This window comes from Callithrix jacchus, chromosome 5 (genome assembly GCF_049354715.1).
Source record: "Callithrix jacchus isolate 240 chromosome 5, calJac240_pri, whole genome shotgun sequence".
In the NCBI taxonomy this organism is placed as follows: domain Eukaryota; kingdom Metazoa; phylum Chordata; class Mammalia; order Primates; family Cebidae; genus Callithrix; species Callithrix jacchus.
Genome location: NC_133506.1, coordinates 6,118,351 through 6,175,363, shown reverse-complemented (window position 1 = coordinate 6,175,363; position 57,013 = coordinate 6,118,351). Strand labels below are relative to the sequence as shown.

Genomic DNA, 57,013 nt, shown 5'->3' with positions numbered 1-57,013 from the left:
GTGGAGAGCAAAAGATAAACTCATTCCTTCATTCATTCGCTAGTTCATTGTTACACTGGTATCCGTGCCTGTGCTGGCCTAGGAGTGGGGCAGATAGCTGGTTTGCCTGGAGAAATGACACCTCACTATGGGCCTCAGGGATAGTTTTCCACAGCTGCTGACACTTTCATGTTTTTAGACGGAGTCTTGCTCTGTCTCCCAGGCTGGAGTGCAGTGGCACGATCTCAGTTCACTGCAACCTCCGCCTCCCAGGTTCAAGCAATTCTCCTGCCCCAGCCTCCCTAGTAGCTGGGACTACAGGTGCATACCACTAAGCCTGGCATTTTTTTTTTTTTTGTATTTTTAGTAGATATGGGGTTTCACTGTGTTAGCCAGAATGGTCTCAATCTCTTGACCTCATGATCCCCCTGCCTCTGCTGTCCAAAGTGCTGGGATTATAGGCATAAGCCACTGTGCTCAGCTGCTTCTGACCTTTTGACCATTAGAATCTGGAGAGGGCTTTGTAGATGGCAGGGATTGCCCATGCACAGGCCCAGAGGCAGGGAGGCCAGGGGGTGATGAGAGGGGCTGGAAGGGATGAGAAGCTGTGTGTGAAGAGAGGATGGGGTGTGTGTACGGAGGCCGCAGATGCCAAGGGAAGTGTTTGGCGCTGTGTCCCAGCGGGTTTTGGAGGGTGCAACTGGGAAAGAGCAGATGGAACATTCTAGGGTGGTGGAAATGTTCTATACTGTGATAGGAGCGTGGGCTGCATGGCCATACAAAATGGTCAAAACTCAGCAAATGAGCATTTAAGGTTTGTGCATTTCACTGTATCTAAAGATATAAAGAAAAGAATGAGAAGGGCATGCAGGGTGAAGTGGTTAGTGGTGGTGTACTGGTGTCTGCACATTTCAAATGCATAAAAAATACAAGATGGATTAATGGATGGAGTCAAACATGACAAATGTGAATGGTGGGTATAGTTGGTGGGAACAACGTGACGACCGTGTGTGTCCACTGTACGATTCCTTCAACTTCGCTGCAGGTATGACAATTTCATGAGGAAATAGTTGGGAAAAACCTTCTTGTATCTGGTACATAATAGAATTTTAATAACAAGCAGCTGTTGTTAGTACTTTGGGACTATTATTTCAGACCCCTAAGAAGTGAGTGAGGAATGTTTTTAAGATTAAAAAAAATGCCATCCATTTACCAGTCCCAAGTTTGAGGAGCTGGATCCATCTTCGTCTCCCTTAGTCCTAAAATGAGGCAGATACTATGCTCATTTACCAGACGGAAAGAATGTGAGGCTCAGAGGAGGGAAGTGGCTGGCCCAAGGTCATATGCTGAGTTGGGGGTTGAGCAGGGTTTGAACCTGGGTCATCCTGATGCTGAGTCCAGCCTGGGTACCTCCTGTCTACCCGGACGATCTGGAATGGCTTGTGCCTGCCTTAGAGCTGGAAACTAGAGGCGTCTGGGGGTGCTTCCAGTTCCCCAAGCTTGGGGCCCAGCTGGGGTCTCCAGGAATGTGCCCAGCCCAAGGGCTGATAAAACCAGCTCATGTGACACCATCTGGGACTGAGCAAACCGCAAACCTTTGTGGTTTTGGGGCTCAATGGCCAATTTGCAGAGCAAATCTGAATTCCGGTCTCTTGTAATTACCCGGTATTTCCCTCTGTGGGGTCCAGGCTCAGTCTCAGGCTACTATATAAGACTGATCTGTGACCAGACTCAGCTAAAAGCAGAGGGTTCAGGGAACCGCACCTCTCAGGACTCAGCAGCAGGGACCTCCTGCAGGTAAGGAGGAGACTCTTGGCTACTCAGTGTCTGGCAGGGGAGGCAGAGGCCTGGGAAGGTAATGAGGAGAGAGTCCCAGCCTAGAGATCCACCAGGATGGCCCCTCTCCAAGTTCAAGTGTCTTATCTTTGCATAGGCCTGGTCAGGAGAGCCTCTCGGAAATCAACAAAAAGGGCTGGGTGATACCAATTACATGCATGAACAGAGCTGCACTCATCTTTCCCAGGGATGTTGGGTACCCAGAACCTTTTCTCGGAGACTCCTCAGCTGTTTGCTGATGCCAGAAATCCTTCCATCCATTCCCATCTTTTTAATTAAAAGGGGTGATTCCTTTTTGAACACAGCTCTCTGGAAAGCGAGGTTGGGATGAGATGAGGAAGCTGGAAAAAAAAAATCCTGCATACAGTAGTCCTTTACATTCTAGTATAAATTAATGCCTCCAATATTCTTCTGGGAGCAGATAGGAGTGGGGAAAGAATTCGGGGACTTCGTGAAGTCCAAGAGAGGTGGGGATAGGAAAAAGAGGAGAGGGTGCCTAAACAGAGATAGCTGAAACCAGCAATTTTTTGGCTCAGATGAGAGGCCATACCCTGTGCTGATCCTCTGAGGCTGGTGGATATGTAGCTAGGGCTGATGGAGAGAGAGAAGTGGGTGAGGGCACAAAGGCAGCAAAAGAAATTTTCCCAGCGGCTATGCAGCTCATTCCAAAATGTATGCCTCACCTCTCCAATCTCATGACACTCCTTGCCCACTTCTTAGGGGTCTGAAATAATAGTCCCAAAGTAATAACAGTAGCTACTCTTTATTGAATGTCTACTATGTATGAGATGCAACTTGTTTGTGATTTGGGAGCAGAGGTTCAAAAAGGTAAAGTCTCTTTCCTAAGGATTAGGACCCAGATAGCTCTGACCCAGAGCCATTAATCTTAACACAGTGTAGAAGTGACTCCTTCGGAGAGATGGGAAGAGTGTTTGCTGGCGAGCTGGACGTGTGGAAGGGTGGCTAGAGGGATGCGTGGATGAGTAGATGAAGTGATGGAAAGACGAATGGATGGATGGAAGGAAGGGTAGCGGCTGGATGGATAGAAGGATATAGGGCTTGCCAGCTATTTGGATGACAGAAGCATGATAGATATACGGGAGGATGGATGGATGACTGGATGGGCGGATGGATGAATAAATCTAAGAAGGAGAATGTGTAGGTGGGTGAATGCATGGGTGGGTGGACGGATGGGTGGATGACTGGATGGGCGGATGGATGAATAAATCTAAGAAGGAGAATGTGTAGATGGGTGAATGCATGGGCGGGTGGACGGATGGGTGGATGACTGGATGGCTAGATGGAGAATAAATAGAAGGAGGAGAATGTGTAGGTGGGTGAATGCATGGGTGGGTGGATGAATGGATGGATATAGGGCTTGTCGGTTGTTTGGATGACAGATAATAATAGATGGGAGAATAGCAGGTTGGATGGTTGGATGGATGGAAGAATAAATAAGAAGGGGAGAATGAGTAGATGAGCAGATGGGTGAATGAGTAGACGGGACGATGCTGGAGAGATTTCCTCAGAGCCTGCCGGCTCCCAGCTTGGTGTTTTGGTTGGAATCCCCATTACCCATCTCCCTGATGCTCAATTTGTCAATCTCATCTTGGGAGATAATTAGACATCCATTCTCTGAAACTGCGTGTTTAACGGGCCTGCTTTGTGTCACCAGATTAATTTCAATTTGAAAAACTCAAAAGGTGGTATCCGGAATTCTGGACCCTGCCTTACTGTGTGACCTTGGCTGGTTCTGGGTCCCAGTGTCCTGAGGTGACTCTTGGCTGGGGCTGCCTAGTGCCACCTGCCAGCCAAGGTGGTGGTGCCCAGCCACATCATCAGCTGTACTTTCTCCTCCGCAGAGAAGCAGTGCCAGCATGTGGACGGCATGGTATGTGGCCACGCTGACCATGGTGGTTGTGTGTGGCACCTGCCAACAGACAAACACAGTCCTCAGGGTGACCAAAGATGTGCTGAGCAATGGTGAGTCCAGCACCGAAAGGGTGAGGGTTGGCATGGGGTGAGCAGGGCAGCTCTGCCAACTCTGAAGTACCCAGGGACCTCCTCCTGCTGGCAGAGTCCACATCAGGTGGCTGGGTGACTTCTGCTCTCTGGGCCTTAGTTTCCTCTTTTCCTTTTGGTTGCCATTTCCTGAGCACCTACTGTGTGCCAAACACCATACTGTGACTTTATGCTCATTCTTTTTTTTTTTTTCTTGAGACAGAGTCTCACTTTTTCACCAGGCTGGAGTGCAGTGGTGCCATCTCAGCTCACTGCAACCTTCGCCTCCTGGGTTCAAGTGATTCTCCTGCCTCAGCCTCCTGAATAGCTGAGACTACAGGTGCGCACCACCACACCCGGCTAATATGTGTATTTTTCATAGAGATGAGGTTTCACCATGTTGGATAGGATGGTCTCAATCTCTTGACCTCATGATCTGCCAGCCTCAGCCTCTCAAAGTGCTGGGATTACAGGTGTGAGCCACCACGCCTGGCCATGCTCATTCTTTAGAGGCAGTAGAGAACAGTGATTAAGGGCCCTGGATCAGCTTTTGTGGGGTTCAAATCCTGACTGTGTGACCTTAAGTCCATCATTTGAGTTCCCTGAGCCTCAGTTTCTTTATCTGCAAAATAGGTGTAATTATAGTCGCTATCTCAGAGAACTGATATGAGAATAAAAGGAAATGACCTTTTGAAAACTTAGCACAGCTCCTGGGACATAGAAGGCCCTCAAGAGTGGGAGCTGTAATTATTCCTGCCTCCGATTCTTAGGACCTCACTTCTGTCACCTGGCACGTGAGGACACACTGTCTCCCTCAACACCATCCCAGCCTATCAAAAGCATAAAAAAATAGATTATTTCCCAGTAAGTGATCTCTGAGTACCTCACAGGCCTCGATCTTTCTATCCATCAAATGCGGGCAACACTTCTGGCCTTGACTATTTCGCAGGAATCAGTTGCAATAATACATAAGGAAGTGGATTTTTTAAAGCTGTAAAGTGCAGAGCATTTAGAAGGGAGGGCGATGAAGAAAGTCCACGAAGGGCTGGCTGGTTGATATCCAAATCTAGTTAAAGCAAGACCAGACAAAACCCAGCAGAAAATGAGCTGGCCAGGACGCCTGGGCTAGATCAGCCTGGAGGAGGCTTCCATTCAGCCTCTGCACTTTGCTGGTGGGAAGAGTGAAGCCCAGGGAGCTGAGCAACAGGGCGAGGTGCTGGCTGTGGGGGGCTGGAGGTGGAAGGAAGGGAGGGGCCCTGGACTGATGCCCTTGCCTCTCTGCAGCCATTTCGGGCACCCTGCAGCACAGTGATGCTCTCCACTTGGCCCTGAGAGAGGTGCCCGTGGGTAAAGCCGGTGGTGATGGTGGTGGGCCTCTCCTGGGGGGTCTGCTTGGTAGTGGAAGTGGAAGTGGAGGTGGTGGGGGAGGTGGTCTCCTGGGGGGCCTGCTTGGCGGTGGTGGAGGGGGTGGCAGTGATCTATTGGGTGGAGGCTTACTGGGTGGCAGTGGCAGCAGCGGTGGGGGGCTGCTGGGTGGCAGCGGTGGGGGGCTGCTGGGTGGCAGTGGTGGTGGTCTTTTGGGTGGTGGCCGACACCATTACAATGACTACAGACGCACTGAATTCCCCCGAGGTGTTGGTGGTATTCCCTACAATGACTTCCACATCCGAGACCCCCCCCCAGTATATACCAACGGCAAACAGCTTGGTGGTAATTACAAGTACGGTAACATTGAGAGCAAGGACAACGCTGCTCAGCTGGGGGGCAAATACCGATATGGTGAGATCCTTGAGTCTGATGGCAGCATCCGGGACCTCCGAAACAGTGGCTATCGCAGTGCCGAGAATGCATATGGCGGCCACAGGGACGTCGGGCGATACAGGTCAGCTGAAGGGTCGGCACCTGTGGGCAGGCTTCACCGGCGAGAGCTTCGGCCTGGAGAAATCCCACCTGGTGTCGCCAGTGGGGCGCTGGGCCCAGGTGGTTTGCTGGGCTCTGGAGGCATGCTGGCAGCGGATGGCATCCTGGCAGGCCAAGGCGGCCTGCTCGGCGGAGGCGGTCTCCTTGGTGATGGAGGACTTCTCGGAGGAGGGGGTGTCCTGGGCGTGCTCGGCGAGGGTGGCATCCTCAGCACCGTGCAAGGCATCACAGGGTAAGGAGGTGACGGGTTCTCTCCAGCAAGCCCCCATGCCCCTCCAAATGGGGACCACTACTCCCGGAAGCTGGGGTTGTGGGAGGGAAGGTCTTCGAGGCTTGGCCCCAGGATTGGACATCTCAGGAGCCCCAAGTTATAGGGTTTGGGTCTTGGCATGAAACAGTCCTAAGTTTGAGACCCAGTTAAACCTTGCATGTTTGTGTGTGACTTTGGGCCACTGATGTCATTTCTCTGAGTCTCAGTTTCCTCATCTGTAGGCTGGTCATAGTAAAACAGTATAAGTGGAAAAGAGCCTGAGGGTTTTAAAACTATACATATATGTTATAAGTTCTACAATCTCAGCCTGCTCCTCACAGTCAATCTTTAATTTAGCAAATATCTAGAGCTCCTACTATGTGCACGGTACTGTGTTGGCAGTGGGGACATGACCCAATGGTAAGCCAAGAAAAGACACCTTCCCTGTCCTCAACGGAGCTTGCAGGCTGATGGGGTACATGGGCATTGATAAGCAGCCTAAAAATAATCATACAGTTTCAACAGTGGTGAGAAGTTCATGGAGAAATAAGAATGTCTATAACGGGGAAGCTCACCTACCTAGGGACATCAAGGGAGGCTTCCTGGAGGAAGAGGGCCTTAAGCTGAAATCTGAAGGATGTATAGGAGGGAACTAAGCAAGAGGAACCTATATGTGTAGGAGGGAACCAGGCAAGAGGGGCAGGGATGAGCAGAGGGAATGGCATCTTGACATGCAGAGGAAAAGAAAAGATTCAAAGGAAATATACGGAACCTACACAGCAGGCCTCTGGGCATTGGGATTATGGGGCGTGGCATTTTGCCTTAATTTCTGTTTTCCACGTTCTGTCCTTGAACTGCAGGAGTCTGGTGTCTTTAGAGCAGCAGGAACAGACCCGGAGCAGAGACAGGGAATGTGGGGGAGGGTGCCTGGTGAGTGGGTGGCAGTGTGGGTGGCCACCTTCTCACCATTCTGTGTCCCGAGCAGGCTGCGTATTGTGGAGCTGACTCTCCCTCGGGTATCTGTGCGGCTCCTGCCCGGCGTGGGTGTCTACCTGAGCTTGTATACCCGTGTGGCCATCAACGGGAAGAGGTGCATGCCCTTGGCCCTGGAAGGGGCCCCGCCACCCCATGGCCCAGCCTTTGTATCCAGAACCCAGAGACTAGGAAGACTGAAACTTTTGCCAGTGCATGCCCACAGACTTGGACCTGGGGCCATCTGTCTGTAGCGAAAACAGCCTAGCTCAGTGGTTAAGTGTTAAGATCTTGGAGGCTGGACCTGGCATGGTGGCTCACTCCTATCAACCCAGCACCTTGGGAGGCTGAGGCTGGTGGATCACCTGAGGTCAGGAGTTTGAGACCAGCCTGGCCAATATGGTGAAACCCTGTCTCTACTAAAAATGCAAAAATTAGCTGGGCGTGGTTGTGGATGCCTGTAATCCCAGCTACTTGGGAGGCTGAGGCAGGAGAATTGCTTGAACCTGGGAGGCAGAGGTTACAGTGAGCCGAGACCTTGCCATTGCACTCCAGCCCGGGCAACAAGAGTGAAACTCCGTCTCTAAATAAATAAATAAAAAGTTGTGGGAGGCTGGAGTCAGGTGATAGCTTGGGTTTGAATCCTGACTCTCTCATAAGCTGTGTGACCTTGGGTCAGTCCCACAATGTCACTGAACCTTAGTGCCTTCACTGGCAATGGGATAATGAGACCACCCCCTTTCCAGACTGGCTGTAAGTGAGGAAAGACAAGCAAAATGCGTCCCAGAATAGGGCCTGCCAGGCACTAGGCGCTGGAGGACCTCAGAGGGAGGGCTTCCGTGTGGACTTACCCCCGTGGGATGAGGCTGTGTCCACCACACTAGACAACTGGGCAGTCACCTTGGAAACCAGAATGTGTGCTGGGCCCTGTTCCCAGCCTTTCAGCTCATGCGCTGAGGGGGAGCCCATGTGACCTGAGGGACCGGGGAAGACTTCCAGTTCAGGTTCCTTAGAGATGAGCAAGGAGCATAATGGACGGCAGGACCGGCAAGGGCAGACCTGGGTAAGGGCGAGTTCCTGGCAGCTGGAGGGGTGACTCATGGTGTCCCTGGCCCCTTGGCCTCCTCCAGTCTCATTGGATTCCTGGACATCGCGGTGGAAGTGAACATCACAGCCAAGGTCCGGCTGACCATGGACCGCACGGGTTATCCTCGGCTGGTCATCGAGCGATGTGACACCCTCCTGGGGGGCATCAAAGTCAAGCTGCTGCGAGGGTGAGTGCCAGCCGGCAGTGGAGTGCCTCGGGGGATGCTGGAGCGGTCTGTCTTTGGCAAACAACATGGTGGCGCCACCCCCAGGGTGAAACATTCTAATTAGGGCCTTATCTCAAGAAATTCCTCACTTCGCTGAATTGGCACAGCACTAAACAGTCAGCTACAGCCTCAGAACGGGGAACCCAGGCAGTGCTCAGCGGCGAAGGAGGGAGAGCAGGCGTCACGAGGTCCAGCGGTCAGGGATACTTCGGTGTAGGATGGTCATGCCGCCTTTGTCTCCTTATCACTGCAGGCCCCTGGAAACAAATGCTTAGGCTAAAAGTCTGTCTGCCCATCTATATATCTTATCTATCATCGATTTTCCTCCTTAACTAACAGCTGGGAGGGTTAGTTAAGAGCCGGCTGCAGTGGTGTGTACCTGTAGTCCCAGCTACTTGGGAGGCTGAAGCAGGAGGATTCTTGAGCCTGAGAATTCAAGGCTGCAGTGAGTGGAGATTTGGCCAACAGAGTGAGACCCTGTATCAAAAAGAAAAAAAAAATCTTCATGGGTTAATTCTGTGGCCCTCAGCCCCCTTGTTTTAAAATAAATCACCTCTCCCAAACATTTTAGCACCAACTATCCAACCTCTCTCGTGGACCCACATGAGTACATTTTATCAGCCAGTATTTCTCCTTCCCTTCTTTCCACAAACATTTACTGAGCACCTGCTATGTACTAGATAGTGAGTTAGATGCTTAGACGAATGACCACGTTCGTTTTCCCTTTGGGAAGACAACACAAGGTTGTAGCCAATGGCCCATTTGAGGGTCAGATCAGCAGGTGGCAATGACTTTTGCAGTTAAAACTCAGCAACATCCAGACCTGGTCCTGGCCCATTGTAAAGCTCAAGAAGCCTTGTTTGTTGAATGAATGAATGAATGAATGAATGCATGAAAGCCAAGCAATTTGCCTGGGTGTCCTGTCTCGTCAGGCCAAGGTGAATGTACTCTGTCCTTCCGGCTTTTGGAACAATTTTCCAGCACTCAGAGGCTCTCACTGCTCAGAGCCTGGGCTTGGGACCCCCAGGGTGGACAGCCTTGGTGATCCCCCTCATGGCTGCGAACCGTGGCCTCAGCCTGCTCCTGTCTCCGTAGGCTTCTCCCCAACCTCGTGGACAATTTATTGAACCGAGTCCTGGCCAATGTCCTCCCTGACTTGGTAAGAAGCTGTCCCAGGATGGGAGCAAGGGGCACAGGCTCCCCCCAGACCAAGGGGCCAGAGTCCAGCCTCCATCCCTGGGGGACAGAGAGAGCCAAGGGCTGGGACATGTTCTTGGGGAGGTCTGTCAAGGACCTTAGGAACACGAAGGGGCAGATTAGTGAAGGGCTAAGGAGAGGGAGCTTGAGATTTGCACAGTTCCGGGTTTGAATCCTGGCTTGGGCACTTCCTAGCTGGGTAACAAGTCACATCACCTTTCTGACCCTCAATTTTCCCATGTGTAAGTGGGGGTTAGAGACAGTGTTCCCCACAGGGCTTTGGCGAGGACAGTGCCTGGCACAGAGCAAGCAGTCAGTACATTTTAGCTATTGTTACGAGTCCCGACTCTCTGCAGCACACTGAGACTGTGTGCCGTTTCTCCCCTGCAGCTCTGCCCCATCGTGGACGTGGTGCTGGGTCTTGTCAATGACCAGCTGGGCCTCGTGGATTGTAAGTCCTTCCTGCTTTTGCTTCACTGGCTGACATCTAAACCAGTGCCTGCTCTGGGCCCAGCCCTGGGGAAGGCACTGAGGACCGGGCCATGTCTGGGAGGAGGGCTTAGCATGGTGGGGGCCACAGACCTCCTCTTGGGCCCCTGAAGTGAGGTGTGGCTAATGCTATAAGAGAGGTGCCACCTGGTTTCCCCTCTTGCCCCCAAACATCCCCCCAAGTACCAGAGGGAGGAGCTTCCACCAGGGTCTGGGAGGTGATGGCCCTGTCCTGGGAGTCAGGAAGCTGGGTCTGAGCCCCGGCTCTGCCTGGAAGCTGTGTGGACTTGGAGAGGCTCTTTCCAGTTTCCTCGTCTCTCAAATCTCCCAATTCACAGAGGGGTTGGAGAGTGACTAGCAGGAGAGACACTGTGGGCACTGACCAGGGCCCCAGAACCAGGCTCCACCAGCATCTCGTGCCCTGGATTTCTGAGTGAACATTCCTGAAAGCAGGCCTGCCTCGTGTGGTTGTGCCATTTGTGCACTGCGTGATTCCAGGGACCTCCTTTCACATAGATTACAGTGGAATGGCAGCACCTCGAATTGCGCAGTGCGCAACCTCCACAGCCACACAGAGCAGCCCTTTCTGATAGTGCTCCCATTTCTCTGGGACTCGAGGCAGTTTGAGAATGGCTTTCCAAGACAGGAAAATCTCCTTCCCTTTGTGGCCAGAGATGAGGAGGGAAGAGCCCAGAAGGCGGGGCTGTTCATTACACAGTTAAGGAAATGACACATTCAACTAAGCACCACATTGTGGAACCCTGAATTCTTTCCTTGGTGCAAAGCACTTCAGAGTTTACGAGATTCATCAATATTCAGGATGTCAAAAACTCATCAACATTCAGGATATCATTGTGCCACCTCAACAGCATAGTCCCAGAGGTTACAGTAAACCCATTTTACGGAGGAAGCAACTGAGGTTCAAAAAATGCAGTGACTTGCTTGGGTTCACACAGCAGGAAGAGGCAGAGCTGGGATTCAAACCCAGAACTTTTGCTCTTTTCATGGTGTCTGGAGCTGGAGCCTGGACCCACCTCGTCCATCCCTCAGCCACAGTGTACAAGGAGGGAAGGCATCTGGATGGTGAGGGGACCTCCCTGTGACCCTCTCTCTTGCCTGCAGCTCTGATTCCTCTAGGGATATTGGGAAGCGTCCAGTACACCTTCTCCAGCCTCCCACTTGTGACTGGGGAATTCCTGGAGCTGGACCTCAACGTGAGTGCCGGGAGTTCAGGGCAAAGGGTGGTGGCCCTCCTCCCAAAGGCGGGAGTGTCGGTGAGGCTTTTCTCATTAGAAGACCTTCTGGGAGCTGTGTTAGAAAACATGATCGTAGCCAACTTTCCCAGCTCTGGCTGTGTGCCAGGCACCTTCCACCTGCTTTGTGTCGATTAATCAGCCTATCCTCACGGCAAACATAGGAGGCAGGCACTCTTATTGAGGAAACTGAGGCACAGAGAGGTTAAACCACTTGCCCGAGGTCACACAGCTAATAAAAGTGGACCTGGGGTCTGAACCCAGGCAATCGAGCTACTAGGTGGTAAAAGAGCTGCTGTAATGGGGTTGGGTGTGCTGGAGGGACGAATGTGGCCAGAGGCGGCTGTAAGCATTTAACTACCAGATGTCCACGGTTTAAAAAAAAGTCCTGATTTGTAGCATTTGCTGATTTCCACGCTATCAAAACTCCCACCATGGACAGCTCAAGTTACCAACGTGATGTCAGTGAACAGAGTTGGGAAGAGATGTGTGAAATACGATCTGGCCCCTAATTTCGTATGGAGCACACACACATAGGTACTTTCCTTAGGCGACACGAACACAGACACCTCCCCACTTGCTCCATCAGATACAGAGATGCAGGTGCACACCTGTGCTCCCGTGTATACAGGCGCATCTGTGCATGCACATATATTTCCAGCATCTGTGCATGCACACTTAATAGATTCATAAAAATGCATCCATTCAAGAGACATTCATTGGTCACCCACTGTATGCCAGGCTCTGGGCTGAGTACTGGAGGTACAGTGATGAACAAGACCAAGTCTCTGCTCTGACGGAGATTAGAATGTTTTGGAGGGGACAGGCCATGAAGAATCACTCAAATAAATATGCAATTTTAAATCATGAGCACATTGATCAAGGATCTGAGACTATCAGAGCCTAAAGCAGGGGGTATATGATCTACCCAGGGAGGTCAAGGAGGGCTTCCTGGAGGAAGTGACACTTGAACTGAGAGCTGCCAGATGAGTAGAACTTAACAAGAGAAGAATGTGGGGAGGGAATATCCTGTGGGAAGGCCCCATGGTGGGGGTGATGGTGTTGGGGGCGGGTCGGGGGAGACTGACAAAGCCCTGGTGACTGTGCAGAGGTGACAGGCAGAGTGGCTTGGAGGCTGGAGAGGTCTCCTGGAGCAGATCACACAGCACCGTGTAGGCTGTGGAGGAATCTGGTCTTTGGAGGGAAGATATGGCCGCGTGTATTGTGCAGATGCATACACCTGCTAGTTCATCAATGCAGGGCTGAGTTTGGAGAGGATCTGCCACACCAGGGCCGTCATTGTAAGTGACCACGAAGCAGGAACAGCAAAAGGTTCCATTACATCCTAAACTGAAGGAGAGTTGGGGCCGTACATCGAAGAGTCACTCAGACTCAGTGGCTTTAACCAAAAATGGCTGCCTGGGGGCAGATTCAGGACCTCACTCCCATCTTCAACCTCCTTCTTTCCATCTTGTCCCTCCCCATGACCCCTTTCTTCTCTTCTCCCCCAGACGTTGGTTGGGGAGGCCGGAGGAGGGCTCATCGGCTACCCACTGGGGCGGCCAGCTGTGTCTCCCAAGCCGATGCCAGAGCTGCCTCCCATGGGTGGCAACACCAAGTCCCAGCTGGCCCTGTCTGCCAAGTTCCTGGACTCTGTGCTGACTCTGCTGCAGAAGCAGCACGCTCTGGACCTGGACATCACCAATGGCATGGTGAGTCACTGCCCCGCTGCGGGGAGGCGGCTGGGTGGCAGACGGCTGGCGGTGGCCCTTCTCAGTCCCCATGGGAATTTGCTGGGAAGTGAAAATTGCAGATGGTTCAGCCCTTGACTCACCTCCAACCCCTGGGTGCATCAATTACACGAGTGCTTGCTACAGTGCGGTGCTTGGGAGGATTTCAGGTGGTCCACAGACAACAGCATCAATTCTCACAATGAGAAAGTTGCTCCCTATTCAGTTCTATTTAATTTTATTTCAATTGTTTGTAAAAAGCATAACATATATTCACATATATGTACCTCAATATAAATGTTTAGAATGCTTTCATTTGGTGAACACTAATACATAAGTAACAAATGATACATAAATAGCACCCTTAGCCATGCTCCAGAGTCATATCTTTCCAAACTTTTTCTTTCAAAAAATGTTAAGCCTTCAGAAAAGTTGCAAAATGCTACAACTGATGGACATAGACGCTTCACATAGATTCATTAGTTAAAAATTTGCCACTGCACCCAGCCAACAATAACATTTTTAGAGGAGAAATATTCAGGTTTTGCCTGCTGTTCTTTGAGACAGTCCTTGGTCAGCTTAAGTCAGCCCAGGCTATTTAACCTCAAACCAGCGCCCATGGTCTACATGGCGATGATGGCTGGATAGGCAGGGCCTCCCCCCGCAGGGGTCTTTAACGGGGAGAAGATGCCCTGCTGGGTGTCATAAAGCATGTGGGAGTCTAATCACCATATTAGCAACTCCTGTCTGTACCCATAGCCCCCAGGACTCACACGGTCCTTCTTCTTGTCCTATAGTTTGAAGAGCTTCCTCCACTTACCACAGCCACACTGGGAGCCCTGATCCCCAAGGTATGTAAGGTGGGCGGGTCCCACTGCCTTCAGCCTCATTCTCTATCTTGTTGTTTGAGAAACCGGATTGGAAGGGAAGATGCTCAGTGCTGGGGTGGGGTACTGTACCCTCAACCCTTGCTTGGGAGTGCAGTGACAGTGACAAGGGCTTGCAGGCTAGACCCCCATGGGTCGGGGTTGGGGGACACAGAATGTTGAGGTGGAAAGACCCTGAATTCTAAGGGCAGTCGGTATAGGTCTTATCCTGGCCTGCCCACTTCCCTTACTGTGTGACTTTGGGCAAGAGTCTTAACATCTCTGAGCCTTAGCTTCCTCATCTGTCAAAAAGGCTGCTGCCACCGATTCCACAGTTTATTATGGAAGGTAAATGAGGTGATGTGTGTAGACACACAATTCCTCTCTCTGAGCCTCAGTTTTCTCATCTGGAAAACGGAGTAACCATGCTCATTTCACAGGGTGACTGTGGACCTGGGGTCTGCACCCAGGCAAGGAGCGGGCATTTGATCAATGTTAACTCTTATTACTGTTGTTAATAATTACACGTTATTTCATTTACAAAAAGAGAAAGTGTGCGTTTGTCCAATTGGCCACATAGAGTTGGAGCAAAGGCCTTTCCCACCCCAATTCTGGCCGAAGCTCTGGTTCTGGGCCTATTGCTTGCACCTGGAAGCAAAGGGCGCTGTTCCTAGTAAGCGTCATGCAGGTGCGAAGGATGGCTGTGGTCTCTGGCCGTTGCAGAGTTTACCTTTCTTCTGCCCGCCTTGTTTAGTCCTGGGTGTAATTCAAAGGCTCTAGTGGGAGACCAAACGCAACACGTGGTCACTATCGCCCCTATGTGGCTGCAAGTTGAACATCAGAAGCCTCATTCTCGAACGTGGTAACAGTGGCCGCTCCAGGGAGGAGGTGGACCCCTCAGTTGACTGTACCTTTTATTTACTGGGTAACTTCCTATGTGCACTACACTTTACAGCTTATGAAATTGTTTTTTAGAATATACTTTTTCTTTGCGACAGAGTCTTACTATGCGAGAGTCTTGCTCTGTCACCCAGGCTGGAGTACAGTGGTGTGATCTCAGCAACCTCCACCTCCCAGGTTCAAGCAGTTCCCCTGCCTCAGCCTCCTGAGTAGCTTGGATTACAGGTGCCTGCCACCACGCCCGGCTAATTTTGTATTTTGAGTAAAGATGGGTTTTCACCATGTTGGCCAGGCTGGTCTTGAACTCCTGACCTCAAGAGATCTGCCCACCTCAGCTTCCCAAAGTGCTGGGAGTATAGGCATGAGCCACAGTGCCAGGTCAGAATATACTTTTTCATTTGGTTCTAATCATTCCCTCCATCCACTGGACCAGAGAGGAGGAGCACAGCATTTACAGATGGGGAAACAGAGGCGCAGAGAGGCCACACAATGAGGCAGTAGCAGAGCTGGGGTAGAACAGGGATTACAGGCATGCACTATCATGCCTGGCTAACTTTTGTATTTTTAGTAGAGGTGGGTTTTCACCATGTTGGCCAGGCTGGCCTAGAACTCCTGACCTCAAGTGATCCAGTGGCACTGGGCCTGCAGCAGGTGGATTCAGGCTGGACACAGCAACGTGTCCTGGAGACCTGGACTGCACGGAGTTACCAGGAGAGGGGACCTCATTCCATTTCTTTTAAAAGTAATATTGTGGTTTTGCCCATCTCTCTATGGTCAGTTAACCTATTTACAGTATGTATTTTTGGTAAGTCAGTTATTTGGTAAATATGGCAAACCGTCATTTTACGACTTGTCCCTTTAGTAAATTAGCTTTCACGGAATCAAACTGCAGCAAACAAGCTCACATGTCTCCAGCAATCCGGGCCAGGGGGCAGCCTGTGCCTTGCTGGAACCTCCCTGTGGGATTCTCCAGGTGTGGACGTCTCACTTCAGGAACAGTGTTCAGAGTGGGGGCCTGGGCTCCGAGCCCGCAGACCTGCGCCAGAATCATAACTTTCCTCCAGGCCTTGGACAATTTCCTCGGCATTCCCCTCTGAGGCCCCGTTTTCTCATCCGTAACGTGAAGAAAAAGAATACTCCATGGTTGTTGTCATGATTGAATGAAATGAAGAATGTCCATTCAGCACCTGGCCAGCATTCCCGGGAGACCCCATTCCACACAGTACCAGGTTTTGAGCATTTCCAGGTGTCAGGCATTGAGCCTGAATCTTGCTGGCGTGATCACAGTGACTTCTCCCAGTAACCCCACGTGCAAGGCTTGCCCAATTCTCACAGTGGGTCGGTGGCTTTGCCTGTGGTTTGTTGGACTCAAGCAACAGGCGACCTCGGTGCTCTGTGTTTAGAGGTTGGCTGACAACCCTCTGGGAACCTCCTATGCTAAGGGCCCCGCCCACCCGGCCTGGTGCCTGCCCACAGGTGTTCCAGCAGTACCCTGAGTCCTGCCCACTCATCATCAGGATCCAGGTGCCGAACACCCCGTCCGTGACGCTGCAGAAGGACAAGGCGCTGGTGAAGGTGTTGGCCACTGCTGAGATCATGGTCTCCCAGCCCAATGACGTGGAGACCACCATCTGCCTCATTGACGTGGTGAGTGTCCGAAGGTACCGGGGCCCCCAGCTGGGCCTCAAGACAGAGCCACATGGTCTCTCGGAGCCCAAAGACCCCTTCAAGTCCCCACAGTCCCCACCAGCATGGCTACAAGCCCCACTTTGGGGCCAGAGGCTCTAGCCCAAGTCCAGCCTTTACCCCTTCTAGCTGTGTGACTTTGGGCAAGTCCTCCCTATCTCTGGACTGGACTCTTAACTGTCCTGCGGGCCTTGGACAATTTGCTTGGCATTTCCCTCTGAGCCCCAGTTTTCTCATCTGTCACACAGAGAGAAAATACCATATGGGGTTGTTGTGATGATTGTATGAAATTGAGACTGATTTTCTCCTCTACCACAGCGGGGGTGGCAGTAAGGCGTTAGTAAGATGCTCAGAGCAGTGCCTGACGTGCTCCTAAGGCTGTCAAAGTGTTAGCTGTTGTTATTCTCACAGGTTGTATCTACCCCAGTGTGTGGCCATGTCAGCCTTGGTCATTCATTTGGCAATATTTAGTGAACACCTACTATGTGTTATGCTTTCTACATGATGCTGGGGAAAGGGGAAATGAGAGAGAAGGTTCCAGCTCTCTTGTCCCAGTACCTAGCAGGGGACAGATACAAATACAACAATTTTCACAATTATTTCATAGAAAGGAATCCTCTTAAAATGTGAACCATGGCTCACATCTGTAAACCCAGCTCTTTGAGAGGCTGAGGTGGGTGGATCACTTGAGACCAGGAGTTCGAGACCAGCCTGGTCAACTCCATCTCTACTAAAAATACAAAAATTAGTCAGGTGTGGTGGTGCACACCTGTAGTCCTAGCTACTTGGGAGGCTGAGGCATGAGAATCACTTAAACCCAGGAGGCGGAGGCTGCAGTGAGCCGAGATTGTGCCACTGCGCTCCAGCCTCGGTGTCAGGAGCCAGTCTCCTGACAATGGCCCACAAAGTCCTCATGAGCATCCCCTCATCACCTTTGGGCTCCTCAGTGTTCCTCCAACATATCAGGCACCATCTGACCTCAGGGCCTTTGCACATGCTGTTCCCTCTGCCTGGAATGCTCTTCCCCTAGGTATCTGCATGGATCACTTCCTTACTTTTTTTTTCCTTTGAGACAGAGTCTCACTCTGTGGTGACACCCTAGGCTAGAGTCTAGCTTAGGGCCCAGTACATAGTAGACGCTCAGTAAACACTGGTCAGAGGAATGCTTTAAGTTGTGTTAAGTGCCATTTCCCCTGCCATGCTTAAGGCTTCAGGCTTCAGATTCAGATACTTGAGACACTGGTCCCACCTGCTGTCTTCCTGCTAGCCCCTCCTACTCCCAGAGCTCGAGACCAAATAAGTCACCTCTAGTTGGGAATCAGGTGCTCTAGACTGGAGCATGCCAAGCCACGAAGTGTGGGGGATCTCGTGGGGCCTTATAAGATGGGAGGTTTAAAGGGTCAACTCTAACCCAGGAGTGGGAATGGCTGTCCCAAGCTGTCCCCCATCGATTAGCCTCTACCATGTGGAGATTTTGTATCAGCAGCCCAGAGGCTTGGATGAGCCAGCCTGGCATCCTGCAATGACTCCTCCCCAGCCCACAGCTCTGCCTGGTTCGGCCCCATTCCAGTCCAGCCTCACTAACCGTCTCACCTCCTTGCTCTTTGGGCTCCTCTTCACCTCTCTAATGCCAACCTTTTTCCTGCCTCGGGGCCTTTGCCCATGCTCTCCCCACTGCCTGGGTTACTCTCCCACCCTCTTTTTCATCTGGCCAAATCCTACATGCCCTTCAGTAAATTAGCTTCAAATAGCGTTTCCCACACCAGCTTACAGCCCTGCCATGTGCGCCCAGAGCCCCAGGTTCTCCATCTGGCCAATCATGGCAGTCATTGCTGTTACTCATAAGAGCACCTGAATTTGTCGTGAGCTTACCGCTTTTTCATAAAGCCAACTCTTAAATCCAATTTATTTTGGGTGGGAGGCAGGGAAGGAAAAGGAGATTTTCATACACAACAGCCTCTATTTGGAAAGAGAGATGAGCTTGGGGCTTTGATGTCCTCTCCTGGGGGATAGGGCAGTTATGATTGGCAGTGGTGATGCCCAATCTCATTACCTAAAGTGAGTTTCATAGGCTACGAGCCACTCGCCACCCACTCTGAGGCATCGCAGAGACACGTGGTAAACACCCCCCTTACATCATGGGCATCCTGTGACATTGCCTTACTGAGAAGTGTTTGCTCAGCCCTTACTGTGATCCACTTGTGAACAATAGTTAATGCTGGCAACTTATGATTCCGAACTCCTTCCCTCCAGAGGGTGTGCAAATCCATTACACGGTGTGTGTTAAGCAGGAGTCTCGTGCTTAAAAAAGGTCGGAGCCAGGTCCCGGGAAACAACCCGCTCTCGTGCTCAGGGTTAAAGAAGCCCTAGATAGCACCCAGCACACAATGAGCCCTCGGCAAGCACTGGCCAAGACACGATGGCAGCGACGTCTTTCTCCTTTCCTTTCCCACCAGGACACCGAGCTCTTGGCCTCATTTTCCGTAGAAGAAGATAAGCTTATGATTGATGCCAAGCTGGACAGGTAAGGGGCTGTGCTGCCTTAGGGTCCTGCTTGGGCTGGTGCTGCTCATGCAGGAGCCACCAGGGAGTGGGTACAGGTGTCCTGTATGGCTCTCAGGGCTGGGTAAACCCAAGGAGCTGCAAAGGTGATGATGGCTCGTGCCTGCCAAGACCACTGTCACAAGCCAGGCAGGGTGGGCAAGGCCATGAACTCAGAAAGAAACTTCTGCCAAAACCCACAGCGTCAGTGATAATGATGCTGCTGGGGCTGGCACGGTAGCGCATGCCTGTAATCTCAGCGCTTTGGGAGGCCGAAGCCAGAGGATTGATTGAGGCCAGGAGTTTGAGACCAGACTGAGGAATGTAGGCTGCATCTCTACAAAATAAGAAAAAAAATATTTCTACAAAAATAGAAACATTACCTGGGCATAGGTGCACACCTATAGTCCTGGAAAACATTAGCCGGGAGTGGTATCCTGTGCCTGTAATCCCAGCTACTCAGGAGGCTGAGGCAGGAGCCCAGGAGCTTGAGCTATGATTGTGCCACTGCATGCCAGCCTGGGCAACAGAGTGAGACCCTGTTTCTAAGTCATAATAATGAGGAGGAGGACGAGGAGGAGGAGAAGGGGGAGAAGGATACTGTGATGAAGACCTACCAGGCTCTGCTCTAGGTACTCGATGGCATGTATTATCTCCCCTCTGATGGTCCCAGGTGGAAGTCAGGGCTATTACTCTCCCTTTGTAGGGAGAAAACTAGGGCTGGAAACAGTGGATTCAGTTACCCAGGGCCACCCAGCAAGTATACACAGGGGCTGTGATGCAACCCAGGTTCGTGTGACTTGCTGCACTGGATGGGTACAATCACGGGCTTTGGAGCTAAGCAATGTGGGTTCAAATCCTGACGTGACCACTGACTCGCTGGCTGACCAACTTCACCTCTGAGCCTCAGTTTTCTCATCTGAAAACGGGAATAATAGTCACTACTTCATAGGATTCATAAAACGAATAATTATTATCCATTGGATGCTTTGTGTGTGCCAGGTATTTGTCTAAGTCCTATATGTGTCTTCATTTCATTATTTCTTTATTTTTTCCTTTGAGACAGGGGCTTGCTCTGTGGCCCAGGCTGGAGTGCAGTCATGGCTCACTGCAGCCTTGACCTCCCCAGCTCAAGCAATCCTCCTACCTCAGCCTCCCAAGTAGCTGCCATTACAGGTGTGTGCCACCACACCCAGCTAATTTTTGTATTTTTAGTAGAGATGGGGTTTCGCCATGTTGGCCAGCCTGTTCTTGAACTCCTGGGCTCAGGTGATCTGCCTGCCTCGGCCTCCCAAAGTTCTGAGATTACGGGCATGAGCCACTGTGCCCGGCCTTCCTTTAATTCTTGGTATCAGCCTCTGGAAATAAGTACTATCATTATTTCCATTTCAAGATTAATTAAGGTCGTATGTATTAATTAAAATTTGTAGCACGTGACTAGATCATTGTAAGCTTTTCTTTTACAACCAATATTTCTTAAGCCCACCAATGGCAGTCACTCATGATTAATATGGGGCACGTCAGAGACATCCAGGAGTTCCCAAGGAGGCCAGACTCAGCCTGTGGCCTGGATGAGGTATAGGGGCCAGCTCTGCACAGAGATGGGGGTCTCCTGCAGAGAGCAGCACAGGCCAGCTTCACAGATAGGAAAAGGGCACAGACAGACACTGTGGGGCGCAGTGGCAGAGGGGAGAGAGGGCTGGGAGAGGAAGTCAGGAAGGAAGAAAACATGTCCAAAGTGGAGTCTTCCTTCCTTAGAAGGTGCCTTTATTGGCCGGGAGCTGTGGCTCACGCTTGTAGTTCCTGCACTTTAGGGGGCCGAGGCAGGTGGATCACCTGAGGTCAGGAGTTTGAGACCAGCTTGACCAATGTGGTGAAAAATTAGCCAGGCGTGGTGGCCGGCACCTGTAGTCCCAGCTACTCGGGAGGCTGAGACAGGAGAATCACTTGAACCTGGGAGGCAGAAGTTGCAATGAGCTGAGATTGTGATAGTGCACTCCAGCCTGGGCCACAGAGCAAGACTCTGTCTCAAAAAAAAGAGAAGAGGAAGAAGAAGAAGGAGGAGGAGGAAGAAGAAGAGGAGGAGGAGGAGGAGGAAGAAGAAGAAGAGAAGGAGGAGGAGGAAGAAGAAGAAGAGAAGGAGGAGGAGGAAGAAGAAGAAGAGAAGGAGGAGGAGGAAGCAGCAGGACCTTTTATTTCTCTCCTGCTGGACACTGAGCTGATGCTTCTGAACAGCCCCAAACAATTTCTGGACCACGGGCAAGCCCAGTCAGGCCTCTCCCGGGTAGGACTGCCAGTTGCAGGTGAGATTCGGGTGCAGCAAGACTGAGGCTCTTACGGTGCAGAGCGAGACCTCAAACCCAGGCCTCAGCCTCCCGTCTCAGAACAGCACAGCAGCGAGAGCGCAGGTTCAAGGTGCGAGGCTGGGCCCTCCCTCCCTGGCTCCGCCGCTGCAGCAAGTTACCCTGGAACCCCAGGCTTCTGCTCCACTGGATCACTGGAAGGATTGATTACACAAGGCGGTGGCAATCACGCATGCGAGTATGACGGGGCTCTGTAGCCGCGCTTTTCAAGAATACCCCCTTTAGTCCTAGCAGCCGCCCACTTTGCAGATGAGGAAACTGAGGCATAGAAAGGGGAAAGTACTTTGACTAAGGTCACACAGCTAGTAGGTGGCAAAGCTATGATTTGAGCCTTTGCTGTATGGTGCATGAAGCCCTTAGCGTCGTGTCTGCTGTGTAGTTAGCTGGGCGTGTGAGAGCCAGCATTGTTCTTATTAAATCCCTGCAGATGGAGAGTGTTGGTGAGGACAGGGGAGGGCTGCTCACAGTTTGTCACAATGGAAGAGCCTTATGATTTGCAGGCAGTCCCTGCTTCTCACAGGCTGTTTTCTTCATCTGCAGGACCAGCCTCAACCTCAGAACCTCAAACGTGGGCAACTTTGATGTAAGTACCACGCTCAGGTCCCAGGGCAAGATCTTCTAGGAAGGAGCCCGGGACGGGTCTTCCGGGAATGGTGTTCCCATGAGGCTGGCTGGATATGGGGAGTTTGCAAATTCCAAAGGGTTTGTGTCAACACAGTCAGCCCTCATTTTGCAGACGGCCAGATGGAGAAACTGAGGCCCACGAGGCAAGTGAGGGACAGAAAACAGACTTGCAGCTCCTGCTCTGCCTTGTCTGTGCTGTCCCATGTTAATTGGCTGCCCCATGGGGGGCCACTTCAGGGCGGGGAGGCATGGTGGCAGCTTGTCCTATGGGACCCCTTTCCTCCTGGAGTTAGGAGCCCACTGACCCCTGTGTGTCCTTGGGCAATATCAACCCACTCTGAGCCTCAGTTTCCCCATCTGTAAAATGAATAAAATTTGACTTCATTTCTAACCGCCCTTATAGCCCCTAAGTTGTGGAATTCTGCTTTTCCAAGGGTCCAGGAATCTGAGAGGCTCACATTCTAGGGTTGGGTCCTGTTTTATCTCTTTGTTCACTCCTGGACCCCCCGCCCCCACCTGAGGCTTCGGAAGCACTTCTTTTTGCTTGCTGTTTTTCTCCTTTTTATAAATTGACAACTAAGCAACTGCCAGCTTTCTGGGACAAGCTTGGATGAGATTTCCATATGTGCAGAAAAAGTCAAACCCATTCATTGTGTTGCTTATTTCATAGCTTTCCTAACCCAAAAAGCTGCAGCCTGTGAAGCCGGTCTCACCAGCTTCATTTTCTAGGGGAGATGCTGCCCAAGGCTTCGCAGCTGGTTGGGGCAGAGTTGGGACTAGAACTGAAGTCTCTGGGGTCCAAGTGGAGAAAGGGGCTGACAGAGTGAAATCATTGAATGTTTATGAAGCTAGAGAGACGTGCCCTAGGCACTGAATTATGCTCTTTTTCTCTGGTAATGAGGTTTTCTCATTTAATCCTCACCTCCTTGTTATGACTTGGGTATTATTATTAAGCCTATTTTTCCAAATAAGGAAGGTAAGCTCAAGTGACTTGCCCAAGGCAACAGAGCTGGGAGGAGGCACTGCTGGAGAGTGAGTCCATGCGCTCACGCTGTGCAGATCGGAACGTCAGGCATTTTACATACAGCGGCTTATGTCTGATTTTTATAACCACCCTACGGGGCAAGGGTTACTTACTCTCATTTTCAGATGTGGCAACCAAGGCTTAGAGAAGTTAAGGGAGATTACGTGGGAAAAGGTTCAAGCCCAGGAGTTTGACGTGGTCTACCTGACATCCTCACTGCAAACTCAGCTCACTGACCCATTTTACAGCTGAGGAAGCTGAGGGCTAGCGAAGTGAAGGAGCCTGCCCAGAGGCCCACAGAGGCTGAGCTGGGAGGGGAAACTGGGGTGTTGTCTCCAGGGCCATTAGGTCTTCTGGGATGCCATGACAATGCCATTGGGGCCAGGCTGCCCTGAACCTGGTGCTCTGTGCCTCCCAGGGGAGGAACTAAGCCTCCCTCAATCCCTGCTTCACAGGTCCCTTGGACCAGCACCCACGATGGGCCTCAGCTTGCCCGTCTCCACAATGTGCAAGTGGATGGGGGTGGGCACCTTAAGGCTGCCAGTGAGGAATTCTGGGGTCCCGGGGGTTCTGACTGCCAGGACCCAGACTCTCCCAGAGCTGCTCTGTGTCTCCATCTTGAGCCAGGGGAGCAGACCCAAGGGCCCTCTGGAGCTGAGCAAACCCCCTGCCTGGGCTGAGCCCTCCTTCTTCCTCTGCAGATCAGCCTCATGGAGGTGCTGGTGGAGAAGATTTTCAACCTGGCATTCATGCCCGCGATGAACGGTGAGAACGGGTGCCTGGACCTCTCTGGGGGCTCGTGGCTTGGGGACTGGTGGGTGCCGGCTTGTTGGGCATGCTGGGTGTGCATCTATCCCATCGCAGCAGTATTTCCGAGCACTTCCTTTGACGTGTGTTGGTGAAAGCCTCCAAATGTAAATGTTGTCCCCAAAGTTCTGTCACCTTCCTCATTTGCTTCTTTCTTGCTTGGCTGATCATTTTCTTTTTCTGATTATCTATGAAAATTCTGATTATATATGAGCCTTATATGTGCGCAAATTTTAGAAAGTGTAAAACAATTTAAAAAAACCTCCCAGAGAAAATGAATTTCAACATTTGAATACGTTTCCTTCTAAACTCTTTTTTCTCCATTCTTTCCCATCTGATTGAGATATTGCCGGACTCATATTTAAACATTTAATTATAATCATATGGGAGCCACAGGAATACATTCTTTTTGTGAAAAGTTCCATTGGCACAGGTAAAGCTAAAGTTGCTCTCGCCGCACCCCAGAGTCCGCCCCCTAGGCAGCCATATCAAGTTAGGAGGTTTTCTTGCCCAGCTTTATAAACTGAGTAGACTGAGCTTACCTTGTTCTCTGTGGTGTCTCAGGAGTGTTACTGGGAAGGCTGCTGGTTGAACTGTGGGGGTTACCAGTTCTCACACACTGGGACTGGGAACCCCTGCCCAAGCCCTCACCCAGGCCACTGGACCCCAGACTCTCTCCCACCCCTGCTTCCTAGATGAGAAGTCAAGGGAGGCTGGCACGTCCCAGCCGATGTCATCAGCTACACCAGAGGGGGTTCTTTTGGAGTGATCTTGATGTCCAACAATCCCTTATCCTGGACACTGTAGCCAGAGGAGGCTGAGTCTCACTGGTGGGGAAAGTAGTGGTTCCTCCGTGAGACAAGATGGGGTCAGAAGCTGGGCTGGGCCGACCTGGCTTAATCACTAAGAGTGGTGTGAACTTGGAGGCGAGTCCTTTAATCACACTGAAATGCAATTCACCATTTTCAAAAATGAGAGCTTGCACTAAGCCTGTATCCCCAAACTGAGCTCCATAAAGCGGTCCCACAAAACACACCGCAAACAGGGTTCCACGGCTGAGCAAGTTTGGGAACTGCTGAAGATACTCCTGCGGGGTCGATTCACAGTGTCCTCAGCTTTTTGAAAATCCTGCTGGAAAAGGGAGGTCTGTGAAATCTCACTTAATTTACTTCCCCCATCCACCCTTTCCTACCCCACTTCTTTCTTTTCTCTCTTGCTTCTTGCTCTCTTTCTAGAACAGTACGTAGCAGGTTTACTTAGGCTCTGACAATCTGAAGACAAGCAGCCCCTCCCACGGCAGCCAGTCCTTGGGGCTCCACCTTTCCATTACTTCACTCCGCAAGCATCTGCCATCTCCTCCATGACCCGGCAAAGGGCTGGCGGATGCTGGGGACACAGTTCTTTTTCTTTTTTTTTGAGACAGAGTCTCACTCTGTGGCCCAGGTTGGAGTGTGGTGTGCAGTGGCGCCATCTCAGCTCACTGCAACCTCTACCTCCCGGGTTCAGGAGATTTTCCTGCCTCAGCCTCCTAAGTAGCTGGGATCACAAGCATGCACCACCATGCCCAGCTAATTTTTGTACTTTAAATAGAGACAGGTTTTCGCCATGTTGGCCAGGCTGGTCTCGAACTCCTGACCTCAGGTGATCCACCCACCTCAGCCTCCCAAGGGGGCACAGTTCTTGCCTTCAAAGAACTCAGAATGTGGTGGGAGTGACAGATACAGAAACACAGCCTTAATACTTGATGATTTCTCTAACTGAGCAGTTCAGAAGTGGGATGGCAGTGCTGCAGGAGCCTAGAGTCATTTGGGGGCCAGAAAGCCTCACACAGGAGGTGACATCTGAACAGTCTCAGAGAGGACTCAGAACTCACCGGGGATGCGAGGATGAGGAAATGTGCACCAGGCAGGAGGAATGGCAAGGACAAAGGCCTAGAGGCATAAAAGAAATTGCCAGGGCTGGGTGCGGTGGTTTACACCTGTCATCCCAGCACTTTGGGAGGCTGAGGCAGGTTGATCCTCTGAGGTCAGGAGTTCAAGACAAGCCTGATCAATATGGTGAAACCCCGTCTCTACTAAAAATACAAAAATTAGCCAGGCATAGTGGCATGTTCCTATAATCCCAGCTACTCAGGAGGCTGAGGCAGGAGAATTGCTTGAACCCAGGAGACAGAGGTTGCAGTGGGCCGAGATCGAGCGACTGCACTCCAGCCTGGGTGACAGAGTGAAACTCCATCAAAAAAAAGAAAAAAAAAATTGCTGGGCGTGAGCACCGTGGCACATGCCTGTAATCTCAGCACGTTGAGAGGCCAAGGTAGGAGCAGATCTCCTGAGGTCAGCTTGGCCAACATAGTGAAACCCTGTCTCTACTAAAAAAACAAAAAACAAAATTTAGTCAGGCGTAGTGGCGCATACCTATAATCCCAGCTACTCGGGAGGCTGAGGCAGGAGAATCACTTGAACCTGGGAGGTGGAGGTTGCAGTGAGCCAAGATTGTGCCACTACACTCTAGCCTGGGCAACAGAGCGAGATTCTGTCTCAAAGAAAAAAGAAATTGCCAATCTTCTTGCAAATACTGCTGGCTTCTGGTGAGACCAACACCTCTTGGCCCACTGACCACGTCTGACTGTTTTTTGTTTTTCAGCTGTGCTGGGTTCCGGTGTCCCTCTCCCCAAAATCCTCAACATCGACTTCAGCAATGCAGACATTGACGTGTTGGAGGTAAGAGGAGATCAAGCTCCATTCTGCTTTCCTTCCTTGCCCTTTGCTCGTCCCCTTTGACTGCTGCATTCTGGCCAGGAACTGGGAAGAGGAAGAGAAGAGGAGGGAAGGGGAGGAAACAGGGTTCTCTTCCTTCCAAGTATGGGGCTGAGGGAACAAGGAACAGAGCTGTCAAGGATCCTTGAAGGACACGCACACATTCACAGTCTCATTTAGCCCTCACCACAGGTGTCAGTGCTGCCATCTTACCGACGAGAGAACGGGGGCTCACAGCAGTGAGGGGCTTACCCAAAATGGAATGTGATGTAGTTCATAGGAGCAACATTTATTGAGCACCTCCTGTGTGCCAGGCACTGTGCAGGGGCCTGGGGATCCAGCAGTGAGCAATGATCCCCAGCCCTTGCAAAGCTCTCCCAGCCCAATGGGGAGATGGCCTTTAGGCGAATATTCCTGAAGTAATTGGCTAATTATAATCATGGCAGGGGCTTTGACTTTCAAATGCAGGGGCTCTTGTTTCCACTATAAAAACCACCCGTGCTCATTATCTGAAATTTGGAAAATATGGAAAAGATTAAACAAACATGTATGCATCAACACACACACACACACACACACACACACACACACACACAATCCAGCAACTACCCCGAAAACATTTTGCTGCTTTTCATTCCAGTCTTTCTGGAGTTTTATTTTTAAACCTGGCTTTGCTCAGGAAATCAGCAGAGCATTGGGGTTAAAGAACAAGGCTTGGAGCCCAGTGACCCAGGTTCAAATCCTAACTCTGCCAGTTTCCAGCTGGGTGACCCTGACCCTGGGCAAGCTACTTAACCTCTCTGAGCCTCCATTTTTTTCCTCTACGAAAAAAGACTAATCATAGTACCTACCCGTAGGTCTGCTTTTAGGAAAAAGTGGGATTCTGTGTGTAATGTGCCTTGCACAGGCCTGGCATGTAATAAGCATTTCTGGAAGCGTCCACCATTATAGACACCATCAGGGTCATAAAGGATGTGGCAGTGAACATCTCAACGCACAAACTCTTTCTTGATTCTAGATTTAGTTCCTCGGAACAAATTCCCAGAAATGGAATGAATGGGGCCTTTGTGCCAGATTGACAATTTCCTTGCCAAAGGAAATTGGCTCTCACATTTGCCCCTCACATTCATGCCAGGCTTGGACCTTGCCCAGGGAATAGCACCCTTCCCACATTAGGGGCACAGTCAAGGGAGGTGGACAATGACCTCGGATGGGCAGTGTGGTCAGGGCTCAGGTGCAGGCTCTGGGACAGTCCCCACTCCTGGTCCTGTCTCTTGAGATCCGGCAGGACCTCAGCACTGCTTTGAGCCTCAGTTTCCTCATCTGAAAATGGGGGCCAATAATGCCCACCTCATAGAGTTTGTGGTGAGAAATTAAACGAGATACAGCATTTTATTATAAAATGTTATCATTCACTTAAACAAAGGGGTTAGGAAACATGAACAGGATCGCCACAGGTTCACCTTCATCATCATCATCATCATCTCTACTATTTACTAGTAGGATTCAGTGCCCCATGAACAGTTTTTCATGGATTTGGCCTTACCACAGCCCTGGTTGATGTTCGCCCTCACATAATAGATGAAAGGACTTGAGTATCAGACAGGGTAGGCCACTTGCTCAGGGTCACGCAGCTGGTGAGAAGTTAGCGTTTCCACCAAAAGGCTGTGAAACAGCTCAAGTCAGAGGCTCTGGGTGGGGCTGTGCTACACCCTCCCTGCCCCCCCGGGCCTTTTTGAAATGGGTGGCGATGAATTTTTCTTTCCTGAATGCTTGCATATTTTCAGATCAAAATACATATCTTTTATTATAAATGATGTGTCTTATTTTCCTCCTTTATATTCCGGTAAAGGAATTATACTGGTTTTTAAGATATATGTATACACAGGTTATGGAATCTGTGAACCTTATTTCAGAATCATAAGGGAGATAACACAAATACCTGTAATAAAATGTGTAATGGGCATTGGGTTTCCAAGGTTTAAAGAAAACCTCAGTCCCAGGCTCGGCCCTGTAGGGCCCCTGTAAACGGCAGTTGCTCTTATTATTATTATAGAGGTCTAGCCATTTATTTTGACTTTTTATTTTGAAATAATTTTAGATGCACAGAAAGGTTGCAAACATAGTACAGAGAGCTCCAGAATACCCTCCTCCCAGCTTCCCCTAATGTTAGCATCTTACATAACCGAGAACCATGACCAAAACCTGGAAATGAACATTGGCACAAAACCATGAGCACTCTGCAGATGTTTTCTTGTCTCCCCTCTGTTGCCTTTGGTCTGGTTCAGGCTCCAGTCGAGGACCCCATCTTGCATTCTGCTGTCATGTCTCTTTACAGTCCTGCACTGTGGGACAGTTCTTCACCTTCTCCTTGTGTTTCATGACTGTGACATTTCCCATGAGTCTGGCCTGTTTTGGGTGACGCACCCTGGATTTGACAGACACTTTTTTCATGATGGGATTGAAGTTTTGTACTTTTGGCAAGAACACCACAGAAATGATGCCGTCCTCCATGCATCTCTTTTCAGGGGGTACCGATGACCATGTGACTTATTCCTGGAGGTGTCCACTTCAGTTGCTTGCTGAAGGTGTTTCTTCCTGTAAAATTACTATTTTCCCCTTTGTAACTAATCAATCTCTGTGAGCAGGTACCTGGAGACCATGCAAATATCCCGTTTCTCGTTAGACTTTCTCCCACTAATTTTTGCCATTCAAGGTTCACGATTTTGCCTGCAACTGTTATGACCGTGGCGTGTGCCTAATGGTGATATTCTGGTTCTCTCATTGCTTTTACATGTGTCAGTTGGAATTCCACTGAGGAAGAGCTGTCCCTTCTCCTCCATATATTCATTTACTCGTTTAATTATTTATTTCTGTCGATAGAGACTCATGAATATTTCTTTTGGTCTATGGGTTATCGTCTCTTACTTTTATTATTTATTTTGTTGAATAATTTTTCTTTTCTTTTGAGATGGAGTTTGGCTCTTGTCGCCCAGGCTGGAGTGCAATGGCATGATCTCGGCTCACTGCAACCTCTACCTCCCGGGTTCAAGCAATTTTCATGCCTCAGGCTCCCAAGTAGCTGGGACTACAGGCATGCACCACCACACTGAGCTAATTTTGTATTTTTAGTAGAGATGGGGTTTCACCATGTTGGCCAGGCTGGTCTCAAACTCCTGACCTCAGGTGATTTGCCTGCCTCTGCCTCTGCCTCTGCCTCCCAAAGTGCTGGGATTACAAGTGCGTGCCTGGCCAAAGAATTTTTGTGTGTGTGTGAAAACTCAATTTTGGAAGACTGTGAAGATGGACTCAGGCCTACTTCTCTTATTTTGGGGAATGAGGGGACTGGAAGTGTCTTGCCCAAGGTCCTCTGTCCAGGGCAAGGTAATGACACGGCCAGATGCTCCTTGGGGCCGTGTGACCCCCTTTGCTGCCGCTATTTAGAGCTACTGCTTCTGAGAAACATGACCAGCCAGATCTGTAGGCGGGTGAGTAACGAGGCTCTAGCCAGAGCCTCCCCACCCATCACCCACTTCTGTGTTCTGCTGTCCAAGGACCTTCTGGTGCTGAGCACGTGAGTGACAGAGGCAGAGACGCTGCTGCAGCTGGAAGAAGTTGGAACCAGTCCCAGAGAGGCTCAGCCCGGACACAGTCCCCTGCCCAGAGTCCCTTCAGCCTCCATGACAGGTCCCTCCCTGGCCCCCCAACCCTCTCCGTCCCTTGCCTCAACTCTGAGAAAGGACCCAGCCTCTGCCCAGTTGGCAAACAGTACCTTCCATGGTCAGCCCAACAGGAGGGGAATCACCTTGGGTGACACCTCTCAGACCGCACGCTCACAGCATGTTGAGTATCCCACTGTCAATAAAAGGCTCCACTTTCCCTGCACTCGTGATGAGTTTCCATGAAGGACCCTCCCTCAGGGTCTGGGTGGTTTGGTTTTATTTTTCCTTTTTTGGCTGTGCCTGGGCACTTGGCAGTTGTAGCTACAACTGGGAGGAGGATGGTCCCTCTGGGGACAGTGGGGGAAATGGCCTGTCTCTTCATATTAAAACAACCACACAGCATTCTACAGAGAGGTTCCCCTGCCCCCGGAACCTCACTACTCTCAACTCTGGCATCAGGAGGTCATTAAAGCACAGGACTTTTGGAGTAGGGAGGATGAAGTTCAAGCCCCAACTCTATTGCTTGGTTGTGTGACTTGATGAGGTCCTTAGTCTTTCTTTTGTTTTCTGAGACAGAGTCTTGCACTGTTGCCCAGGCTGTAGTGCAGTGGTGCGATCTCAGCTCACTACAATCTCCACCTCCTGGGTTCAAGCAATTCTCCTGCCTCAGCCTCCCTAGTACCTGGGATTACAGGTGTGAGCCACTACACCCAGTTTTTTAGTTTTATTTTTGTATTTTTAGTAGAGATGGGGTTTCACCATGTTGACCCAGATGGTCTTGATCTCTTGACCTCATGATCTGCCCACGTTGGCCTCCCAAAGTGCTGGTATTACAGGCATGAGCCACTGTGCCTGGCTGGTCCTTAGCCTTTCTGAACCTCAGTCTTCCCATCTGTAAAATGGATAATAATAATTATTATTATACTCCCAAATGAGTGTGAGAATATTAAATAAAATCATGTATCTCTGAGGTGCTTAGCACTGAGGCTGACATGCAGTAGGTGCTCAATATGTGCTCACGGTGGTTAGTAACAGAGTCCACCAATTCCTAAAGTGTGAGCTCGTGGAACACCTTATCTCTAGTCAAACTGAGGACAAAGAGGGGTCCTTGGCATGCCTCTTGGCCAAGACAGTGCCCAGGGCACCCCTCCCAGGGACAGTGTCACGTCTCCCTGTAGAGGGCACATTCAGGGCAGTTTAGGAGAGTTATTTGATCCCGGTCTTTGGGGCGTGCAGGAATACTGAAGTCCCTTTTACATAATTCAGATATTTCTTTCCTCTTAGTGATTTTCAAAAAGACTTTTTTCATGTCTTGTTTGTTTTCTTTCATTTAAACATCTGGAATCTAAGCTACTGGGTTGTCTGGTTCAATATTAGATTCCTGGCTTCATCATCCATTCATTCTTGCATTTGTTGACTGTCTAGCAGTGGTTTAGGGACTGGGATTTCTACACTGGACAAGGGAGACCAGGCTTCTGTTTTCATGAAGGCTAGGTTCTAGTCCATGAGACAGACCTTAAGTAATTAAGATCTAAGTAAACAATAAAAAGTAAATAAATAAACAGAGGCCATTGTCTTGGGGGCTGTAGAGGGAATAAACAGGGAACCATATTGGGAAGGGAAAGGGAAAGGAGGTGGCACCATCGGGTGGTCAGGGAAGGCGTCTCTGAGGAGGAAACAGGAGGAGACACATCTCACAGCCCAGCCCCTTCCTTCCCCAGCTTCCTGAGTCTAGGTCCCTCCTGGTCTCACAGGCATATGAAAAGGTGCTCCATATCATTGATCATTGGAGAAATGCAGATCAAAACTGCAATGAGATATCATCTTACCCCAGTTAGAATGGCTTTTATCCAAAAGACAGGAAATAACAAATACTGGTTAGGATGTGCAGAAGGGGAACCCTTGTACACTGTTGGTGGGGATGTAAATTAGTACAGCCACTGTGGAGAACAGTTTGGAGAGCTCCCAAAAAGCTAAAAGCAGAGCCACCTGATGACCCAGCAACCCCACTGCGGAGTGTCTACACTCCCAAAAAGGAAATCAGCATATGAAAGGGCATCTGCCTCCCGTGCCTGTTGCAGTGCTCTTCACAATAGCCAAGATTTGGAAGCCACCTAAGTGTCCAGCAGCCGATGAATGGGTAAAGAAAATGTGGTGCACATACACCATGGAGCACTATTCAGCCATAAAAACAATGAGATCCTGTCATTTGCAACCACCTGGGTGGAACCGGAGATCATTGTGTTGAGTGTAATAAAGCAGGCACAGAAAGACGTACTTTGCGTGTTCTCCCTCAATTGTGCAGCTGAAAAGTAAACCAGTTGAACCCATGGTAATAGAAGGATGGTTTCCAGAGGCTGGGAAGTGAGGTGATGGGGGTTGGGAGGGGATGGTTAACAGGTACAAAAATCATTAGAAAGAATGAATATGACCTAGTATTTGATAGCACAATAGAGTGATTATAGTCAATAATAATTTAATTCTACTTAAAAAATAACTAAAAGAATATAATTGGATTGTTCATAACATCAAGGATAAATGGGTGTGGGGAGAGATACGTCACTTACCATGATGTGATTATTACATATTGCAAGCCCCTGTCAAAGTATCTCATGTAACCCATAAACATATATGCCTACTACGTTTCCACATAAATTAAACATTTAAAAAAGCTGCCTACTATCTCTTCCACTTGGGTTCTCTGGCCATGAATAAGATACTCGCCTCTGGGAGTTTGATGGTCAACCTGGTCTGAAATTCTAATTGGAGGTTGGATAAAGGATAGACCTTCTTCCATGCCAGCTGGATGATATCGAAGTTGATGATTTTGAACGTGAAGGATAGGAAGAGCAAGGTGAAGTGGAAATGCAGAACTCTCCAGCCTTCTTGACTCACTACTCAAACTTCAACATGGCCTTTCCTCTATCCTGGGCCTTCCTATTCTTGACCTAGATTTCCATTCTAAATCCCATTTCCAAATCCTAGACAAGAAAAGTGTTAGCTGATAACTAACGTTAAAGGAAAGACCTTAAAGGAAAATTAAGATGTTAAATTCAACGCATCAGTTGGAAACTATGGTGTTAGCATATAACAAAAATGCTGTTTTAACCACTAGGGTATCAAATAATGACTAAGGTACTAGCTGGGAAGAGCTTCTGCTGTACTCCTTTCCAGTGCTATTTGTAATTCGGTGGAGGCTTAGACAAACCTTCATAAATCCAGGGGTGAAGCCGTAATAAGGGGATGCTGGGCAGTGGGTTGGGAGTTTGCAGGAGGAGGCAGTGTCTGAGGCTGCCCTCTCACTGCCTGCCTTCTAATCAGGTGAGTCAGACTCCAACACTTACACATAGTGAGCACCTAGAACCCTTGCTGACCGGTGCTTTGGGAAACTATTTTATTGAAGAAGTTCTCAAACTCACCAACAGTTGAGTTTCCCAAAAGGAGTGCTCTTCAGAACATCATTGATGCCAACAAGACTCCCGTGGCCACAGAGTCTCCCCAGAGAAACCTTGCAGAGCAGTCCTTCCGGAGCCAGCGACCCTGTTGCCTCCAGGAGGTGATCTTTTCCAGTAGGTAAGGTCCTGCTCCCCAGGAGGATCTTAAGTCGAATCTCTCTCTCCCCAACCAGATTCTGATTGTTGAGAATGATGGCTTCCAGCAGCCCTTCCTGAGCCAGGAGGTCTTTGTTAAGGGCAGTTGTTGGCAATTGCTGACTGAGTGGGTTTCCAGCTCCTGCTCCTATACCTCCTCCTTCACCATCATGAACCAGGGGAGGGAGTGCATTGCCACTGACTGGAGCACTGTGTTGGGGAGCCTTGCCATCCACTGGGGCTCCCATGTGGCCAGGATCTCCAGATGGTATTTCCCAGTTGGACCAGAGGGGGCAGGAAGGACATGCCCAGGCTGGCCATGACCTAAGTAGAACCTAACCCCAGACTTGTCATAATCATTAGGTGGCCTAGCTCCTGAGTGGCCATAGCTAAAAGATATTCCAGCCCCAAATTGACCATAACCTCCAGATGACCCAGCTTCAGACTGCCCATGACTGTCATGTGACTTAGCGCCAGACTGACCATGGCCAACAGATACCCCACCCCTAAACTGACGAGAATTTATAGATGATGCAGCCCTAGAATGCATATAATTATCAGATGTTACTTCTCCAAGCTGAACATTCATTGATTCAACCCTCAACTGACCCAAAACACCAGATGACCTGGCTCCAGACTGACCATTCACTGCTATAGTCTCAGTCTGACTAAAATGACTAGGTGACCCATACATAGGTTGGCCATATCCTCCCGATGATCCTAGTGCAAACTGACTGTCAACAGCAGACGCTCCCAGCCCAGGCTGACCATTCATCGACCCTACCCTAGATTGACCCATACTACCAGTTGTCCCAGCCCCAGGCTGAACATTCATTAACCTTGCCTCAGATTGACCATAGCGTATAGATGTCTCTGTCCCAAGATATCCATAATCACTAGATGACCTGTCCCCAGTCTGACCACTCATTGACCCTGTCCCAGACTGAGCAAGACCACCAGATAGCCCAGCCCCAGACTAACCATTTAGTGACCCTGCCCCAGTTTGACCATAACCACTAGATAACCTATCCCCAGTCTGACCACTCATTGACCCTGCCCCAGATTGACCAAGACTACCAGATAACCCCACCCCATTTAGTGACTGACTGACCATTTAGTGACCCTGCCCCAGTTTGACCATTACCAGTAGATGACCTGTCTCCAGTTGGATCACTCACTGACCCTACTCCATATTGACCCAAATCACTAGATGATCCAAACCCAGATTGACCATACCCTCCCAATGACCCTGTCCCGAGCTGATCACGGCTACCAGATGGCTCAGATCCAGGATGACTGTTCATTGACTCTGCTCCAAATTGACCCATAACATTAGATGATCTAGACCCAGATTGAACATGTATTGATCCTTCCTCAGACTGACCATACCTTCCAGATGACCCTGTCCCAAACTGATCATAGCCAACAGATGGCCCAGCCTCAGTTTGACCATAACTACTAGGTGACCTGTTGCTGGTCTGAGAATTCACTGAACCTTCCCCAGATTGAACCAAACCCCTAAATGATCTGGTCCCAGACTGACCATTCACTGGCTCTGCTCTAGATTGACCCAAGCCACCAGATGACCCGGGCTCAGGCTATTTATTGGCTCTACCCCAGACTGACCATACCCTCCAAATGACTTGTTTCCTTGCTGACCATACTCATATAACCTATCCCCAGTTTGACCATAACCAGATGACCTACCACCAGGCTGATAACTCATTAACCCTGCTTCAGACTGACCAAAATCATTTTCCCAGACCCAGGATGGCCAGTTATTAGTCCTACCCCAGACTGACCCAAACCACCGGATGACTCAGCCCTATACTGACCATAACCGCCAGGTGAAGTCACCCCAGACACAACAACATTTTCTGAAGAAGCATCTGAATGTTGACCACTGCCTGAGAAGCTCATACTACCCACACTTGTATGGCCAGATTGGGTCATCCACTTGTGGTCTGAGTTGCCAAGTCTCTTTAAAACCTTCTCGCTTAATTGTCCAGGGGTGGTCATCTCTTTGTGACCTAAGGATCCGTGCCTGATCATCACACTTTTGTCAGTAGAGCCTGGACCATCCATCTCACTCTGACAAAGTTTACCTATGGTGTCCTGATTGGTCACATGGTTTCTCACAGATGGAATAGGAGTAGAAGCAGTCATTCTCACTGGGGGTGTGGGCAGCAGAGTGGGTATCTGGAGCATACTGGATTTCCTAGACTGGGTGCTGTACTCAGTAGTGTCTTCAGTGTGAGGGGAACACAGATAAATGTATTCCTGGTCATTCTCAAGGTGGTTTGGCTCAGAGAAGTGAGCAGCAAGTCTTGTAGTGGAAGAACCACTGTTGGCCGCAGCCTGATGGTTATTCCCATCAGGCTGAGAAGACCTGCACCAAGAACACCACCATTGTTGAGCACCTGGCCATTCTTGAGAAATCCTGTACCCAACAGACCACCACTGCCCAGGAGACTTCCATTTCTACTACCTGTTGGGATAGAGATGCATAGGTCAGCTCAGGGCTACCTGCTCCCACTAGGAACATAGGAGTGAGGAGCTCAACCCAGAACCAGCTCTGTGACTACACCTAGCAACCAGGATAAGAATTACCCTTGCAAATTTAGAGCTGATACTCAACCTTGCACTCGCTTTTCTTGAGCACTTGACCCAGGGGGCAATGAAAAGTCAGATACATGGTGGCGAGCACATTTGGACCATCTGTGGTGGAACAGAGAAAACAACGATACAGTTATGCTCGGAGAGTCAGAAAGAAGCACTGTGGCTGCTTTAGCTGTTGGTAGCTTCTCAGATCTTGGTTTTAATGCCCTAGGAGGCCCAGGGGAATTTGTAAATGTTGAGATCAGTGAGATAACTCTGCTTCCCTTTTCATGATTTTTTTTTTTTTTTTAATTTTTTATTGGATTATAGGTTTTGGGGTACATGAGCAGAGCATGCAAGACAGTTGCGTAGGTACACACATGGCAGTGTGCTTTGCTTTTCTTCTCCCCTTCACCCACATTTGGCATTTCTCCCCAGGCTATCCCTCCCCTCCTCCCCCTCCCACTGGCCCTCCCCTTTTCCCCCCAATAGACCCCAGTGTTTAGTACTCCCCTCCCTGTGTCCGTGTGTTCTCATTTTTCATCACCCGCCTATGAGTGAGAATATGCGGTGTTTCATTTTCTGTTCTTGTGTCAGTTTGCTGAGAATGACGTTCTCCAGATTCATCCATGTCCCTGCAAACGACACAAACTCATCATTTCTGATTGCTGCATAATATTCCATGGTGTATATGTGCCACATTTTTCCAATCCAGTCTATTATCGATGGGCATTTGGGTTGATTGGGCAAAGGATATGAACATGATTTTTTTTTTTTACTGTTTTCTTTTTTGTCGGAAAGGTCTGCTCCTTGCAACCAAACCAATAACTAAGACAGAAACTGGTACCAGGACTTGGGTTAAAGATAAGAAATTTTCAGAGAAAATGTGGGTCAGGCTGTGGACTAGAAGCATATGGGTGGTTTCTAAAGAGTTCTTCATCATAAGATTGGAAGCTATAAATCTGTGATATGTGGTCCCAAGGCACCTGCTCAAGCTCTTACTGCAATCTCATGGGACTTAGATCATCAGAGATTAAGGCTAGAAAGATTTACCTGGGAACTAAGCATGAGAAAGAAATGCTATGATAAGACAGCAGACCACGATGTGGTTTGTGTTAATATAATACATAATCTACACATCAATAGATATCTAAAGGTGATTATGTTAATATAATACATCATCTAGACACCAATAGGTGAGCACCAACAGGTGATCCAATATAATACATAATCTAGACACCAATAGGTGATCTAATAGGAACCTCCGAGGGAAGGCACATTGCCTCTGGTTGCCTCTTGTGACACTGGCAAACCTAAGCTCCTCTGATCAATCGGATTTGATGACAGATGACAGTTTGTCCAACAGAGGTGAATTTGCTTCTTCTGGAATCTCTTGGAAGGAGCTTCCAGGAAAGATGGGATGACTTACCTGTTTGGGACCTGGAACCTCCCAACTGAGCATGGCGTATGCTAAGCAGGTACCAGGGGAGGAGGAAAGTCCACAAAAACATCCCCAGATTCATATCAGGTGCCTATGGAGACAGTGGTTGGTCAACATGTCATCACTGATCTGAGATTCAGGAGCCCTGGTGTAACATCCAGTCTTCACCATCACTTTTTATGTGGTTTTATCAAGCCACTAAATTTCATTGAGCTTCGGTTTGTTTATCTGTAAAACTGGCATCTTTTTACTTGCCCTACTTCTTGAGAGGAAAACACGACCCTGGAGACAGAGGCACTTTTTAAATTCCTCTGCTCTCATAGTTATTAAGTTCATTGTGTGCCAGATATTGTGCTAAGCCCTTTGCCTGCATTGTCACAGGAACCTTGTGAGAGAAGTACTATTAATGATCCCCATTTTATGAGGGATGAGGTAGAAAGGAGGCATGGGGTGTAAAATAACTTGCTTAAGACCACACAGCTGGTAAGCGGCAGAGTTAGAATTAAAAGCTGGGCAGCCTGGCTCCCAACCCCACACTATGACATCACACTTCAATTGGTAGAAGCGGCTGAGGAAGCAGTTGCCATTTACTGTGAACCTCCATGCTAGATTCTTTCCACTCACCACTTCACTTAGTCAACTCTTCCTTACAACCCTGAGAGGCAAGTACTCTTAACTGCAATTCACAGATGAGGAAATTGAAGCAAAATGACCTGCCAGGGTCACTCCACTGAGTAGGTAATGATGGATCCAGGATACGAGAGATGGTTACTGTTTGACTTTACTCTCTAGAGCCTGGGCTGGTGGGTGAGGGATACACTTCCTAAAGATGGCCACACCTACCTATTAACTTTATCCCGTGTGTTCTTATAGTATTACTGAGACTCCTCCCACCAAGAGGTGGGCCTTTGTTCTCTCCTCTTGAATTGGGGGCTTGAGGAAGGGTGGTAGTGCTCCAAAGAATGAAGATAGGTGTGAGATTAAATTTTTTCTTTTTCTGCTATTTCTTTACGCTTTATTGTAACAGACTTGGGGAGAAAAATAAAATATGGCAGAAAAAAAATCCCTAATCTGGACAGGTGTGGTGGCTCATGCCTGTAATCCCAGTACTTTGGGAGGCCAAGGTGGGTGGAACACCTGAGGTCAGGAGTTTAAGACCAGCCTGGCGCACATGGCGAGACCCAATCCCTACTAAAAATACAAAAAATTAGCCAGGCATGGTGGAGGGCACCTGTAATCCCAGTCACTTGAAAGGCTGAGGCAAGAGAATTGCTTGAACCCAGGAGGTGGAAGTTGCAGTGAGCCAAGATTGCACCATTGCCCTCCAGCCTGAGCGAGTCTCAATCCCTAATCTTGCAGCTTGGGGACAGTGACTATTAACAGTTTAGTCTACTTCTTTCCAGACCTTTCCCAGCACTATTTTGAATGGCAATAAATATTTCACACATAGATGCACTGTGATGCATTTTTAACCATTCTTCTTTTGTTAGATACTTGGGTTGTTCTCAATGTTCACACTTATAAATAACTCTGTGATTACTATCTTGAGTAATAAGCCTTTGCTCATATCTCTGTTTACTTCCTAATTCCGAGAAGGGTAATTTATAGCTGTTGATAAGTAGTGTCAAATCATCCTCCAAAGAGATGATGGTGGTGATTAAACATGACTAATATTACACTGAGGGCTTAAAATATTCTAGACCCCTTGCTAAGGGCTTTTGTGAATTGTCTCATATGATCCTCACCAGAACCTTAGAAGGGAGGTATTGCTATTCTGCTCATTTTATAGAACAGGAAAAAAAAAAGAAGAAAGAAAGATTAAAGTCAATTGTGCATGGGGATGTGGATGTGCATGTATGTCTGGATGGAGGCATGGAAAACATTGGGTGGGAAGCATAAACACAGAATATGGAAAGAAAGAAAGAAGGAAAGAAAAAGAAAGAAAGAAAAAGAAGAAAGAAAGAAAGGAAGACATTGGTGAGGTGTGTGATCTCAACGGGGTTGCTGGGTGGCTAGAGGACATTGGTGGGAGGCAGGCTTTTCACTGTACATTTTTCTGTCTTTTGAATTTTAAACCACAACAATATATTTCATATTCAAAAATAAACTAAAGCATTTACTTAACTCGCTTTTTATTTTCATCAACAAATCAAGGCTGGATGTGGTGGCTTACACCTATAATTCCAGGACTTTGGGTAGGCAAGGTGGGAGGACCCCTTGAGCCCAGGAGTTTGAGATCAGCTTGAGCAACATGATGAAACCCCATCTCCACATAACATTTAAAAATTAGCCTGGTGTGGTGGTGAGCAGGGTGTTGGTGGTAGTCCCAACTGTGAGGGAGGCTGAGGTGGGAGGATTGCTTGAGCCCAGAAGGTCAAGGCCTCAGTGAATTGTGATCACAACGCTGCACTCCAGCCTGGGCAACAGAGCGAGATTCTGTCTCCAAAAAAAAAAAAAACAACTAAAATAAACAAATCAATTTTAAAAATATATACTGAGCAGCAGGCATCATTTAAAATTTTCATGTATGGGCCACTGTACACAAATGCCAGTACTTGTTTCTGAGTTTGAGAAAAGCCTTTAGAACAGCTCCAGACATCTGCTCTGGGAGGGAAGTGTTGCTTACGTCGCAGAGGTGGAGAAGAACCCAGCGATTTGTCCCGGGCCTTTCCTGGAACCCAGAGCGTACCCCGGCAGGGGACATCCCAGGCCATTCTTACTGGGGCCTCCCTCTGTTAGGTCCCCGGGCTCAGCTCCCCCGGCCCTCCTGCTGTCTACACAGGCTGCTCAGCCTCCTCAGCAGCTGCACAGTGCATGTGAACATCGCCGCTACCTTTGTGCACTCCCAGACCAAGCTGGGCCAAATCTCTCAGAACTGCCAGCCCGTCTTCACTAGGATCCACATGCGAGCAGGGTAGGTACCGTGCAGGGAGAGCTGAATGCCCTGCGGGGTGCAGTGTGAGGATGGTGCCATGCTGCAGTGATCACCAGGCTTACTGGAGCCAAGAAATCCAGCAAACTCTGCCGCCAGAACACCTCTCTTCTCATTTCAGAGCCCCCTCCTTTGCCCAGGTTTCTCTACTAGGGAAGTTAGATTTGTAAGTGAGAGGAATACCTTCTTTCTGAAAGCACCTTCTTTCTTGACAGTGCCCCTGCCTATAGGAAATCGGGCGTGCTCTCTTTCTTGTGCTTACATGGAGAGATCCTGGACAGGATCACTGTCAAATCACTTCCCATGCTGTGTTGTAATTGTCTGCATATGCCTGCGTCAGCTCTGGAGGAGCAGAGGCTGCCTTAGACTTACCATTTATTTATTCAAAAGATATGGAGCCAGGTAGGCACTGTGTTGATCCTGGAGAGCAAGACAGAGAAAGATGGGTGGATGGTTAAAAAAATGAATGAATGAAAATGCGGATGGGAGGAGGGGTGGCTGGGAGGATGGATGGATAGATGGATGGCTGGATGATGGCTGGATGGATGAATTGAGAATGGATGAGTAGATGGATGAAGGCAAGGATGAATAGAGGGGTGGACTGAAAGATAAATAGAGCAAATGATGGATCAAAAAGACTTTTGTAGACTACCCTGAAAACCGAAGCTTGGCTCACTAGATGAGGTCTCAAGACATGCGCTTACTTTTAAGAGCCACATGAGTCAGGGTTAACTAGCTTCTGTAGCACTTTATTTCAAACAGATCATTCTCTAAAATAGTGTCCAGAGGCTGGGCTAGGAACCAATCACCATGATGATCTCTAAGGTCATTATTTCATGGTTGAGAAGGATGCTATAAGCCTCAGGGAGTTGCTATAAATCAGGAGTGCTACAGTTCAATTTCATCATGGGTTTAACAAGGTAGGCAGGCTAGCCTGAGAGTTCAGCTGCATGGAGGCATCTCCGAATGTCTTCTGTGGCAGTGATCCAGCCATCTTCCTGTTTCTAGGAGGAACGTGGGACCCTGCCAGACTACAGACTCAAACACTGGAGCATCGCTGTGGGACTCTCTGACCCCATCTAAGTGGCTGTGACCTTGATCTACCCACCAATGATTTCCCGCAGGGAAGGTGTTTCAGCATGGAGCTGATGGAGGTAGAAGAGCCTCTAAGAACTGGACTAAAGGAACGGTGCTCTAACAGGGGTAGGACAGTGAATGCCCCTCCCACTTCGGATAGATGGTCGGATATATAGCTTAGGGTTTGAGCATTCTTGGGGACCACCTGGAGCTGATGAGATGTTCCATCCAGCAGGACAGTGGCATTGCAGTAAGATGTATGGAGCCAGGTTGCGAGCCTGACTCTAAGTCTTTTAGAACTAAAGGAAGTAGAGGTTGGGCATAGTGGCTCCTGCCTGTAATCACAGCACGTCAGGAGGCTGAGGCAGGAGGATTGCTTGAACCCAGAAGTTTGAAACCAGCCTGGACAACATGGTGACACCCCATCTCTACAGAAAATACAAAAACTAGCCAGGTGTGGTGGTGTGTGCCTGTTGTCCCAGCTACTCAGGGGGCTGACGTGAGAGGATCGCCTGAGCCCAGGGAGATCAAGGCTGCAGTGAGCCATGATTGCAGCCCACTGTGCTGCAGCCTGGGTGACAGAGCAAGACCCTGTCTCAAAAAAAAAAAAAAAAAAAAAAAAAAAGGCCTGAAGGAAATTGGTGCTAAATGTGAAGTTGCCTGGAACCCCTGGATTCTGCATTTCCAGTTAACCCTATCTTTGCCCTCCACCTTTCCTCCAGAGAACCAGAGGGTGGTAAAGAGGCTCCACTTCAAACACCCCAATCCCTGCAGTACCAGTGGGAAAACTGAAATCAGAAGGGCATGTAAAACTCAGCTAAGACACCGTAGGGTCCCCCCTGCCTGAGGCCCAAGACACCCACCCTCTCCTGCGGCTCCTGCCCACTGCTGGAGGGCCTGGATGTGAAGTTCAGCTCTGCCTTCTTCTGTGGGCCAGGTAGCTAACCTCACTGGGCCTCAGTTTCCTCATCTGTCAAACAGATATGAGCACTAGGGGATTGTCTAAACACCACCAGGCAGAGGGAACAGGCAGCTTGAGCAAAGGTGTGGAATGGGGAACCTCAAGGGGCTGTGAGAACCCACACTCACACTCTCTGCCTCTCCCTGTTCCCTGCAGACAAGCACAGCCACAGAGGCTGGAAACCGCACGTCCTTCCACTTCTCTCCCTGCCGCTGGCCACACCAAGGGAGGAGCAGGAGTGGCCTGGGCAAGGCAGGTTCCCAGGTGGATGGATTGGGCTGAGGGCAGGCACAGTTCTTAGATTTTGCCACGAGGTGGAGTGGTGACCCTGCTAATCCATCTTTCTCACGCCTGTTAGAATTTAAGGATATTTGCATAAAGCAGCACTTTTTTTATGCCAGGCACTGTGCTGGGCATTTGGCTTTCAGGATGGGATGTCACTTTCACAGTCACCTCTCAAGGTCAGCAGTATCACTGTCTATTTTAGAGATGAGGAGACAGGTTCAAAGTGGTGGTGGGATTACATGGGTGGCCTGGGGTGTCAGAATTGGGCTCAAATCCCCGTTCTTCAGACCAACAGGACACATAACCTCTATGTGTCTCAGGTCCAAAGAGATAACAGTCATGCTTTGAATAGACCTTAGCTCTGTGTGGATTTTTTATCCTATGCCCAGCCATGGTTCATTTCATTCAGCCCTCCACCCACGCTAAGGGGCAGCTGTTCACATCTGTTTTGCAGATGAGGAAACTGAGGCCCATTGAGGATAGCTGCTGCCTGGTTCACTTCCGCACAGCTAGAAGGAGGCAGAGCTAAGCTTCACACCCAGGTCTTCTGGAAATGAGCAGGTGCTGCAGGAGGTGTTAGGTGTTTGGGGCATGGGGCTGGGGGAACCCTGCTGTGTCTTGGCTGAGTCACAATGCCCTCTGGCCTCAGTTTCCCTACTGGTACCACAGGTATTGGGGTGTTTGAAGTGGAGCCCCTTCACGACCCTCTGGTTCTCTGGAGAAAAATGCAGTGCGACAACCAAGAAGCCACGTCCAAGAGGCTCCTGGGTATGGGGGTGGGCCCTGTAGCAAGAGGAGGACCCTAAGCTCCTGGGGGGTCTCCCCATGCTCCAGACAAAGCCACCCAGAGCTCAGTCCACGCTGGGCCTCCCTAGTGTCACTTGAGTGCATGGCTGATGACACACCTGACAAGGTGTCACGTTTTCTCTGCCTTTTTGTCAGGACCATCTTTGTGAACAACCCCAGGGCCCTGCAGGCTGCAGGGAGAGTCACGTGGAGCCTGAGGGTGGCACAGGAAGGGCGAGAAGGAGCATGTGGAGCCAGCCTTCAGGGTTCCTGAGTCTCCAGGGGCCCAGGGCACCTGTGTTCTTGGTCCAGCAATAAATGCTCAGATGGATGGTGAGGACCTTCGTCACCATAGGACCCACTATGGGAGACTCTTGAGAGAGATCACCATCACGACATTCATCCTTTCAGGAAGTAAATATAGCCAGGTGCAGTTTGAGATGAATCTGACGTGCAAATCTGCAACAGTATCCTGCAAAATATTAAGTTTTGCATGGTGAACAGAAAGTTAAATAAAACATATTCCCCCCGCCCCCCACATTTCCCATTGTTAAGAACGCACAGCTAACTTGCTCAAGTCCCTCCCTTCTCAGGAAGAATAACGGTCCCTTCCGTAACTCCACACTCCCTCCACCAGCCTGCTTCCCTCTCTCATTCCCTCCAGAGTCAGAGTTCCTTAGAGCTGTGCTTCTCCACCTCGAACACACACATGAGCCACCTGGGCTCTTGTTAAGATGCAGTTCTAGGGCAGTTGGTCTGAACTAGGGAGAGGCCAGCGGTCCATGGGCCACCCTTTGAACAGCATGCTTACTTTGGATACATCCACCCTTCCACCCATCTTGTTTCCACCAAACTCGCCCATACCACGTCCTCCGTGATCACCAGGTAGAGGAAGCCAACGGACCATAGATGAGGTCACCCCATTTTGACTATAGCACAGATACCACTTCCTCCTCCATGAAACCAGTTCTTCCCTTAGCCTTTGTTGGAAACAGGTGCTCGGTGCAGCAGAGAAAAATCAGCACTGAGACAGTGGATTTTTTAGCAAAGCAATTTTTGTTTCCTGGACGGCAGGAAGGGTATCCACACTAGCCATTCTGCCACGAGAGTACGATGAACAAAGGAAAAGCAGGCATTTCCATCCCTTACACATTTGGGGTTGTCCTTACTGCTGTGTCTGATTTCCATTGGGTGGAGCCAGACCTCACACTCTAAACTAAAACCCGATTGGCTAACAACTTAAAACTTTTTTAAAAACAGGTAAGGGGCATAGGTTGTGAGCTGGGACATGTCTCTGAGCACATCCAGCACAAATATCTTGGTTAAAGTATAAGGACATAGAATATCCTATGTGACTGTAAGCATGGCATGTTTAACAGCTACATAGGATGGGACTTAACAAAGAGTTATGAATACACTTATGATTTATTCTTTAACAAGAAAGGAAATTTTAAAGAGGAACTTTCACTTCCCACAGCCTTACTCCCCTGGCTCGCCTCCTCCTCCTCGCCTGACCGTTCTGCCTCCGCCTTCTTTGCAGATGTAATATTTTCAAATTGGCCAACCAGTGGATTCCTTCACCCTGGCTATACTCTTTGGTTCAGTGCTCAGCATGTAACCCCAGCAGGACCAATGGGAATCAGTCCTAGAACTTTTGAAGAGATATTAGGAAAGACATACTCTCTTTCTGCTGGGCTATTAAGAGAGAATGTGAGCCCGAAGCTGTTAGTGGCCATCTCTGCCACCTCTTGGGGGAAATCAGTTTGAGAAGAAAGCCAAGCCAAGTCATGTAAAGAAGTGGAGGACTGGAGATTTCTTTTGAGCACCCGGATTCAGCCATGCCTGAAACCCGTGGGCCTGCTAGTTATATGAGCCAATTACCCTCTTTCACATCTAAGTCAATTTGGGTTGTGTTTTCCTTTATAAATATAATCCAAAGAATCCTGACAAACATTTCAGTTTATCAGCAAGCCATAGTAGGAAACCAGAGATGGATCCCAGACAGAACATGGCCTCCTGGAGTTGACAGTGGAAGAGGGACAGCTGTGGGTGTTTAGGCAAAAAAGAGACCTGTTTTAAAAAGGACAAGGCAGAACATCTCTCCCTTCCAACACCCCAGACCTCTGCCATCTGCCTTATTACAGCCAGAGCACCTGCAGGGAGTCACCTTTAGAAGCAAGGTGTGCAGGTGGGGCACAGAGCTGGGCACTGCCAAGGGGGAAGCTGCTATGATGGAGAGGACTCACACATGCCCTCCTCCATCCTCCTGCACTCAGGCTGTTTATGGCCCATCCCATCATGAGTTCCAGGACAGACCCTGGGGGTCCCATTCACCCTGCCTCACCTAGTCCACGCACCCAGACCTGGGCCCAGTGCAGTTACAGGTTAGCTGCGTGCTCAATGAAGGCTTTATAGAAGAGGTGCTTGCAGGGTGGGGAGAATTTGCAGGGCAGTGACATCCTCAGACCTGGCCCTTGGCACTGGGGAGAGTTGATGCAAAGAAATCCGGGGAGGCCAGAGAGGAGGCTTTAGGAATGCTCCAGCAGAAACAGAGAAGTCTGGCAGAGGTAATAAGCCAAGAACCCACAGACATGCGTCTTGCGAGGGTCTCGGAAGAAGAGACAGGGAGCTACGGACTTCTCCCATGGTCTTTATTCCCCCTTTTGGTTGAGTGGCCGCCACATACTGCTCCAGGGTACTGCATTCTCCCTTTGAACTAATGCCTCCCCAGTCCTTACTGGCCAGGATTAGAACTAATTTTAGAGAGCAGAAGACACTGTCTCAGAGAGTGGCCACGCCTTGCCTAACATTACACAGCTGGTCAGTGGCAGGGTCTGGAGTGAGGCTCTGCCCTCTTTCCCACCCTTAATCCTGCACTGGACATGGCACTTCGGAATCATTTTTACTGAGCACTTATGATGTGCCAGACACTGGGCTAACTCCTTTCCAGGCTTGAGTCACAGATCAGCCATGCCAGGTGGACGATCACGGTCACCATTTTGCAAGTGAGGAAATGGAGGCCCAAAGAGACAATGCCACTTTTCCAGAGTCACACAGCTAAAAACCAGCAGGGTTAGGACTCAAACTGAAGCCTGCTGGTTACACTAAGCCCCTGGCAGACAAATTCACCCAGACTCACCCATGTTTTGGAATCCTCCCATCATTTGTCTTCTATATGATCCGTCTCCACCTACCCCACAGTGTCACATCATTTCCTCTTTCAGCTCCCAAAGTGCTCAGTTTGACCCCATTCAGTATTTAAAGGAAGGGCTTTTGCCAGGGCTGGGCTCTGTACTGGGGACACCAGTTGCCCATTTGCTTGGTGCTGTCAATGCACAGAACATTTGCAAGAACCGTGCTTGCTTGATGGAAAGTAAATGTCACTGTGCGTGTTGGCCTCTGCCCCTCCTGGTGGGGTCTGAGGGTGGACACATGGGGTGCTCTGTGGGGCCCAGAGCCCCACGTAGGATAGGACCCAGATGAGATGCTCCATAGGTGTGTGATGAATGAATGAATGGCAGGATGGGTGGGTGGAGGGAAGGAAGGACGCTTCGCTAATTCTGGGTCTCATCCCCTACATTCATCTATTCACCAAGCCATAGTAGGAAACCAGAGATGGATCCCAGACAGAACTTGGCCTCCTGGAGTTGACAGTGGGAGAGAGACAGCTCACATTAATTCATTGTGGTGTTTATTGAGATCCACTGCAAACCAGGCCCCAGGCTGGCTGCTGGGGACACAGAGATGGCAGAATCATCATCCCCAACCTTAAGGAGCCCCAGTCCAGCGGAAGAGAGAGGACCAACCCACATCCCTTCAACCAATAAGCTGTTATGAAGGGATTCCCCTGACACAGGCTTGGGGCTGGGGGTGCTAGGGCAGTGGAGATGAATCAGGACTCACACGGCCCTGGGAATTCTGACGACTGAATATAAATGGCAGTGCTTGAGCAGGCGCAGTGGCTCATGCCTATAATGCACTTGTGAAGTGTATGAACAATGAATAAATGGACAGATGACTAAGTGCAGGGCCAGGCCCACTCCAGCAGCGAGGATCTGGAAGATGAGGCAGGACACAGACAGATTGAGGGGTCAAATTCCAGGGAGTGAGGTAAGAACAGGGAGGGACCCGGCAGCTTGCTCATGTCACGAGGCCGGCCCGCCCGCCCGCCTGAGGAAGACAGAAAGGCAATAAGCATGAGCTGAACCAGACCCTGTGCTGGGTACTGGGATCTTGGAGATGGTGTGGTCTTGCCCTAGAGTGGGACTGGTGGGACATGGCTGGCCCCCCTCCCTCCCTTCTCCTCTCCCTCTCCTCGTCTTCTCCTTCTCTCTCCACATCCCCTCTCTGTCTTTTTTCCTTCCCTCTCTCTTTCCTTCCTCTCTCTCTTTTCCTCCTTCCTTCTCTCTCTTTCTTCTTTCTTTCTTCCTTCTTTCCTGCCACAAACATCATTTGACTCCTGCTGTAGTCCACACCCTGTGCCAGCTCTGGGGGAACAAAGGTGAAAAAAGACAAGGTGCCCAGACTTCAAAGGACCCAGGGGAGGACCCTGACCTGGTGACAGGGGAGGACCCTGACCTGTGAAGACTCCTTTACATTTTCTCCGGGAGTTTTGGGTGAAGCATTCAGGGAGCATGCCATGGAGCAGAAGGAAGAAGACTCTAGCCTCACGGGCAAAGCCCCCTGCCCATCGGTCAGGCCACGGGAAGTGGCTCCCCGGATTCTCAGGGCAGGACCTGAGGGGGGTCTGTTAGTGTCCAGATGTGGAATCTGGGGTTTCAGGAAATACTTGAGAGCTGAAAGAATAAAATGTGTCACTCCAAAATCAGAAGGAAAAAACCCGGCAAAGTCAAAATTAAAGGTCTTCAGACTGTAACATTGTGACAACGTTATTAATTGCTCTATTTAGCGGTCATAGGAAGGACAGTAACTTGTGAACACATTTTGTTGCTTTGATCTTTCTTATTTGCCCAGAATTCCTGAGTAGGCATTTCAGGTGTGAGAAACTAGGACCTCCTAGAAACTGGAGGGGTGATTCGTACCTGACAGATTTCACAAGCAAAATGGTGACAAGCCTTTCAGCAATTTTACCAGCAAAATAAGGCAATTCCATTTGACGGTGGGATGGAAGTGTACCTATGTGTATTTGGTATCTGGAGAAGGGGTGGGGGCTGCATCTGTCCGCGGCAGGAGGAAGGTCAGTGGGGCAGAGCCTGGTCAGTTGAGCATACCCCAGCCTGGCTAGCCACCTGTGCAACCCCAGCCTTGTCACTCATCTTCTCTGGTCTCAGTAGGCTGCATGACATGCTAGGCCCTTTCCAGCCAGGGCACTGAGCCATGTATGGAAAAAGATATCAGCTTGGAGGTGAAGGCTGGGTCAGTGGGACCAGGAAGCGGCCTCAGCTGGGGATTAGCAGTCATGCTGGGGGTAGGATGTCTCATTCCTGGCACAGCTAATCTTTAATGCCTCGCTGGAAATTTTCAATAAGAAATTCATCTCACGACCCTCATGGCTGGGCCTTTGTCCCTGAGAGGCAAACATCTTCCATGTAAGGAGGCTTTGTGTACCCTGGAGAGGGAAGAGGAGGAGGAGGAGAACACAGGAGGAGCTGTCACTGCTTCTCCTTCCTGAACGACCCGGACCAGCTGGCCTGAAACTTGGTGACCTCTGAGGGTACCAACCTCCCCATCCACCAAGGACCCTGTATTATATATTATGTAATATTAATCTTATGACAGATGCTCCTTATTTAATTTTATTTTTGTTTGAGATAGAGTTTCGCTCTTTTGCCCGGGCTGTAGTGCAGTGGCACAATCTCAGCTCAGTGTAACATCCACCCCCCAGATTCATGTGATTCTCCTATCCTGGCCTCCCAAGTGGCTGGAATTACAGGCACCCACCACCTCGCCCAGCTAATTTTTGTATTTTTAGTAGAGACAGGGTTTCGCCATGTTGGCCAGGCTGGTCTCAAACTCCTGACCTCAGATGATCCGCCCGCCTCAGCCTCCCAAAGTGCTAGATTACAGGCATGAGCCACCGCGCCCGGCCAGATGCTCCTCATTTTATAATGGGGTTATGTTCCAATAAACCCATGGCAAAGTCGAAAGACTGAAGTCAAACCATCGTAAGCCAGGACCACATGTGCGCATATTCACCAGCATCATCTTCGCCATCTTTGCTGTTGCCGCGCATGGAGGGCCTACCCCGTGCTAAGCCTTCGTGGGCGTTACTCCACTTTGACCTCACAGTATGCTTGTGAGGTGGGCACTGTTCTTAGTCCCATTTCACAAAGAGCCTGAGGCTCAGCAAGGTGCAGTCTCTGGCTCAGGCCACACAGCAACCAGCAGAGAACAAGTATTCAAGCTCAGGACAGCCCAAGCCCAGTGCCAGGCTTGGAGCACTGCCCTCAAAGCCCCTCACGATCATTTCGATTTCCTAGGCCCTTGCCTGTCCACCACGCCTCTGAAATCCAGGGACAGGGAGTTTATCCATTTTACAGATGAGGCAACTGAGGCCTGGGCCAACACTGGGTCTTGAGGTCACTGCATGATGCTTAGCCCCTGGGCTAGGTTCCTGGGCTGGGCTGCCTTCACAGAATTCAGCATAGCCCTTGGCTCTGTACTTCACAACTGGGGGAAGAGTGGGGCTCAGATGTTTGCAGAACCCGGTGTCAGGAAGCCAGGAAAGGGAGTCTGTTCAAGACCTCAGGCAAGGCTGCCGCAGGGCTCTAATGGGCTGGGCTCTTGGGGCCTGGCCATCATCACCTTCTCCCTGCAGCTGCTAGCTCCGTGCTGAACAGCGGAGCCATGGTCGGCGTAGGAACAGCCAGCTCCTCGAGCCACCGCTCCTGTCCCACCCTTTGCCTGGTTGCATCATTTTGAAGACAGGCTTCCCAGTTCCTTGCCAAGTGGCAGGTGGGTGAGCAGAAGGGCAGAGATCCATGATGACCCTGAGCTCTGTGCCAGTCCTTCCCAGCCTGAGGCCAGGTGGCCACCCACCTGAGGTTCCTGTGCTGTTCCGGCTTGACACAGGCCCAATGCAGCAGGCGTTACAACCAACGCAAACATCAGTGGCCAAAGCAAAAACAGGATGTTCAGGCCCAGGGACTCTCCCGCTCTGCCAAATGACCTCAGCCTGATATGCATGGAAGGGCCTTTCCTGGGGGCCCAGATGCCTGGTTCCTGTCCTTGCAAGTGTGGACAAGCCACCTCCTTCTCTGAACTTCAGCTTCCTCAACTGCAAAATGGAGTTCTCAAAACCTGCCTTGCAGAGTCTTCATAAGGACTAACAGGAAAGCGCATCTAGAGTGCACTTTAGGGACACCAAGCCCAGTGTCAGGCACGAACAGCTGCCAGATGTCTGCTGCACCTGCTGGGTGCAGACCCCGGGGGCAGGACCCTATGCACTCGGAGATCCACCTGACTCCGCGCAGGCCACAGTTCAGACACATCTCTGTCCTTGTCTTGATGAATGACCCCAGGCTGGTAGCTTCCCTTCTTTGAGCCTCAGTTTCCAAATGATGACAGAGTTAGACTGGATGGTCATTATGGGTCCTCCTGCCAGGACATTCTCCAGTTCATTCATTCTCAGCCTTCTCCCCAGTCCCCACCCACAAGGACCACCGGCTTGGCAGCTGCAGGCTCCATGAGGACCTGCTCTTAGTCTTGGCAGAAAGCCCTCTCCATAACCATCCATTTAAATTCAAGCATCCTGGTTGACCTTTGGGTTGGAAATCTCTCTCTGCTCATCCTGGAGAGGGGTTAGTTTCCTTGGAGTATCCTTGGATGGTCCCGGAACCAAGGCTTGTTTCTGTGGGCAGTCTTCCATCCCATCACCACCATATAAGGGCCACCAATGTTCAGCAGAGTCCCGGCAGACTGCGCAGCGGGGAAAGGATCTCGTGAGCATCCTCCTCTAAACCCGTGAGTGCCATGCTTCCCCCAGTGGTGTCCCACATGGTGGTTTTCAGAAGGCTTTGGGGGCTAGAGGCAGAGGGGCGGGTTGCTTGGGTTAGCTAATATTTTGAGTACGGCAGAGATAATCAATATAGCTCTAAATTTGCTCTAAACAACAAATTAGTGATGAGTACTCACTGAAGATTCCATTTCCCTCTGGGCAATTCTCACTACTATTCCTCCCATGACTGTCCAGATGTCAAGATAAATAGCAAATCAGAGCAAATTTAGATATCTATAGATTGTATTAAAATAAGTGTCAAACTGATGAGCAGTGCAGAGTCATGAGGTGGTTGCCATTGGTTTGTTCAATATTTGTTTACTGTACTGTACTAGGTGCAGGCTTTTACTGGGGCCTGAGGATTTGACAGTGAAATAAGTTACAGTCCTTCCCCTAAATCCTTCCCCTTTGTCAGCCTGGTAGGAAAGGCAGACAAATCATCAGGGAAGTGTTACCCAGGACCTTGATCAGGATAATGAAGACAGCAAGGTGAGACTCCCCCAACCTAGAATCTGGGTAGGGGCCTAGAGTAGGCTTCACAGAGGGCATGATGTAGGAATTGACCAACGTGGAAAAATGAAGAAGAAAAATATTTTAGGCAGAGAAGACAGCGTGTGAAAAGGAACTTTGTATCAAGAGTATGGGCTTGGAGTCAAGTCTGACTTTTCAAATCCCAGCTCCTCTGCTCACTGGCCATGTGTCTCTGGGCAAGTTGCTGTAACATTCTGACCTTGGCTGCCCATTCGTAAAACAGGAAATAACCACATCTGTCTTAAAGGAATGTTAAATGTTAGGAGTGATTGGAACTCATTGAAGATTCCATTTCTCCCTGGGCAATTCTCACTCCTGTTCTTCTCATGACTGTCCAGGTGTCAAGACAAAAGATGCTTCAGCTTTGGAAACTTGTTCTCCTGTGCAGCCTGCTCACTGGGACCTCAGCGTCTCTTCTTGGCAATCTTGGTGATGACCTGAGCAATGTCGTGGATGAGCAGAAACCTGTTCTTGACGAAGGACTTAAGACAATTGACAATACTCTTAAAGGTAAATCAACAAGTGTGATGATCAGTGTCACCTAAATTAGCCTCCTAAACACTATGCCTGCATTACCAGAGGCTGCCACCAGGGGCTACTCTTTATGGGTGGTTTACTGAGAAAAGTGGCTATTCAATTCCTGGCTGATTCGTTTATCTTTCTAGGAACAAGCAATGCCACGTGAATATCCTTCTACATATTATATCCTGATAAACGTTTGCCAATATACACATAAGGTAAATTCCTATAAGTGGGATTTCACAAGTTCAAAAACTATGCTGTTGACAAATAATCTCCTATGTTAACACTTTCTCTGACAGTCTACAAGAGTGCCTTTTTTTCCAATCCCTTTCCAGCACTGGGTATGGACAATTTTACATGCCCTGCCAGTCTCACAGATGAAAAGTGATAACTTATTTCACTTTGCATTCCTCTAATTATAAAAGAACCCTCTCCTTTTTCATATATTTACTGTGTACTTACATATTTTAACTTGAGTATTTTGTGTATTCTTAGCATATTTTTCTTTGGGGGTTCTTTTATTCACTCGTGCTAATTCAGTGAAAATTAGGGAAATTATCCCGACCTAACCTCAGTATCTGTAAGGCTACCTACCTTTATATTTAATTATATCTCCTTTTTATGCTAACATTAAAATAACTTGGCTTTCTTTTAGTTTTGTGGAAACATTAGCAGCATATCAAAAGCAGTTTTGGTAGGAGGAGGTAACTTCTGCACATGGTGCCTTTCAAACCTTGTCAAGGACTTAGGTAACTTTCAAAGATGCAGAAAGGACTCACTCTAATTTTATAGCTGGGACACCTGAGACCCAGAGTCAGAAATGTCTAAACCAAGGTCACCCTAGTGAGCTGTACAATCAGATGTAGTTATATCACCAATTTTATTTAAAGCGTCATTCTCCCAATCATTGCAGCTAGGTAGATACTGTCCATGACAGAGCCAAGTTACAACATTATGATTACATCTCTTTCCTTATATAGTTTTTGGTTTTTCCTTAAGTTAGTAATTGCCCTGTTGTTTCTCAGTTGAATTATTTTCTCCCCATGTGTGCTTAATTCTTTTCATGGGCATCATCCTATATCGACCATGACATTTATTCTTTTTTGAAACAAGGTCTCACTCTGTCACCCAAGCTAGAGTACTCTGGGAGCCTCAACCTCCTGGGCTCAACTGATCCTCCCACCTCAGCCTCCCCAGTAGCTGGGACTATAGGTGCATACCACCACACCTGGCTAAGTTTTACATTTTTTGTAGAGATGGAGTCTCATCATTTTGCCCAGGCTGGTCTCGAACTCCTGGCCTCAAGCCATCCTCCTGTCTTGGTCTCCTGAAGTGCTGGGAGTATAGGCATGAGCCACCACACCAGGTCACAACATTTATTCTCATCCCCCTGTTCTCCAGAGACCTATCATAAGACATGTTGTCCTCCTCCTCCTATAAGAATTACTGCTTCCTTTTTTTGCAATTGCTTTTGGTGTCATGAAGTCTTTGCTCATGCCTGTGTCCTGAATGGTATTGCCTAGGTTTTCTTCTAGGATTTTTATGGTTTTGGGTTTTACATTTAAGTTTTTAAACCATCTTGGGTTAATTTTTGTATAAGGTGTAAGGAAGGGGTCCAGTTTCAGTTTTCTGCATATGGCTAGCCAGTTTTCCCAGAACCATTTAGTAAATAGGGAATCCTTTCCCCATTGCTGTTTCTGTCAGGTCTGTTGAAGATCAGATGGTTGTAGATGTGTGGTGTTACTTCTGAAGTCTCTGTTTTGTTCCATTGGCCTATATGTCTGTTTTGGTACCAGTATCATGCTGTTTTGGTTACTGTAGCCTTGTAATATAGTTTGATGTTAGGTAGCATGATGCCTCCAGCTTTGTTTTTTTTGCTTAAGATTGTCTTGCTATACGTTCTCTTTTTTGGTTCCATATGAAATTTGAAGTAGTTTTTTCTAATTCTGTGAAGAAAGTCGATGGTCGTTTGATGGGAATAGCATTGAAAGTAAAAATTACTTTAGGTAGAATTGCAACGTTCACAATATTGATTCTTCCTCTCCGTAAGCTTGGAAAATTGACAAATGGGATCTAATTAAACTGCAAAGCTTCTGCACAACCAAAGAAACTAGCATTAGAGTGAACAGGCAACCTACAGGATGGGAGAAAATGTTTGCAATCTACCCATCTGACAAAAGTCTAATATTCAGAATCTACAAGGAACTTAAATTTACAAGAAGAAAACAAACAACCCCAACAAAAAGTGGGCAAACAATATGAACAGACACTTCTCAAAAAAAAGACACTTATGCAGCCAACAAACATATGAAAAAAACTCATCATTACTGATCATTAGAGAAATGCAAATCAAAACCACAATGAGATACCATCTCATACCCGTAAGAATGGCAATTATTAAAAAGTCAGGAAACAACAGAGCTGGCAAGGCTGTGGGGAAATAGGAACGCTTTTACACTGTTGGTGGGAGTGTAAATTAGTTCAACCACTGTGGAACACAGTGTGGCGATTCCTCAGGGATCTAGAACCAGAAATGCCATTTGACCCAGCAATCTCCTTACTGGGTATGTATCCAAAGGAATATAAACCATTCTGCTATGAAGACACATGTACACATATGTTTACTGCAGTACTATTTACAATAGGAAAGACATGGAGCCAACCCAAATGCCCATCAATGATAGACTGGATAAAGAAAATATGATACATATACACCATGAAATACTACATAGCCATAAAGTAGAATGAGAGCATGTCCTTAGCAGGGACATGGATGAATCTGGAAACCATCATCCTTAGCAAACTAACAAAGGAACAGAAAACCAAACACCGAATGTTCTCACTCATAAGTAGGAGTTGAACAATGAGAACACATGGGAACAGGGAAGGAAACATCACACACTGGGGCCTTTTGGAGGCTCGGGAGCAAGGGGAGGGAGAGCATTAGGACAAATACCTAATGCACGTGGGGCTTAAAACCTAGATAATGGGTTGATAGGTGCAGCGAACTATCATGGCACATGTATACCTATGTAACAAACCTGCACAATTCTGCACATGTATCCTAGAACTTAAAGTAAAAGGAAAAAAAAAGAATCATTGCTTTCTGGGCCTGCTGCAAAGCTGTCATTCTGGAGCTCTCATCTGCTATTTCACGGTTGGAGTCATTTTTTCTCCTTGATTCTAGATTTTTCATTTCTTGAGTGTATTCTCTTATTCTTTCTAGTTTTTCGAGCTCATGTGAGCATCTCAGTTAGCACAACAGACCCCTAAGTCACTCCTAGACACTGGTGTACAATAAATATCAATTGCCTGGCCAATTGATTGATTGCACTGTTGATAAATAACCAGTATATTTATTAATAGTTTGGAGGCAGCATGGAAGAAACAAGAGTTCCCTGGCCGTGTGACTAGACACATTTCTTAACCATCTTGAGCCTTTATTTCCTTAGCTGTAAAATAGTTGACAATGACAATATCTACCTCACTGAGCTGTTATAAAGTTTAAATAAAATAACATGAGCAAACAGTCTCACCCAGTAGATACCTGGGGCATCGTAGCTACTTCGCAAGTGGCGCGTGACACAAAACGGCGATTGTTTTTGGCAGGCGTCCCGGAGAAACTGAAGGTGGACCTAGGGGTGCTTCAGCAATCTGCCGCTTGGCAACTGGCCAAGCAGAAGGTCCAGGACGCTGGGAAATCGCTGAACAATGTCGTTTCTAAACTGCTTCCAACAAATACGAACATTTTGGGGTGAGTTGGTGCTTCAGGGTGGAGATCTTTGCTCTAAGAAAAGGGAATACACGTCTTTGAGGAGGTAAGTTTAAGGTGAAAGACAGATGGACAAGCCTCGTTCCTCTCCCACAGAGCCAAGGTGGTCTGAGTGAGGCCAGACCCACCGGAGTAAATTAGAGGCAGGGCTCCAGGGCCAATCTGGGCATCCTATGGGTTCGAGCTTCTGCATTCTTCAATTTCAGGGTCAGGGTGAAGGTTATATTCATCTTTACCCCTACCTGTTTGCTGGTGCATGGAGTCCCTTTCCAAAGAATAAAACTTCTTCTCCACATATAACTGAGGGTAAAAGCCCAGATCCCCTTAGGGGAAGGGAAACTGGAGTCTACATCACGTAACCCCAGGCAGTGGATCTGCTCATAAACTTTTTT

General features: G+C 49.1%; 2 protein-coding genes across 3 annotated transcripts in view; both read left to right on the top strand.

The window, feature by feature from the left end:
• Positions 1–1,678: 1,678 nt before the first annotated feature.
• On the top strand, positions 1,679–30,392 carry BPIFB4 (BPI fold containing family B member 4). 2 transcript variants are annotated; one of them, XM_035298093.3, is made up of 17 exons: positions 1,680–1,776; positions 3,678–3,798; positions 5,101–5,163; positions 5,449–5,968; positions 6,972–7,076; positions 8,089–8,232; positions 9,367–9,430; positions 9,859–9,919; positions 11,080–11,171; positions 12,722–12,922; positions 13,738–13,791; positions 16,183–16,353; positions 18,849–18,916; positions 21,837–21,879; positions 23,646–23,709; positions 26,395–26,471; positions 30,062–30,392. In XM_035298093.3, exons 2-17 carry the CDS (start codon positions 3,693–3,695, stop codon positions 30,083–30,085), a joined length of 1,857 nt encoding a protein of 618 aa, XP_035153984.3. In that variant the 5' UTR covers positions 1,680–1,776; positions 3,678–3,692; the 3' UTR covers positions 30,086–30,392. The 2 variants fall into 2 exon arrangements, with proteins under 2 accessions (XP_035153983.3, XP_035153984.3); XM_035298092.3 differs by having other exon boundaries at positions 1,679–1,776; positions 5,101–5,968.
• Positions 30,393–52,680: 22,288 nt separating this feature from the next.
• Positions 52,681–57,013, top strand: part of BPIFA2 (BPI fold containing family A member 2) — a 12,248-nt gene continuing 7,915 nt past the window's right edge. Inside the window, exons 1-2 of the mRNA XM_054255130.2 lie at positions 52,681–52,837; positions 56,459–56,603. Coding sequence (XP_054111105.1) covers positions 52,681–52,837; positions 56,459–56,603 — 302 coding nt within the window. The remainder of the gene's footprint in view (positions 52,838–56,458; positions 56,604–57,013) is intronic.

Coding starts and splice junctions, on each gene's coding strand:
- BPIFB4 (XM_035298092.3), top strand. CDS start 3,693: ATGTGGACGGCATGGTATGTGGCCACGCTGACCATGGTGGTTGTGTGT. Junction 5,969..6,971: donor ACCGTGCAAGGCATCACAGG/GTAAGGAGGTGA, acceptor TGTCCCGAGCAG/GCTGCGTATTGTGGAGCTGA. Junction 21,880..23,645: donor CAAACGTGGGCAACTTTGAT/GTAAGTACCACG, acceptor CTTCCTCTGCAG/ATCAGCCTCATGGAGGTGCT.